Genomic DNA, 72,089 nt, shown 5'->3' on the forward strand with positions numbered 1-72,089 from the left:
ATTCCTAATACATAGTTGGAGAACCTCTCTCTATATACAACAGCTCCACAAACAGAGCTAATGTTAGCCTTTCTTCAGATCAGAAAAATTTTGGCAGTAAATTGTTTTTGTGACGTAGAATAAGGTTCAGTTGATTAACTAGGAAATAAATCTACAGTCCCAGACATCTTTAAAAATATAAGTGATGAGACTTATGATGGTGGATCCAGGATCGTAGAATAGAAAAAGCAGCCAAGCTTTCCAAACATTCTTTTCCTAACAATTTTAAAATAGTGTCTTAAATTAAATTCTGTATTGGCAGAGCTAACAACAGGTGAGAGTGAGACATTTTTTCCAACCCAAGACAACTTAGGAGGTGAGAAGGAGAGGTCTAGAGTGGAGGCTGACCCAGAGCTCATGTGATGGCAACATCAGTGTGTGTGTAGGGGTCCTTTAGAAGTGACAAGGTTTGAAGAAACAGCTTCAGGAGCTCTCCAACCAGAGAGAGTAAGGGAACTGAGAAACTGCTCAGAAACAGACTACATGGATGTCCATGCTAGCACTGGGTTCAGAACAGGGAACTATTTGGCACCTTCCCTGCCTATACTTTCTTCCAAGTCACAGTTCCAGGGTAGAGAGGATGACTTGCAGTTCCAAGGGATCAGGGTAAACTGAGAAGCAGAATCACTTACAATCATAAAGGCATGAGTTTCAGTCACAAAGGAGCGGGAGCCTGAGGAGTAGTATCACTTCCAGTGGCAAGGGGGCAGTGACAACCCCACTACCTGGATAACACCACCTTGAAAACTGCAAACTTCCAAATTACTGAAACTAGCTCTGAAAACATTAGTGCAAAAAAAAAAAAAACCAAACCCAAACAAACAAACCAAAACCAAAAACAACAACAATAACAATCCTGAAATTGGGAATATACTCCCCCCCCCACATACATACAGGGAACACAGCCCAACTTCATCGTAAAGTTAAAAGTCAAAAAATGGGCTGGAAAAAATAAGAAATCAACAAAATGGACTCAACCGTAAAAAGCTGCTATGGTGACAGGGAGGATAAAAACAAATGTGCAAGAAAATAATGATTTAAAGAAAATAAACTATAAGCCAAGTCATCCGAAGAACAAGTGTGAATTTGACACAAGCCCAACAAGAATTCCTGGTAAAGGTAAAAAATGATTTTGAAAATCAAATAAGAATGTTAAAGGAAAAGTTGGATAAAGAAATGAAAATAATGAAAGAAAACCATGAAAAGATAATTAAACATATAATTAAAAATATAAAGTCACAAAAATACAAAAGAAATTAACACCTGGAAAAAGTAGAATTGATGTAATAAAAAAAAGAGGTACAAAAAGTCACTGAAGAAAATAATTCCTTAAAAATTAAATTTTGTATATGAAAGCTAATAACTCCATGAGACACCAAGAAGCAATAAAATAAACTCAGAAGAATGAAAAAAAAAATAATGAGAATGTAAAATACTTATTTGGAAAAACAACTGACCTAGAAAATAGATTGATAAAAGATAGTTTAACAATTATTAGACTTACTAAAAGTCATAATCAAAGAAAGCTCTTGGACAGTATCTTTCAAGAATTTGTAAAAGAAAAATGTCTTAATATCCTAGAATGAGAAGGTAAAATGCAAATTTGTAAGAATCCATTTGTAAACTCCTGAAGGAAAGCCCACTGAAAAATCCAAGGAATACGATGGTCAAATTTAGGAGAGCCTAGATCAAAGAAAAAATACTTCAAGGAGCCAGAAAAAAAAATATTCCAACAGTGTGGAGCGACAGTCAGAGTCAAGTAAAGGGAAGGAGTAATATCTATTACGCTTCAGCTGAAATAAAAACAAAACAAAACATGGGTAACAAACATGAGCTTAGATAAAGCAAAAGAAAAATCAAACTAATTTAAAAAAAACCAGAGAAACTATGTCTTGAAAAATGAAATAATATTAATACAAAAATATATGCCTCAAATGGCACAGCATTCAAATTCTTTTTTTATTTTTTTTTTATTTTTAACATGTGTTTTCAAAACTTTGGGTTACAAATTTTCTCCCTTCTTCTCTCCCCACCCTCCCTCATTGAAAAGGCAAGAATCTTGGTACAGGTTATAGATGTATAGTCATGTAAAACACTTCCATAGTAGTCATGCTGTGAAAGACTGAGTGTATTTCCCTTCATCCTACCCCACCACCCCATTTTTTTCTATTCTATCTTTTCACCCTGTCACTCCTCAGAAGTGTTTGCTTCTGATTATGCCCTCTCCCAATCTGCCCTCCCCTCTATTATCTGCCTGCTTTCTTGTCCCCATCCCCCTTATTTTCCTGTAGGGTAAGACAGATTTCCATACCAAATTGAGTATGTATGTTATTCCCTCCTTAAGCCAAATCTGATGAGGATAAGATTCACTCATTCCTTCTCATCTTCCCCTATTTCTCCTCCACTGTAGAAGCCTTTTCTTGTCTGTTTCATGTGAGATAATTTACCCCCTTCTACTTCTCCCTTTCTCCTTCTCCCAGTATAATCTTCTCTCACCCCTTAATTTTACTTTCCAGATATCACCCCTCCATCTTCAACTCACCCTGTGCCATCTATCTATCTATCTATCTATCTATCTATCTATCTATCTATCTATCAATCTATCTAATTTTCCCCTCCCACTACCCTACTACTGACAAAGGACTCATGAGTTACCATGCAGGAATGTAAACAGTTCAACTTTAATAAGTCTCTTATTATTTCTCTTTCCTGTTTGCCTCTTCCATGTTTCATTTGAATCTTGTATTCAAAAGTCAAATTTTATATCAGCTCTGGTCTTTTCCTCAGGAATGCTGGAAAGTCCTCTATTTCATGGAATGTCCATTTTTTCCCCTGAAAGATTCTACTCAGTTTTGCTGGGTAGGTGATTCTTGGTTGTAATCCTATCTCCTTTGCCTTCTAGAATATCATACTCCCTGCCCTCCAGTCCCTTAATGTAGAAGCTGCTAAATCTTGTGCTATTCTGATTGTATTTCCACAATACTTGAATTGTTTCTTTCTGGCTGCTTGCAATATTTTCTCCTTGACCTGGGAATTCTAGAATTTGGCTACAATATTCCTAGGAGTTTTCCTTTGGGGATCTCTTTCAGTAGCTGATTGGTGGATTCTTTCCATTTTTCATTTTGCCCTCTGGTTCTAAAGTATCAGGGAAGTTTTCCTTGATGATTTCTTGAAAGATTATGTCTAGGCTCTTTTTTTTTTGATCATGGCTTTCAAATAGTCCAATAATTTTTAAATTCTCTGTCCTGGATCTATTTTCCAGGTCAGTTGTTTTTTAAATGAGATATTTCACATTCTCTTCTATTATTTCATTATTTTGTACTAGTTTTACAATGCCTTGATATTTCAAATAGTCACTAGCTTCCAATTGCTCCATTCCAGCCATTCCTGATTTTACAGGAAAGGTTTCTAGCATATATAGATGATAGATAATGTTCACCCTGCCTTTAGATAGATGCTTCTTATCATTTTTAGGAAATTTCCTTCTAGTTTTTTTTTATTTTTGCAAACAGAATAATAATTTTCATTTTGTCAAAAGCTTTTTCTGTATCTCTTTAAATAAACATATTATTTTTATTGTTTTGGTTATTGATATGATCAATTAGATTATAGTTCTTTGTTTTAATACTGAACTAGCCTTTCATTCCTGGTAAAAATCTATCCTGGTCATAGTTTATAACTTTTGTGATATATTGTTGTAATCTCATTATTACTATTTTATTTAAAATATTTGCTTCAATATTCTTTAAGGAAATTGGTCAATAGTTTCTTTCTTGGCTTTGGCTCTCCTTCATTTAGATATTGGTATCATATTTGTGTGAAAGGAATGTAGTGGAAATCTTTCTTTACCTTTTTTTAAAAAGTTTATTTAATACAAGAATTAATTCTTTTTTATGTTTAGTAGGATTTCTTTGTAAATCCATCTTTTTCTCTTTTTTTTATTCTTTAAGGATCTCATTTATGCCTCCTTTAATTTCTTTTGCTAAGATAGGGTTATTTAATAATTGTATTTCTTATTTTGTTAATCCAGGCAATTTATCTTTTGAAAAATTCATCTATTCCATTTAGATTTTCAGTATTGTATTTGTTATTTATTAGTTAGGCAAAGTAGCTCACAATAAGTGTTTTATTCTGTCTTCATTGGTTGTCAATTTTACACTTTTTACACTGGTTATTTGGTTCTCTTCTTCCTTTGTTTAAAAAAGATCAAATTAGACAGTGAAGTTTCTATTTTATTTTTGTAAACAGCTCCTAATTTATTTATCAGTTCAATTTTGTCTATTATGTTTAATTTGTCTAAAATTATATTAATCTCCTTAGCTTCTTTCTTTGATGTAAGCATTTATAGATATAAAATTTCCATTAAATTCTGCTTTGGCTGCATTCCAGAAATTTTAATTTGTTGTCATTATCTTGAATTAAATTATTAATTCTTTCTATGCTGTGTTCTTTGACCAACTAATTCTTTAGGAATAGGTTATTTTGTTTCCAATTACTTTTTATGATTTAAAAGTCCTTTATGGAATGTAATTTTTATTCATTATTTTTACATCCTTTTATAGTTATATATGTATATATACACACATAAACATATAAAATATTAGAAGGATAAATTGAAGTCCCCCACTATTATAGATCACTATCTATATCTTTCTGTAACTTATTTAACAACAAAATTTTGTTCAAGAATTTGGCTGCTATGCCGGTTAGTGCATGCTCAGTGTTGATGTGAGTTCTTTTTCTATGGTACTTTTTTTTTTAGCAAAATATAGTTTCCTTGTAAGTGTATTTTTGCTTTTGCTTTGTCTGGGATCATGATGGCCAACCTTGCCCTTTTCATTTCAGCTGAAGTAAAATAGAATCTATTTCTGCCCCTTATTTTAATTCTGTGTGTATCTATCTGTTTCAAGTATTTTCTCATAAACAACGTATTGTTCACTTCTGGTTTTTAATCCATTCTGCTTTCCTCTTCTATTTTATGAGTTAGTTCATCAAATTCACATTCATGTTTATGATTACTTTATTCAATTCTATTCTCTTCTATTTATTCTTTAATTGACTCTATTCCTCTTTCCTCAAGACACAGCTTTGCTTCCAACCATTGCCTCCCTTAAGCTACCCTCCCATTTAACTACCTTCCATTTGTCTTCCATTTTTTTTCTTTCCTACCTGCTTTCCTGTTAGGTAAGATGAACTTCCAAATGTGTGTGTATGTGTATTCTCTCCTACTTGAACCAGTTCAGATGAAATTGAGGTTAAAGTATTGCTTGTTCCCCCTATTCTCTTCCCTATTGTATAAAGTCTTCCTTGCACATCCCATTTATGAGAAACAGTTTTTCCTCTTTGTCACACTTCAATTCTTTTTTGAAATTATCTCAAAATAATCACACCCAGGCTGTCCATCTTAGTAGACTTCCTCTAAGCCTCCTGCTGATATAAAGTTCTGAGGCATATATATATATATATCATCTTCTATATAGGAATGTAAACAGCTTAACCTTAAGTCCTTTGTGATTTCTCTTTCATGCTTACCTTTTTACACATTTTCTTGAATCTTGTATTTGAATGTCATATTTTCTGTTCTGTCTAGTCTTTTCATGAGAAATTCTTGAAAATTCTCTATTTCATTATGTCAATTCTACTCCCTCTGTAAAATTATACTAGATTTTTTAGAGAGGATATTTTGGTTGTAAACCACAAAAAATAAAGAGAAAATATCATGCTTCAATCTGTATTTGGACTCCAAAATTATTTCTCTGAATGTGTATAACATTTAAAATTTCCTCTAAGAATTTCTTTGGCTGAATCCCATAAGTTTTGGTATGTTGTCTCATTATTGTCATTCTCTGTGATGAAGTTATTGGTTATTTCTATGATTTTTCATTTGATCCACTCATTCTTCAGGATTAGATTATTTAATTTCCAATTAATTTCTGGTCTATCTTTCTATGACCCTTTATTACATGTAATTTTAATTGCATCATGATATGAAAAGGATACATTTAATATTTATGCCTTTTTGCATTGGATTGTGAAGCTTTCTATGCTCTTATACAAAGTAAATTTTTTTGTATAGGTGCCATGTACCACTGAGAAAAAAGTATATTCCCTTCTATCCCCCATTCATTTTTCTCCAGAGGTCTACATATCTAACTTTTCTAAAATTCTTTTCATCTCCTTAACTTCTTTCTTGTTTATTTTGTGGTTAGATTTATCTAATTCAGAGAGGGGGAAGTTGAGGTCCTCCACTAGTATAGTTTCGCTGTCCATTTCTTCCTGTAACTCATTTAAGTTCTCCTCTAAGAATCTGTATGCTATACTACTTGTTGCATATATGTTAAATATTGATATTACTTCATTGTCTATGGTTCCTTTTAGTAGGATGTAGTTTCCTTTCTTATCTCTTTTAATTAGATATAACTTTGCTTTTGCTCTGAGATCACAATTGCTACACCTGCTTTTATTTTTTTACTTCAACTGAAGCAAAATATATTCTGATCCAGTCTTTTACCTTGACTCTGTGCATATCTCTCTCCTTCAGATGTGTTTCTTGTAAACAAAATATTGGAGGATTCTGTTTTTTAATCTTCTCTGCTACTGATTTTGTTTTATGGGACAGTTCATGCCATTCACATTCACAGTTATCATTAGTAGCTGTGTCTTTCTCTCCATCCTATTCTCCTCCTCTTATACTTTTCTCTCTCCTTTCACCCTTTCTCTCCTCACTGGTGTTTTGGTTCTGACCACTGCCTCCCTCAATCTGTCCTTCTTCTATGATGCCCCTCCCTTTCTTCCCCTTTCCCCTACTACTTCTTTCCTCCCTTCTGTCCTTCCTTCTATCCACTCCCTCCCCTTTCTTTCTCTTTTCTCCTCCTACTTCCTTATAGGGTAAGATAGATTTCTATAACCAACTTCCGCTTGTCCAGTTCTAAATTTTGAGGAATTATTTTTTTCAGTTTCATTGTTTTTCTTCAGCTTTTGTACCTCCTTTTCAATTTGGCCAATTCTACTTTTAAAAGAGTTATTTTTTTCAGTGTTTTTTTTTTCCAATTTGGCCAATTGTATTTTTTAGGGAATTATTTTCTTCAGTCAATTTTTGTCCTTTCTTTTCCAAGGTATTGACTCTTTCTTGCATATCTCTCATTTGTATTCTAATTTTTTCTTCTAGTTCTCTTATTTGACTTTTAAAATCCTCCTTGAAATTTTCCAAGAAGGCTTTTTGGGCTTGAGATCAATTTATACTCACCTTTGAGGTTTCAGACGTAGGCATATTGACACTGTTGTCATCTTCTGAGTTTGTGTTTTCATCTTCCCTGTTACCATAGAAGCAGTTTGTTTTTGCTTTTTGCTCATATTTTTTGCCTATTTCCTGGCTTTTAAAGTTGAGCTCTGCTCCTGGGGCACAGGGGCACTGTCCCAAGTTTTTTGTGCTGGGGGTCAGGGGCCTGGTTACTGGCTTTGTGCTCTGGGGCCTCAGGTGCTGGAAGCTGGTGGCTATAGGCTGGCAGCTGAGCTGGGGTCCTAGTGGTGGTGTCTGGTACGCTGAGGCCAGGTGCAGTTTTTCTACATTTTCTGGTGCTACACTGAAGCATGTGTAGGTCTAGTGACTGGAGGATGTTTGTGTGCCCTGAGCTGTGCTGGAGCATGTGGTGGTTCTGAGAGCTGGAGTTTGCCAGGTCCCCTGGCTATACTAAGTCACATGGGGGGAGGGGAGGTCATGGTGTTGGTGTTTGCCCGCTCTCCCACACTGGAGCTCAGGATCTCTCACTGGTTTGCTAAAGTGGAGTTTGCTGCTGGCTTGCTGGGACACTTCCTGTTCTGGAGTGTGCTTTCCTTTTGACCAAGTGTTCACTACTCCAAGTCTCCCAAGCAAAAAGACTGCACCACTCTATCTTTCCTCTGCCTCCACTATTGCAGATTTGTTTTGGGGCACTATTTTATGGTTGTTTGCAGGTGAATATGGGAGGGGTACGGTAATTTATTGCTTACTCCACCATCTTGACTTCTGGAGATGAGATCTCTTTCTGCCCAGGTATTATCTGCCCTGATGTTCATTCTCCATAGTGTCTCTGGGTACTAGAATGCTTCTTCTGGTGTTGCTGCTGCCTACAGTGAGGGCCATTGTGGCTGCACTGTGCTTGTGCATGTGTGTGTGTTTCCCCACCCTTTACTCCAGGTGGCCCTAGTTTTTAAAATGAATCATTGTGATTTTTCTTGGCTTTCTTGATCAGAATTTAGTCAGGTGTCCTTTCCAGATTTTTGTGGAGGAGATAATGCAAAAATATTACCTCTCATTCCACCATCTTGACTCTGTCCTTTCAGATCCTCTTCATTTGTATACATGTGAAACCGATTTTTTTATGAGAACATTGATGTGATGGAACATATTTAGAGAGGAATGTCCAGGATGAAAGGCCCTCAAGATTTTATTGTAATCAGATTTGTTGAAGGAACTAAAAACGTTTAACATGGAGAAGAATTAGGAAAGATGTAATATCTATATTAAAGTATTTGAAGGGCTGTATTATGGATTATTAATTTTATTTACATTACTTCGTCTCAGAAGACAGAGCTAAGTTCAGTGGATGGGAGTTACATAGGGGCAGAAATATACTTGCTATAAGTAAAAATTTCCTAACAATTTGAGATATCTAGAAATGGTGTGGACTCCTTTACCCAGTAGATTATTATCTCTTACTAGACATCTTCCAGAAGGGCCTGGATGGCCCTTTGTTTGGAATGTATCAGAAATGATTTTTATTTAGGTATAGGTTAGACTCAGCGCCTTCTAAGATATATTCCAGTTCTCATATTCTGTGATTGCCAATAAATATCCTTGTGAACATGTTGATTGTTGAGAAATTCTCAACAATGAAAAGAAAACATCAATATTTATGGAGGTCTGGAGACTTAAAGTTTAAAAGGTACAACAACAGAATTGTTAAAGTGTTTTCTTTTACTTGGACCTAGCATAATTCTACTTTATTTTAAAAAGGGGAATTTGTATGAAAAATATATGTAGAAAGTTTCAGTATGAAATATTGGTATGCTTACAAAGTTTGCTGAGATAACTGAGGAAGATGAGTTTTACCAAAATTTAAGACTATAGGACAAGAAATCAAAATAATTTCAAAAAATTGGATAACTGATCTCAGTTAAATTACATTTGTAGAAATAAGCACAGTATAGCATTTAGGAAGAGGAAGTAAATAGTGGAAGCCAATAGAAAAGGAATAACTAGTTAGGAAAGTAGATACGGCTACTTTAGAAAATGCTGCGCTGGTGGTCAGGACAAATAGCATGTAAGTTCCTTGGGGGTCTAGGACTGTTTCATTTTTTACTTTGAATTCATAGTACATAGCAAAGGATTTTGCACGTAGTAAGTGCTCAATAAATGTTTTGTTGGTTTGATTTTTTTTGTTGAAAAAACATTATTATTGCAGTTGAGTGTTCATCAGTACTAATCATATAAAATTAATGGGACGTCAGGCATCTCTCTAAGCAATTCTTTGTGAGTAGAAATATTTTAAAATCCTTAGCTTTCTCTGACTTACAAACCATATGCCACCTCCTACTGAAAGCTTTCCCTTTTTTTCCTCCCAGTTGCCAGTGCTTTCTTCTTCAAATCATTATGCGATTCTTTCTTGTATTTGCATGGTACATTTCCCAGTGGAATGTAAGTTTGTTTAGGGTAGGAATGTTAAAAAAAAAACTTTCATACTTCTATCCCTAGCACTTGGTAAAGTGCCATACCCGCAGTTGGCATTTAATAAATGATTGTTAAATTGAATTGAATTAGGGTATTTGCAAAGGAACATTTTTGTTGTGTGGCACCTTACAGTGGAAGGAGGACTGAATCCCCTGTCACCCTTTTTAAATTATATTTCACAGAGCATAGAACAAACTGTCAAAATATTACCAACACAAATATATGCATGTATATATGTATGTGTTTGTAAGTCATTATATTTCTATAAGATGGACCACTTGATTTCTTTATATCTACTACTTGGCACCTTTTAGGAATATAATATGTACAATAATCAAATGACAAATATTTACTCAGTACAATGAAATGTGAGGTGATAAAATGTGAGGCAGCATGTGTGTCGTTAAGGAGCGTATAACCCGGGGTGAGGAACCTGTGGCCTCGAGGCTGCATGTAGCTCTCTAGGTCCCCAAGTGTGGACTTTTGACTAAATCCAAACTTCACAGAACAAATCCCTTCAACCTCAATAAGAAAATTTTGCACACATTAGAAGCTGAATAACAGTTCAAGAGTTGAATAACAATATGAGAAAACAGTAAAAGATGCCACAATGGAATACTCTCTTAGTTGCCAAGAAGAAGCCCTCTGAGTACTTCCAGAGAAGGGAGAGTTTACTATGGCCTAAGGTGGTGAGAACAGCCTTGGTAATGAAGGCATCTCAGGCAAATGTAGGTTACTACAATTTATATCAATTAACCCATTTTTGCCTTATAATAATCTTATAAGTTATCTACTACTGATATTATTATTTTCATTTTAATGAGGAGGGAATTGGAATTCAGGAAATTAAGAGACGCCTCTGGACACATCTGGTAAGTGTCTGATGAAGGATACAAATTCATGACTTCTTAATTTTATGTAGAATACTCAATCCACTATTCTACACTCTCCCTTTGAAGGGACAGAGACCTTCAAGGAAAGATTAATTACAGGATCACACAGTTTCTAATTTGGAAGGGACCTCCATTATAGCACACACATTGTGTAACTACAGTATATTACAGATGGGAAACTGAGATCCAGAATGGTTGTGACTTGTCCAGAGTCATCCAGTAAGGCTAGATGAGAATCCTGGTCCCTTGAATTTTTCTCCCCACACAGTCAGAATGCTTTTCAGGACAGTGAACTGCTATTCATGGATGATGGGAGAACAAATCAAAACAGAATTGAAAGCAAAACAGCAACTGACAACTTAACTGAGGCAACTATACATTTGCATTTTTGAATTAGAGAAGACACTTTTGGAAAGGAAAGCAGGAGAGAGGAGATCAGAAATTCATCATCTGTAAAGCTTTAAGATTACTTCAGAGGAGAGAGGGAAATAAATACAAAGGACAAAAACATGTATATTAATTGGACTGAAGAAATATTCAATCATAGTTCCTTATCTCTGCTCACTTGTAAAGCCGTTAGATAAACAATGTGGCCTCCACCAAAGAAGAGGTGAAAATTGCCTAATGATAACATCTTATTGTAAGCAAAGCTAGAAAATAAGAGTTTACAACTAAATCTCTGATGCTTTCATTTTAGAATTAATTTGGTCAAGAAAGCAGCCTGGAGAGGATTAAGATGAAATAATGGAAAGAAACCTAATTCTCCAGGATGGTATATATTACCACATATAGTGGATGTCACCCTCTGAAAGTATATGAGCTATCTATATTTTGATGAGAGGGAATATTTTCTCTCATAGATGGTGAATTTGAATGCTTTGGGGCAGATATGTATATTTCTATACCTTCCCACAGCAAATTGAAAAATACCCAATTTCATTATGTATGCCTGCATAGTTTTATATTTATTAGGGATAGTGATTGAAGGTATTGCCCAATATGGGACCTGGAAGAGAACTTAGAGATCACTTACTCCATTTCTACTCCTTTTACAGATAAGAAAACAGAGGCCTAGGGAAACAAAATGGCATATCCAAGATCAGATAGTTAACTGGAAGTACCAGGGCCAGATTTAAATCCTTTTAACTTTTGTCTATGATACTTTCCACAATATCTGATTTGAAGGAAAAAAAAGAGTTATTGGGTGAGGAAGAGTTTGGTGTTGCTTAAATTTATTTTAAAAGAGGGGCTGAATTTTGCATATTCATTATGGATTTCAAAATGAATTGTGAATTGGGGTGGAGCCAAGATGGAGAAGCAGAGATGCATTCAGCCAAGCTCTTTTGACATTCCCCTCCAAACAACTTTAAAACTACACCTCAAACAGAATTCTGGAGTGGCAGAACCAACAAAAGGTCAGAATGAGAGATATTACCAACCCAAGACAACATAGAAGGTCATTAAGAGAGATCTGTTATACAGGAGAGGAGGCTGGCCCAGAGTCCACATGGATAAAATACTAATGGGGGGAGTAGGTAGTAAAAGCAGCAGCAGCAGCTCTGAGAGCTCTCAAACCAGAGATGGGAAAGGACCTGAGAACTGGTCAAACAAAGATTACAGGGTGACACTTTGTTAACACTGGATGCAGGACCACATATTGTTTGACAGCTCCATTGCTTATACTCACTTCTAGGTAGTAGTTTAAGGGTAGAGAAGAACACATTTATTTAAGAGGGAGTGGGAATCTTGAGAGGCAGTGTCACTTCTGGCTGCAAGATATCAGGGTCTCTGAGAGGCAGTATCACATTCAGTCTCAAAAGAGAAGTGGTCCTGAAAAGCAGTATGAATTGTACTCTGAAGGGATCAGAGGCCCTTCCTGGGTTATAAGCGCAGTGTAGACAAAGAGAGAAATGACCACACTTCTCAGATCACACCATCTTGGAAACACTGAAAATTTCCAAAACTCCAGAGATATCTCTGAAAACAATATGTCAAAAAAACCTAACACTTGAAGCAGAGCCCCTCCAACTTCCACATGGGGAAGATAACCCAACATTAACATAAAGAAGAACTGGGGTGGAAAAATCAGCAAACAAACAAACAAAAAAGGACCTGACCATAAAAATCTACCATGGTGATGGGGAAGATAAAGACAAACTCAGAAGAGAATGAAGTCAAAATAGCTATAAGCATAACTTCAAAGAAAAAAAAGTGAATTGCATACAAACCCAACAAGAATTCCTGGAATAACTAAAAATGATTTTCAAAAAAAAAAGAGTGCTAGAGGATGATTTGGGTAAATAAATGAAGGCAAAGGAGGATAATTATGAAAATACAAATAGCAGCTTGGTAAAAGAGGCACAAAAATATACTGAGGAAAACAGCACCTTAAAAAACAAAACTGGCAAATTCAAAAGGAGGCACAAAAATTCATTCATGAAAACAACTCCTTAAACAGCAGAATTAGGCAAATGGCATAAAGAGTTACAAAAGCTCACTGAAGAAAATAATTCTTTAGAAAATTAGTATTGGGCAAGTGGAAGCTTATTGACTCCATATTCAAGAGAATGAAAAAAAATAGAAGAAAATGTGAAATACTTATTGGTAAAAACAAGTGACATGGAAAATAGATAAAGGACAAATAATTTAATAATTATTAGACTACCTGAAAGCCATGAGCCTAGAAATCATAGTTCAAAAAAATCAAAGAGGAAAATTACACAGATAACCCCAAACAAAGGGATAAAATAAAAATTGAAAGAATACACCAATCACCACCTAAAAGAGATCATAAAATGAAAACTCTCAGGAATATTATAGCCAGATATTACAGCTCTCAGGTCAAAGACACAAAAAGTTAGCAGCAGGAAAGAAACCGTTCAAATACATTGGAGCCACAGTAAGGATCACACAGAAATTGGCAGCCATGACATCAAAGAGAAGAGCTTGGAATACGATATTCCAAAAAGCAAAAAACAAAAAACTGGGATTATCATCAAGAATAACCCACTCAGCAAAATGGTATAATCCTTCCAGAGGGAAATGAATATTTGATGAAATAGAAGATTTTCAAGCATTCTTGGTGAAAAGATCACATTGAATAGAAAATTTTACTTTCAAATATAAGACTCACTAGAAGCCTAAAAAGGAAAACATGAAAGTGAAACCACAAGGGATTCAACAAGGTTAAACTACATACTTTTCTATATGGAAAGATGATACATCATACATACATACATACATACATACATACATACATACATACATATATATATGTATATTTCATGTGTGTATAATTTTATCATTTATTAAGAGAGTTAGAATGATTCTCCATAAAAAGAGGGTGCAGGTGTAAGGTAATTATTTTGGAATGATGTAAAAAAATGGATAGACAAGAAAGAGTAAGGAGGAAGGAAGAGGAAGAATGAGAGAAATTATCTTTTACAGAGCAGGGGGAAATGAGGGTGTAGGCAATGTTTGAACCTCACATATCTAAATTGTTTCAAATAGGGAAAATATATTTACATACTGAACTGGTAATAGAAAATGGAGGTGGGGTGAATGATAAAAGGGAAAACAGATAAAAGAAAGAAATAGTCATAAGTAAAACAGTCTTTGGGAGGGAGAGAGAGAGAGAATAAACAAAATAAAATACGACGAAAGGAAATGCAGAGTTAGCAATCATAACTTTGACTGTGAATGGGATTTATTCACCCATAAAATGGAAACAGAGGGCAGAATGTATTGGAAAGCAGGGTCCAACAACTGTTTATAAGAAACACACAAAATAGCGAAACAGTTAAAGGGCTGGAGCAGAATCTATTATGCTTCAATTGAAGTAAAAAAGGCAGGGGTAGCAATCATAATCTAAGACAAAGCAAAAGTAAATGTAGGCCAAATTAAAATGCATAAGAAGTAAAACTACATCTTGCTAAAGAGAACCATAAACAATGAAGTAAGATCAGTGCTAAACATATATACATCAAATGGCATAGCATCCAATTTTTTAAAGGAAAACTTAAATGAATTATGGGAGGAGATATACAGTAAAACTATATTTGTGCACGATCTCAACTTTCCCCTCTCAAGCTAGATAAATTTAACCACAAGAAAATAAGAAAGAAGTCAATGAGGTAAACATAATTTTAGAAACACTAGATATGAGAGACCTCTGGAGAAAACTGAATGGAAATGGAAAGGAGCTTACCTGTATACGTCACCTTCACAGAAACTGACCATTCATTAAATCACGTAAACCTCACAAGCAAATGCAGAAAAGCACACATATTAAATGTACCCTTTTTCAACCATAATGCAATAAAACTTTCACTTAATAAACAGCTATGAAAGCATAGATTAAAAATTAATTGGAAGCTAAATAATCTAATCCTAAAGAATGAGTGGGTCAAAGAACAAATAACATAAACAATTAATTATTTATTTAAAGAAAATTATGACATTGAGACAACATTCTAAAATTTGTGCAATGCAGCCAAAGCAGTACTTTGGAACAAATGTATATCTCTAAATGCATACATCAATAATAGAGGGAAAGAGCAGATCACAGAATTGGGCATGCAACTGAAAAAAAAAACTAGAAAAAAACAAATTAACAATTCCCAATTAGATAAATGGGAATCCTGAAAATAAAAGTAGAGATGAATAAAATTTAAAATAAAATACCATTTAACTTTTAAATATAACTAAGATCTGATTTTATGAGAAGAAAAACAGTAAAATAGATAAAATGTTGATTCTTTTGATTAAAAGAAAGAAAAAATTAATTGTTACTCTCAAAAATAAAAAGGGTGACTACACCACTAATGAAGATGATAAATGGCAAAATTTTCATTCTTTGAAGATGATATGATGGTATACTTGGAGAATCCTAGAGCATCAGCTAAAAAAATAGTTAAAACAATGAACAAACACAAATAAATCATTAGCATTTCTATATACTATCAATAAAACCTAGCAGGAAGGAATAGAAAGAGAAAATAAATTTAAAATAATTGCACATGATATAAAATACTTGCAAAATAAACCAATGTTCTGTATGAACACGATTAGGAAACACTTCACACATATAAAGACAAATCCAAACAATTGGAGTAATATTAATTATTCTTGGCTAGGCCAATTCAATAAAATAAAAATGAAAATTCTACTGAAGTTAATTTACTTTATTCAGTGCCATACCAATTGAACTATCTAAGATTTTTTTTATAGAGGTAGAAAAAATAGCAATGAAATTCATTTGGAAGAACAAAAGGTCAAAAATATCAAGGAGATCAATGAAAAAAAAAAAGGTGAAGGAAAGTGTCCTATAAGCACCAGATTTTAAATTATCTTACAAAGTGGTAGTCATCAAAACAATCTGATACTGTCAAAGAAATAAAGTAGTGGATCAGTGGAATAGATTAGCTACATAATACACATTAATAAATGATCATAATAATATACTTTTTGAAAAACCCAAAGATCCAAGCTTTTGGGATAAAAACTGACTATTGACAAAATTGTTGGGAAAACTGGAAAGTAGTGTGGCAGAAACTAGGCATAAACCAACATCTCACATGGTGTACTAAAATAAGGTCAAATTGGATAAATGATTTAGATTTAAAGGATGCTATTATAAGCAAATTAGGAGATCATGAAAAAATGTCCCTGTCAAATAATATGAATATGGAAGAGTTTACAATCAAACAAAATATAGAGAAGAGTACAGGAAGTAAAATATTTTTTATTACATGAAATCAAAAAAAGTTTTGCCCAAACAAAACTAAGGCAGCTAAAATTAGAAGGAAAATGGGAAACTGGGGGAAAATGCAAAATTTCTCTGATAAAGGCCTCATTTTTCAAGTATATAAGGAATTGAGTCAAATTTATAAAAAAAAATCAATTGACAAATGGTCAAAGGGTATGAATAGGCACATTTCAGAAAAAGAAATCAAAGCTACCTATGGTCACATGATCAAATGTTCTAAATCACTACTAATTAGAGAAATGCAAATTAAAACAACTCTGAGATGGTATTTGACACATCACACAGGCTAACATGACATAAAACGAAACTGACAAATGCTGAAAAAACAGGACAATAATGTACTGTTGGTGGTATTGTGAACTAGTCTAATATTTCTGAAGAACAATTTGAAACAATGCCAAATGAACTGTAATACTGTTCATGCTCTTTGACTCAGCAATTCCACTACTAATTCTGTATCATTAATAGATCAAAAGACAAGGGAAAAGGACACTTTTGTACAAAAATATTTATAGCAACTCTTTTTGGGTAGCAAAGAATTCAAATTGAGGGGATGTCCATCAGTTTGAGAATGACTCATCAAGTTGTAGTATGTAATGTGTGATGGAATACTATTGTGGTATGAGAAATGATGCACAGGATAGTTTTAGAAAAACTTGGGAATATTTGTATGAACTCATGTAAAGTGAAAAGGGCAGAACTAGGAAAACATTTATATAATAATAGTAATATTTCAGAATGATCAAGTATGAAAGACTTAGCTATTTTCACTTAGATAATGATCCAAGACAATTCTTTTTTTAAATTTATTTTAATTAATTTTAAATTGAAATACAAAAATTAAATACACAATAAGAAAAGAAAAAACATTATTAACTTAAATATTAAAACTTAAATATGAAATAAGAAGGAAAAAAGCATTGGCATGTGCACAGCAGAACATAAGAGAGGATTCAAAATATATAGCAATAAATTTCCATTTCAAGATAGCCTATGTATTAATTGTTATGCATTGCATTCAGAGCTGTCCTTCTTTTCTTTGTTTCTTTGTAAGCTTTCTTTTGTTCTCTGCTACGTACTTTTTACATTGTTCTTTTTCCCCTTCCTCCCACTCCATTCCTGAGAAGATACAATTGAGCACAGATATATTTATACATATCTACCTATCTATCTATCTATCTATCTATCTATCTATCTATCTATCTATCTAATCTATCTACATATACATACATATATACATACACAGATATTCACAAAGATATATACATTCATATACACATACATACATAAACTTATATATACCTACATATACTTAGATATCTATAATCATACTCATATATAGGCACATACATTCATGTACATCTAAGTAAGACCGTACTATACTTATTTGTACTCTGTTTCTTTGAGGGTAGATAACCTCTTCCTTTATAAGTCTGAGTCTTTCCATATTTTTCTGAGCCAAGGCAATTCCAGAAGACGCACAATGAAAAATGCTATCCATCTCCAGAGAGAGAACTGGTGAAATCTGCATGCAGATCTAACAACACTATTTTTTTAACTTTCCTTATTTTTATTATTTTAATTTGTTTGTGTTTTCTTTAGCAACATGGCTAATATGGAAATATGATTTTATGACCTCACATATATTATCAAAATCAAAGCGCTTATCTTCTTAAGGAGGGTATTGTTTATGGGACAGAGGGAGAGAATTTGGAACTCAAAATTAAAAAAAAAAAGTATTGTCAAAAATTCTTTTACATGCAAATGGGAAATATTTAATGAAATAAATAAAGGAAAAACACAAATGAATGGTGAACTAATGACCATGATGAGTTATGCTAATCTGCTGAACTTCAAATCAAAAGTAATATTGAACCTAAATGTCCTTTTAATTGTTTATTTTTAAACCAAGATCTACGTCTTTTCTAAAACTATTCAGCTGGTCATCCAAAAAATGCTTCAGATCCAGTCTGCATTAAACCAATGAATTAAGAATGTTATTTTTGCTCTTTCCTATGGTACTCCTCCCCTCCTTCTCCTCCTCACACACACCTTGATTATTTCTATTCTTGAAACTGAATGGCTCTATGAAGCCAGATATTTCATTCCAAGAGAGTAATATTTGACTGCTGTCTTTTGAGGAGGGTCTCCTCTGAGAGAGAGTTCTACTCTAATGTCTATTTAAAGATTTGTGTGGCCATTCACTTTAAGAGGAAGAGTTCTCTCTCTCTCTTTTTTTTTGGCTAGACAATGGGGTTAAGTGACTTGCCCAGGGTCACACAACTATTATATGTCTGAGGCTGGATTTGAACTCAGGTCTTCCTGAATCCAGGGCTGGTGCTCTATTTACTGAACCACCTAGCTGCCCCTCTCTTTAGGCTTCTAAGACATATCACTCAGACATGTACAGATTGTCATGTTCTGAAATGTTTAAGGAATAAGTCTTAGTTGGAGGCGGATGCAAGATGGTGGAGTGAAAGTAGTGACTTGCTTGAGCTCTCCCCCAAACCCCTCCAAATACCTGTAAAAAATGGCTCTACACAAATTCTAAAGCAACAGAACCCACAAAAAGATAGAGTGAAGCAAATTTTCAGCCCAAGACAATCTGGATGATTGATTGAAAAGGTATATTACTCCAGGAGGGGAGTGGAGCACAGTGCAGGGTGGGCATGCAGGCCACAGCTAACCTGGAGCAGGCCTCAGAGGACTGAATCCCAGCCACCTGTGGTGGTTTCCAGACTTCTCAACCCATGAATATCAAAGAAAACTTAGGAGGTCAGTGGGAAAAGTTTGTTTCTGCAGTGAGAGAGGAACTAGGTCTCAGAGCCAGTTCCAGAGCACAGAGCAAAGAGCAAAGGCACCCAGGCAGTGGCTGTGTCCTCAGCTTCTGGCCCACAGACTGAGGTGGAATCAAGTGGTTGATCAGAGGGGCATTGCAAGGATCTCTTTGCCAGTGCTGAGGCAGGAATTTCTTGCTTTGCCCATGCTTGGATCTGGGTCACAACTCTGGGCTGCAGTGCTGGGGCAAGGAGGAGCGATGGAGTGCTGGAGCTTGTAGTGGCTGTCACAGTTCCATGACAGAAAGGAGTGCTTGTGGTCACTAATAGACCAGAGCACAGGCCAGGAAAGGAGGAAACACCTCGCCCCTTATCATTACAACTTGCAAGAACTGAAAATTTAGAGGTCCCTACAAGTATCTCTGAAAACAGCTGTATAAACTCCTGAAACTTGGGACAGTGCGTTCTCCACATTGGAAGCAGACTCTTAACCTTAACAAAGATTTTAAAACTCAAGTAATTGGACAGCATCATGAGCAAGGGGAGCAAAAAGAGTCAGACTATATTATCTTACTTTGGTGAAAAAGAAGATCAAAACATGCAACCAGAAGAAGACAACAAAGTCAAAGCTCCTACATCCAAAGCCTCCAAGAAAAATATGAATCAGTCCCAGGCCTTGGAAGAGCTCAAAAGGGATTTTGAGAAGCAAGTAAGAGAAGTAGAGGAAAAACTGGGAAGAGAAATGAGAGTGATGCAAGAAAATCATGAAAAACAAGTCAACAGCTTGCTAAAGGAGACTCAAAAAAATACTGAAGAAAATAACACCCTAAACAATAGCCTAACCCAAATGGCAAAAGAGGTCCAAAAAGCCAATGAGGAGAAGAATGCCCTAGAAAGCAAAATTGGCCTAATGGAAAAGGAAGTCCAAAAGATTACTGAAGAAAATTTTTCCTTAAAAATTAGAATAGAGCAATCGGAAGCTAGTGACTTTATGAGAAATCAAGACACTGTAAAACAAATCCAAAAGAATGAAAAAGTAGAAGAGAATGTGAAATATTTCATTGGAAAAACAACTGACCTGGAAAATAGATCCAGGAGAGAGAATTTAAAACTTATTGGACTATCTGAAAGCCATGATCAAAAAAAGAACCTAGATATCATTTTTCAATAAATTATCAAGGAAAACTGCCCTGATGTTTTAGAACCAGAGGGCAAAATAGAAATTGAAAGAATCCACCAAACACCTCCTGAAAGAGATCCCCAAAAGAAAAGTCCTAGGAATATTGTAGCCAAATTGCAGAGTTCCCAGGTCAAAGAGAAAATATTATAAGCAGCCAGAAAGAAGCAATTCAAGTATTGTGGAAACACAATCAGGATAACAAAAGATTTAGCAGCTTCTATGTTAAAGGACCGCAGGACACAGAATATAATATTGCAGAGGGCAAAGGAGATAGGATTACAACCAAGAATCACCTATCCAGCAAAACTGAGTAAATCCTTCAGGGGAAAAAATGGTCATTCAGTGAAATAGAGGACTTTCAAGCATTCTTGATGAAAAGGCCAGAGCTGAATAGAAAATTTGACTTTCAAATACAAGACTCAAGTAGAACATGAAGAGGTAAACAGGAAAGAGAAACTTAAGAGACTTATTAAGATTGAACTGTTTACATTTCTGCATGGAAAATGATATTTATAGCTCATGAGACCTTTGTCAGTATTAGAGTAGTTGGAGGGGAAAAATTATATGTATGTAGATAGATAGATAGATAGATAGATAGATGGTACAGGGTGAGTTGAAGATTAAGGGGTCATATCTGGAGAATAAAATTAAGGGATGAGAGAGGATTATACCAGGAGAAGAAGAAAGGGAGAGGTAGAATGGGGTAAGTTGTCTCACAAAAAAAAACAGAAAAGAAAATGCTCTTACAGTGAAGGGGAAACAGGGAAAGGAATGAGTGAATCTTATTCTCATAGGAGTTGGCTTAAGGAAGGAATAACATACACATTCAATTGGATATGGAAATCTGTCTTACTGTATAGGAAAATGGGGGAGGGGGACAAGAGAGCAAGGGGGATGATAGAGAGGAGGGCAGATTGGGAAAGGGGGTAATCAGAAGCAAACACTTCTGAGGGGGACAGGGTCAAAAGAAAGAATAGAATAAATTAGGGGACAGGATAGTATTAAGGGAAATAGAATTAGTTTTTCACATGTCCACTATGGAAGTGTTTTCATAACTGCACATGTATAACCTACATTGAGTTGCTTGCCTTTTCAATGAGGGTGGGTGGGGAGGGAGAAAGGGAGAAAATTTGGAACCCAAAGTTTTAAAAACACATGTTTAAAAAAATGTCTTCACATGCAACTGGGAAATAAGAAATACAGGAAATGGGGTACAGAAGTCTATCCTACCCTACAGGAAAATAGAAGGGGAAGGGGATAAGAGAAGGGGGGGGAGAGATAGAAGAGAGGGCAGACTAGGAGAAGGGATATTCAGAATGCATGACATCTTGGGGGTGGGGGAAGGGGTGAGATGGGGTGAAAATTTGGAACTCAAAATCTTGTGGAAGTAAATGCTGAAAACTAAAAATAAATAAATGTATATTAAAAAAAAAAAAGAAAAAAGAGGAAGAGGAGTTTCTGGATGATGGTGAGTTCCTGGACCAAACAGAAGCTGTTATCACAAATGGTCAAAGGATAAAACCATTTTACGGAACAGTAAATCCAGACATTGTACTTCACCAATACTCTGAGTGGAATCTATTTCCAGGAGAAATGAGTCATTCTCTACTCTTGAGACCACAAGTACTTTCCCCTTTCAAGCAGATTCTTTCAGGACAGTTCTAGACTGTAGGTCTATATAGATATGCAATAAAGGAAGGCTTATCAGAAGGAACCTGACCCTCTAGAAATGCTGAGTAGTTTTGAGAAGGGTCCTCAGCAAGGCTAGTACTTTAAGTCTGGTGATAGCTATATGAATTCTTGGGAAGGGAGGACTCACTGAAGGAAGAGAGGTTGAGCTTCTCAACCCCAAGTGCTTTCTCCTCAAATCTAGGTTTGGTATCTGAGGGAAAAGAGGCAGGGGGCAAGAATGTATTAAGCACCTACTTTGATGCGGGCATTGTAGTAAGCATTTTATAAATATTATCTCATTTTTTTTTCTGAAAGAATATAGAAGTCCCTGGGGAAGACTGAAAGTTAGGAGAAGGAAGAGAGAAGGAGAGAGAGTTGTCTTAACAGTTTATGGGCTCAGGTGAGCTTCTCTATAGTCTCCAAACTTCCTCTCTAGCCTTTGCTTCTGACTCTTTGGACTTCTTTCTCCACCATACCAGAGTAGCCTTCTTGCCCTGATTGGCCAGTTCTTTCCAGATCCTCTATTTTAAGAACAGTTCTCAGTCACACCTGTTCACTCTTCCATTCCTCTCTAGATTTCTTTCTCCACCATGTGCATGCTTCTGATATCTTCCTGAACCTCCTTCCTCATCCACTTTCTTTTATGTATCATCTCCCATTCGAACTTAAGCTTCTTAAAGGTAGGGGCCAGTTTTTTTTTTAATTTTGCTTTTATTTATATTCTTAGAATTTTCATAGTGCCTGGTGCTTATTTAGATCTTAATAAATACATATTGGCTTGTTGACTTCATTTTGTGTTTGTTTATTTGTTTTAATCAAATTCAATAAAGCCTGTCTTGTGAATATCTGAAAAAAAAAATCTTAGTCATTTAGTAACTCCCCCTGCCCAATTCCCACCCTTCAGAGCAGAATTCAGGCTCTACCTCCCAACAAAGCAAAGCAAAACAAAGCAGAACAAAACAAAACAAAAAAAGATTGTGTTAGGTGGTGGAGGGTTCAACTCAAAGGAGATTTGCAGGGTACTGAGGCTAGGCAGCTGCAGTAATAATATAAATTGTTTGTTTGCCATTATACATATCCTAATAAATCGGTAGCAGTTAGGGTTATCTAGAGACCTTTGAGGATGAAAGAAACCTTTTGAGTAGGCCCTACCACAAGAAAGGTTGGTGAAACTTTAGAGTTAAATTTGGCCGCTTTTATTATCTCCTTGTTTTTCCTGGTTAGTTAGGGCTTGACAGAAACAGAACTTTGCAGCTGGAAATGAAGCAGAATCAAAACATTCTTGTCTCTGAAACTAAATCTGTCTGGGGACTAAAATTTCTGCTGGATGCATAAATGATGCAAATTTATTCAAATAGCTTTTCATCCTGACGTTTCACACTCCTTTCCATATCATTTCTTCATCGAGCTCAGTATGGTTATAAAGATGCTTATACTATAGCGGATAGCCAAAGACATCTTGAGCTGTGAAATCCTTATTTTCACAAAATCACAGAATCCTAGAGTGGAAAGAATCCTCAGATATCAGCTGGTACAGCTCATACACAAAGAATCCCCTATGTGAGATACTTAATGTCATTCATATAATACTTTTTTTATTTTTGAAAGACCCAAGGAATAAGAGACCTGAAACCTCCTGAAACAGTCTATGTTACTTTTGACAACATTTATTGTTATAAAGTTTTTCTTTATACCAAGTATGTATGCCTCTTTTTTTGTTTTATTTTGCGTTTTTTTTCTTTCTCCCCTATCAGCTTCCTTTTTTATTTCTTCATGGGGAAGAGATTTAGAGTTTCTTTAAGTTTTATATTTCTGCCATTTTTGAGATGTTTTACTACTGAGATTTAAACATATTTAATATTCATTTTTCATATTCAATATTTATATTCATGTTCAATAACACATTTTTATTCCTTAAATAGAACTCAGAAATTATATTGTTGTAAAGGCACCCAGAACAAGTACATTAAAAAAAATAAACATCCCAACAGCTCTGTTTATAGCATGATGTAACTCAAGTCCAATCACTTTGACTTTTTAGTTTTAACTTACAGAAATGGAAGTGAGTATTGGAAAAAAAAATTTGATTACATTCTAGCTTAGGAGACAAAGTGAGCTGAAACAATAAAAGCCTATCACTTTGTAGGTAGTTGAGAGCTAAAAACAAAATGCAATGTATTTGAATCTCTTTGACATCTTAAAAGTTTTCATTTGAAGAATTTAAAAAGATTTAGCTTAATCTTTTGAAAATTTATGATTATTCCAATGCATTTTGCTGATTTATTCAGTTCACTGTGTACTCATACTTCAAAACATGTCTTTTTGGGGTGGCTTTCACCAATTTTATGTCATTTTTCATAATGTCTTATCCATGATGCATTTTAAATTTGTATAAATGCACAAAGAATATAACTTGTGAGTTATAAATGGCATTCTTACAGTGTGACAAAATGAGTAGACAAAATATATAAAACTTTATTAAACTCTAGCTTATTATTGAGATAGACAACAACAAACCAAAAAATGACACCTGGAAATTCCTGACAGATGATCAAGAAATGTTTATTCAAGTAACATTTAACTAACTTAACTATGAAAAAAGGTTGTCTGTAAGTTCTGAGTTTCTGTGTTCTAACAGAATTGTAGTCAGTTGAATTTAATGAGCATGCATTAAGGAGTTACTATGCTAGGCTCTGTGCTGGTAAGAGGAATAAGTATACTAATCTCTCCCTCTCCAAAAAACAAATTACAACTAATTAAAGAGAGTGACTAAATACTTTAAAAATGAAGAGGGGTAGGGGGCAGTTAGGTGGCACAGTAGATAGAGCACCAGCCCTGGAGTCAGGAAGACCTGAGTTCAAATCTGGCTTCAGGGACTTAACACTCACTAGCTATATGACTTTGGGCAAGTCACTTAACCCCAATTGCCTCACCAAAAAAAAAAAAGAGGTGATACTTTCCAAGTCACATGAGTCCTTTGTCAGTATTAAGGTAGTTGGAGGAAAAAAAAAGTTTATGTATGTATATATAGAGAGAGAGAGCACAGGGTAAGAAAAAAAAAAGAGTGATAGCAGGGAGAACCAGAGCTATCATTGAGGGATTGAGAGAGATGAGGTTTCAAAAGGGAGGGGAGGGGCAGGAAGTGAAGGCTCATTTCAAGAAATCGAAAGTCAAGAACAATTCAATAAACATTTGTTAAGCACCTATTATGCTTTAATAAATGTATCAGGTACTGCTTTAAGTGTTAGGGAACACAAAGAAAGGCAAAAATGTGAGTGTTGGGACAGGACTACGGATGCTGCTAGGGATACAGGGTGAGCCTTCATTGAACTCACGTAGGGCATCACTGAGAAGTACTACAAAGAAAGGAAATTGGTAAGTTGAAAGGTAAGAAGGGACCAAGTTACAAAGAGCTTTAAAAGCCAAACAGAAGATTATATGTTTGATCCTGGAGGTAATAGGGAGCCAATTGAATTTATCGAGAAGGATAGTTACATTGTCAAGTCTGTATTTTAGGAAGATCACTTTGATAGTAGAGTAGATACTAAGTTAAAAATGAAAACATCCTTATTCTCAAGGACCTTACATTCTGTTGGCAGGGGTGGGGAAGAACACACACTTACATATGTATAACTGGGATAAAAACAAACCTTTACGTAATAGAATATTAAGATCCTAAGTTGTAGAGCTGGAAAGTGCTTCAGAGATATTTTTATGTATCCTTTTCATCTGACAGAATAGGAAATAGAGGACCAGAGAGGCAGATGATTTTCCTAAGACCACATAGTTAGCCAACAGACCTGTTCCCCAAAGAATATGTAAATTAGACTCTATTAGTCATTTAACTAAATGAAGGAGACATTCCATTGGTCATGAATTTTTTTATAATACATATGAATGCCTTCATTACACATACCAATGTTATATATATTATATATATGCATATATAAATAAAAAAAGAAGTACACAACAGACAGCTTAGGGGATGGGGAGGGTATGAGTAACCCAAAGTTATATTTTACCTTCTCTAGAGACTTGTTAAAAAGTAGCAGGCAAAAGGGATGAATTGGTAAAAATGAATAGCAAAATAATTTTGGGGTGATAAAATTTTTATAAAGTGTGATAAAAAATTTAAATAATATTCAAAAGGAAAGAAACTTAATTAGAAACCTTGAACCCAGGCATATCAACCAATAAGGAGAATACAAGAAGGAAAGATGATCTCTGTATCATCTCAATGAATCCAAACATGTCTAAGTAAAAACTGCAGGACAGTGGGAAAGGAATCAATGCCTAATGAGGCACAATAGTCTGTGGAGTCCCCAAAATGCACAGAATCAAAGTAGGATATTCTTGAATGTTTCAAGTGATTAAAAAAAATGTTGCAAAGAGCAAAGGAGCTAAAGAATACAGCCCAAAAAGACATAGCCCAAAAGCCTGTCATCAATCAAATTAAAAAAAACATGAGAATTCAATAAAAGAAAAGTATTTGAAGAATTTCTATAAAGAAATCCAGACCTGAGCAGCTTATTTGCTCTGTAATTAAGACAACAGAACTATATCAGAAAGGTAAACAAATATGGGTATCAAGGAAGACAAAAATAATGAAACAAATTACTCCAAAAAAAAAAAGGATGGGGAGAGAAAGATATTAATGTTGGTAAAACTGGAACAAACAGTAGAGGAATCACTAAGAGATTTCTTTATAAATATAAACAAAAATTTAAGGGTTAAAAAGGAACTTAAATTCAAGAACTAATTATAGCACAGTCCTGAAACAATATGAAATTAATCTCATAACACACGACCTACAGGTGAATCTATTTTTTTTTGTTTGGCGTGTGTGTGTGTGTGTATGTGTGTGTGTGTGTGTGTGTGTGTGTGTGTGTGTGTGTGTGTGTGTGACTAAAATACAGAATGGGCAGGCACATACACATAAAAAGCAGATGTCAAGATGAAGATAGAAGAACATGCACAGTATACCCAATGGTAAATAACGAAGGGAAAAAATCTCCTGCAGTTTCTTACAAAGAGAATTCCCTATAGGGGAATACATGAGGTAGCAAAGGGAGGGACAGAAGTATTAAATATCAGGACTTCCGCTTCCGGAAGCCAAGATGGTGGAGTGAAAAGGTAGTCACTCTCACTCTCCCCTATCAACCTCTGAAAACCCACAAAATATCACCGCAGGAAAATAAAAAACCCTGGAACACCTGAACTAGAAGAAAGAGGGAGCAGCAGTGCAGCAGCCCAGCAAACAGGCCTCCCAGTGCCTCAGCAAAAATAAGGGAGGCAGAACTACAAGGGCCCCAGGATAAGTACCCTGCAGCATTCATCTGAAAGGAGGTGAAGAAAACAACCTAAAGGCTTCCTAAAGCCCGCCTTGCTGATTCCAACCCAACACAGGTGAGCTGAGAGCCCTGCAGCCTCCAATTGTGAAGAAATCCTGAAGCCCAGGTGGTAAGCAGGCAAACACCAACACCTGGACCTCCAGTGCCTCAGTGAGGGGGGAACCGGTGGAAACCAGCTCAGAAAACACCAGGCCTGGCACTCACCACAAAGGAATCTCCCAGTGCATTAGCAGAAAGAGGAGACAACACTGCAGGGGGCCCCAGGCAGATAAAACCCTGCAGCACCCATCTAAAAGGAGCTGAAGAAAGCTAAAGGAAAGGAAAAGCAGGCAACCTAGAATTGCCTGAAAGTTCCAGCCTTGCTGATTCCAGCCCAACAGGAGCTGCCAGAAACCTACAGCCTCCAATTGCCAGCATAAGAGGTCCCAGCACACAAAGCCAGTGACCAAGACCTAGGCTCCCAACACAAGAAGCTTGGGTCAGTACCCTGTGTTCCCCAGCAGGAGAGCTCAATCTCTTTCAAGGCCAGGGAATAAAGAAACACCATGAGTAAAAAGAAATACCATAGATTCATATTATGAGAAGAGTGAAGATCAAGACAGAAATTCTGAAAGGACAACATTGTCAACAAACCCACATCACAACAACAAAGAGGAATATGAACTGGTCTGAAGCCCAAAAGCCTTCTTAGAAGAGCTCAAGAAGGATTTTAATAGTCAAATGAGAGAGGTAGAAGAGTCCTTCAAAAACAATTGGCCAATTGGAAAAAAAAATACACTGAAGAAAACAAGTCCCTAAAAAACACAATTGGCCAATTGAAGAAGGAAGGACAAAAACTAACAGAAGAGTACACTGAAGAAAACATCCCTAAAAAACACAATTGGCCAATTGAAGAAGGAAGTACAAAAACTAAGAAGAAAAATCTGTTAAAAACTAGAATTGGACAAATGGAAACTAATGTCTCTATGAGAGAGCAAGAATCAGTCAAACAGAAACAAAAAAATGAAAAAAATAGATGAAAATGTAAAATACCTCATCAGTAAAACAAGCGACCTGGAAAATCGACTCAGGAGAGACAATTTAAAAATTATTGGACTACCTGAAAATCATGATGAAAAAAAGAGCCTGGACAGTATCTTTCAGGAAATCATAAAGGAAAACTGCCCAGAAGTCCTAGAACCAGAAGGGAAAATAACCATAGAAAGAATCCACCATCACCACCTGAAAGAGATCCCAAATTGACAACCAAGGAATATAATAGCAAAATTCCAAAATTACCAGATGAAAGAGAAGGTGCTGCAAGCAGCCAGAAAGAAACAATTTAAATATCATGGAACCACAGTCAGGATTACACAGGACCTTGCAGCTTCTACATTAAAAGACCGCAGGGCATGGAACATGATATTCATAAGGCAAAGGAGCTTGGAATGCAGCCAAGGATCAATTACCCAGCAAAAATGATCATCATTTTTCAAGGGAGGAGGTGGATATTCAATGAAATAGGAGACTTCCAAACTTTCCTGATAAAAAGACCAGAGCTCAACAAAAAATTTGATCTTCAAGTACAGGACTCAAGAAGGACTTAAAAAGGTAAATGGGACAGAAGGATACAATATGTTGTTAATAAGGGGGGGGCTGTTTAAACCCCTACAAGGGAATATGAGACTTGCAACCCTTGAGAACTGTATTGTTATTACACCTTGTTAAAGGAGTATACATAAAGAGGGTGGATATTAGTTGACTTTGATGTAATGATAAAAAAAAATTCTAATCAAGTGGGTTAAATGGATCCAAATAAGTGGATCAATCTGATCTTAGAAAATGTACTGAGAAAGGAGGAGGCAGACAAGGGTAAATTACATTACAGGAAAAGACACAAAATCCTATTACAGCAGAGGGAAAGAAGGGAGGGGGAGCATTGTTTGAACCTTACTCTCATCAGATTTGGCTCAAGAAGGGCATAATATAATCAGTTAGGTATAGAAATCTAACTTGCCCTATAGGCAGTAGGAGGGAAAAGGGGAAAGAAAAGGGAGGGGGAAAGAAAAGGAAGGGGGGAAAAGAAGGGATGGAAGAAGCAGTAAGAGTAAAGGGGAAGAAAAGGGAAAGGGAGGAGGCAGTGGTCAAAAGCAAAACACTAGTGAAGGGGGGAAAGGAAAAAGGAGAAAGAAAAGCATAAATGGGGGAAAAGGATGGAGAAAAAGACACAGATAGTAATCATAACTGTGAATGTGAATGGGATGAACTCTCCCATAAAACAGGAAACATTGCAGAATGGATTAAAAACCATAATCCTACAATATGTTGTTTACAGGAAACACATTTGAAAAAGAGTGACACACACAGGGTAAAGGGTAAAAGGGTGGAGCAGGATATATTATGCTTCAGCTGAAGTAAAAAAAGCAGGGGTAGCAATCCTGATCTCAGACAAAGCAAAAGCAAAAATAGATCTAATCAAAAGACATAAGGAAGGAAACTACATCCTGCTAAAAGGCACCATAGACAATGAAGTAATATCATTACTAAACATATATGCACCAAATGGTATAGCATCCAAATTCTTACAGGAGAAGTTCAGGGAGTTACAGGAAGAAATAGACAGCAAAACTATACTAGTGGGGGACCTGAACCTCCCCCTCTCTGCACTAGATAAGTCTAACCACAAAATAAACAAGAAAGAAGTTAAGGAGGTGAATAGAACATTAGAAAAGTTAGGTATGATAGACCTCTGGAGAAAACTGAATGGGGATAGAAAGGAATATACTTTTTTCTCGGCAGTACATGGCACATACACAAAAATTGACCATGTACTAGGGCATAAAAACCTCACAATCCAATGCAGAAAGGCAGAAATATTAAATGCATCCTTTTCAGATCATGATGCAATAAAAATTATATGTAATAAAGGGCCATGGAAAGATAGACTAAAAAATAATTGGAAACTAAATAATCTAATCCTAAAAAATGATTGGGTCAAACAACAAATCATAGAAACAATCAATAATTTCATTCAAGAGAATGACAATAATGAGACAACATACCAAAACCTATGGGATGCAGCGAAAGCAGTTCTTAGGGGAAGTTTTATATCTCTAAATGCTTACATAAATAAAATAGAAAAAGAGGAGATTAATGAATTGGGCATACAACTAAAAAAACTAGAAAAAGAACAAATTAAAAATCCTCAACTAAACACCAAATTAGAAATATTGAAAACCAAAGGAAAAATTAATAAAATTGAAATTAAGAAAACTATTGAACTAATAAATAAAACTAAGAGCTGGTTTTATGAAAAAACCAATAAAATAGATAAACCTTTGGTTAATTTAATTAAAAAAAGAAAGAAGAAAACCAAATTACTAGTATCAAGAATGAAAAGGGTGAAGCTACCACCAAGGAAGAGGAAATTAAAACAATAGTTAAGAATTATTTTGCCCAACTATATGCCAACAAATTTGACAATTTTAGTGAAATGGATACATATTTACAAAAATATAAATTGCCCAGGTTAACCAAAAGAGGACATAAAATACTTAAATAACACCATCTCAGAAAAAGAAATTGAACAAGCCATTGATGAACTCCCTAGAAAAAAAGCTCCAGGGCCAGACAGATTTACATGCAAATTGTATCAAACATTTAAAGAGCAATTAATTCCGATACTATATAGACTATTTGGGGAAAATAGGTGAAGAAGGAGTCTTACCAAATTCTTTTTATGATACAAATATGGTGTTGATACCTAAACCAGAGAAAGAAAATTATAGACCAATTTCTCTAATGAATATAGATGTAAAATTTTTAAACTAGCAAATAGATTGCAGCAACTTACCACAAAAATAATACACTATGACCAGGTAGGATTTATACCAGGAATGCAGGGTTGGTTCAATATTAGGAAAACAGTCAGCATAATCCAGCATTTCAACACCAAAACCAACAGAAACCACATGATCATCTCAATAGATGCAGAAAAAGCTTGTGATAAAATACAACACCCATTACTATTAAAAACACTAGAAAGCATAGGTATAAACGGAGTCTTCCTTCAAATAATAAATAGCAGCTATCTAAAACCTTCAGCAATTATTATATGTAATGGGGACAGGCTAGCAGCATTTCCAATAAGATCGGGGGTGAAACAAGGATGTCCATGATCACCACTGTTATTCAATATTGTGCTGGAAACGTTAGCTTTAGCAATAAGAGAAGGAAAAAGAAATTGAAGGCATTAGAAGAGGCAAAGAAGAAACAAAGTTATCACTCTTTGCAGATGACATGATGACATACTTAGAGAATCCTAGAGAATCAAGTGAAAAAACTACTTGAAATAATAAAGAACTTTAGTAAATATGCAGGCTATAAATAAACCCACATAAGTCTTCAGCATTTCTATACATTACCAAGAAAGCCCAACAGGAAGAGATAGAAAGAAAAATGCCATTTAAACTTACTGTAGACATTCTAAAATATTTAGGAGTCTACCTCCGGAAACAAACCCAGGAACTCTATGAATACAATTACAAAACATTTTTCATGCAAATGAAATCAGATGTAAATAATTGGAAAAATATCAGTTGCTTATGGGTAAGCCGAGCTAATATAATAGAAGTGACAATCCTACCTAAGCTAATTTACTTATTCAGTGCCATACCAATGAAATTACCAAAAAATTATTTTATAGAGTTAGAAAAAATAATAACAAGATTCATTTGAAAAAACAAAAGGTCCAGAATATCAAAGGAACTAATGAAAAGTAATGCAGGGGAAGGTGGCCTAGCCATTCCAGATCTTAAATTGTATTACAAAGCAGTGATTGTCAATACTGGTTGGTACTGGCTAAGAAATAGGCAGATGGATCAGTGGAATAAGTTAAATATGCAAGACACAGTAGTAAATGACTATAGTAATCTATTATTTGATAAACCCACAGATGCCAGCTTCTGGGATGGGAACCCACTCTTTGAAAAAAACTGCTGGGAAAACGGGAAAAGAGTATGGCAGAAACTAGGCATAGACCCAGATCTCACACCATAAAGTCAAAATGGGTTCATGACTAGATATAAAGGCTGATACCATAAGTAAACTGGGAGAACAAGACAAAAAAAAAAGAAATATTAAATATCCCTCCCTATTGTCATCTTTGCTAATTTGATGAATTTGTGATGGAACAGATTTGTATTTTTCATGTTATGAATGATTTAGAACAATCATTCATAAAAGTATTAAGGGTTTGAAATTCTTTTTTATGAACTGTTTGTTCATATTTCTTCATCACTTATCTGTTAGAGAATTTAATTTTTATTTTATTTTTAACTAGGTCTAGGATTTTGTCCTTGTAGCCAAGCCAAGGTAAGGAACTCCCTCTTCCCATACGTATGATCACATTCTTTGCAAGCTATAGTTTTAGACAGTTGCCTAAGGTTAAGTTGCATGTAGGTTAAGTGATTTGTCTCAGGTCACTCAATCAATATGGGCTATAGGTAGGACTTAAACTCACATCTTCCTGTCTAAAAGGCCAGCTCTTTATGCATTATGCCACATTCCCCCCCGCGCCCCCCCCCCCAAAATGTATACCTATGAACATTCTCCCTTCTCTGGCTAGACCTGACATCTATTCTCATTCATGTGATTGTTACACCAATTGAAGGTCGAGGAAGGTAGAAGAATTGCTCCATTAACTGATTCCTACCTATAGTACCCATCTTATTTTTTATTATTCTGCTTTAAACATTGTCCATTGCAGTTAAATTGATCTATCAGATGTTCATTGCACATGGCATTTGCTTTTGTACCTCAGTACTCTAGTACAAATGGTTTCCAATATCTGAAATGTGCTGCCTCCTTCTTATCTCTGTCTCTTAATGCTTAATTTGAAGTCCTGCTTCCACTTCCTATAGGAGACCTTTACTGACCTCTTCCCAGCCCTTCTCTTCTCTTTTCATTAGTTATTAAATTCTCTCCTCTTAAAATTATTTTGTATTTCTTTGTATGTCTTACTTACGTACATGTTGTATATACCTAGAATAATGCAATTTTTTTGAGCATAAGGACTGTTTTTTTTTAATTCCTAGAATGTAATACAGCATCTTACAAATAGTAGGCAGCTAACAAATACTTATTTAGTTGACCTGAATGGTCCCATGGATAATACAAGGCAAATTTTCAGTCTGTAGCTTTTCATTTTTGACAACTACAGTAAAAATAGGGATCTTCTGAGCACTCCCCACACCAAAACCCTTGTAAGGGGAAAGAAAACACCAAATTTACTAAATCCTACTGTGTCAGATATCATGGACAATAAAAGTATGTCACTTTTTATTTTCAGGGAGTTTGCAATTGAGTTGGAGGGACAAGATCTGAAAAAAGCCAATAATACTAACTTGTATTCTAATAGTATTTTCAGGTTTACAAAGTGACCCTTGCACTAGAACCCTGTCCTGCATATACTCCATTTATTTTTATCACCAGCTCTTCAGATATAAAAATAAGACTCAGAGAGCATATGGTGAATTGCCATTGGGCACAGAGCTGATAAGTGCCAGCAACAGGAAGCAAACCCCCAATTCCAATGCTCTTTCCTATAACCCACATTGTCAAGAAATTGGAACTTTGGATTATTTCCAGGGGACAACTAAATGAGGGACAGGACACCTTTAATAGTATTCTGAAAAGGTAATCTACATCAGATTTTAGTTGTAAGGAGCAATGAGATCTATAATTTTCCCTTCACAATTTCTTTGGAATGCAGTTATCACAAAGGTCACAGACTGTGGTAGTGAGTTGAGTCCACTTTTCAGTCATCAAAATATTCTTTCAGTGGCAGCAACTGGCCATGTGTGTATAGTTAGTCATGATCAGGTGCTAGAAATACTGAAGGAAGCTTGAATGCCTCCAATTTGGGGTTTTAGACTACAGATTTTTCTTAGTAACTGTTGCCATGCAAAATATTCGGAGATAGAGTTTAATATTATAATTGATGCTAGAAGGAGATACAGAAGTTCTGATTCTAAAAATTCTCTGGCATAGCAGTCATTGGTTAGGGAGGGGAGCCTATAAAAAGTCTGAGTGAGTTCTGAATATATCAGTGTTTCTCAAAATTACCCATTCCCATTTCAGTGCTGTCCATCAGGTGAGGAAAGAGCCACCAAATAGACAGGAAAGCATGACTAAATTGATCTGATTACCAAAAATATAAATATATGAGTCTCCCTCCTTTTTAGTCATTGGTCTTTAAACATTAAGCAATCATATTATGCAAGTTACCTTGAGATATTTATAACCTTTCAAAGGAATTGACATTGCATATAATAGTACAGTACTATTTAAAGACTCCCAACCCACACATAAGATATTAAAAGACTACCCCCACTGCCTGACATCTCAAACTCTGACAATGAATGAGGACTGAATGCGTATCTTTTGAAAAAGACATTACAAATTTTATAAAATTAGTGTAATCAAAGAATTAAGTGATTATTTCACCTTTGACATTAAATTGTATACGATGAAACCTCTTTTTGCCAGAATGCTTGGAACAGTGCCTTCTGGTTAATCAAATATAATAGATAACACAGTTAACCACATGCTGTTTTGTTGGGTGGGGGGAAAGGGACCAGCTTCTCTTGCAATAAATCTGAAATGAATTAATCTACTGTCCTTTCTCAGTAAATATTTTTTATATTCTTTTGTGAGGTCATGATTTTATTGGTATGACAGATTCTCTTCAATTAAGTAGACTATTGCAAGTAACTTTATTTTCAATAAATTCACATTAGGTTCTTGCCTAGTTTTTCTCTTAATAGTGGAAGTCAGGACTATCTATCTATCTGTCTGTCTGTCTGTCTATCTATCTATCTATCTATCTATATATCTATCTATCTGTCTGTCTGTCTGTCTGCCTATCTATCTATCAATCAATCTATCTACCTACCTACTTACCTACCTATGTACTTATTTATTTATGTATATATTTATTTTGCTTAATCATGGATTCTAGTACTTTTTTTCTTTTTCAATCAAGATTGTGCAGCTCAAAAAAAGCTTTAGCAACATCTCAACTTTGAAAGGAAAGGTTGATAAGGAAAACTTAAGAACAGTTTGAAATTAAGTAAATACATTCCCCCCACCTTTATAAAGTTTTCATGATCCAGAATTCATTTTATTTCTTGTTCTTGAAATTAGATGCAAATGAGTAGAGATTTAGATATTAAGAATCAGCATATATATCTTATCTCTGAAGTAAAGGGAATTCAATTGAATCTTTTTTGCTATGAAATCTCATTCTTACTGGCCACATAAATATATAAAATATTTCAAACCTAAAGGCACATATTTCTTCAAATTTTTTAGTGGAGACATTTTCTAGTTAGCTTTCTACTGAGAATTTTTGACTTACAAAAAAAAAGTTGCAAGTGAACAATTTGCAAATTATACATTGTGATATTGTAGGGCTTTAGTAGTAGCAAAGATTGTGCTATGTATGAATAGAATATGATAATACAGATATGACTGAAGAGATATGCAAATTTAACCAAGTATAAATGTATTTCATTGTTTATAGCTGAAAGATGGAAGAGGGGAGAGCATGTAGTAGTGATGGGGTGCTTGGGTGTTATATTTGGGTGCTTGTACTTGAACCCAAATTTCTCCCTAGCCTCAGAAACACTTGTCTCTGACAATTTCTTCCCAGCCCAAGGACACTGTGCTTAGCAATTACTCATGAGTGGGCCCCAGCAAGACCCCTATCTCTTTCCTTGGTGCAGTTACAAACAGCACCTGAAGGAATTATTAGTTTAAATTGGCTTTGCACTGGATCATAAAGGCATTCTTACCCACTGGACTATCTATACTACCATCCTACCTCATTATCTACATACTGGGCTCCTCATTATTTGTATTCTAGACTTAAGACATATGTATACTCCCTACATCTATCCTGTCAAACAAGACATTGATTGGTGGCAGACTGGACAACTCTCAGTCGTCCCTGACCACTAGTTAACTTAGTGACGTAGCAGGCCTAAAACCACACTTCCATGTGGCCCCCCTTGTGGGCTTTTCCCAGTGAACTCTGGGTAAAACGCCTGTGCAGTAGGTTCAAGAAGTGCATGTTCTTTAAAGAACTGACCACTTCTTAACCACTCCTTAATCCCACCCTGAATCACCTTGTTAGCATATTTGGCATATGTTTTATTGTATTTTATCCTATATAAACTTTAACTGTACCACTTTAAGATCACAGGATCCTTAAGAATTTTGCCCGCTGAAAAGCGTAACAATAGACTTTTTGCCAACCTGACTTAAAGAATGCTTGAGTCTGTGAATTCATTCCAGATGACCCATCATGTACTCCAGACTTTGAGGGATCACAACCTCTCAAACTGCAATAGTAGGACAGCATATTGTACTTTGTACATTTTTCCACAAAATAAATTAAATTCTTTGTCCACTTTTTCCCTTCCCAAGTCTTCTACCTCAGCTCTTAATAGAAAATTGAAAGTTTGTCTTGAATGGCAGCATGTGAAGTAGAAAAGTTACAGAACTATTTAAGTGAATCCATAGGATTCTGTCTTACTTTTATTCTTGTTCTTGAATCTTGGAGAAGGAGAATGCCCCATGAAATTATCTGGAAGAAAAATGAAGTAAATGAAAGTAGATTAACCCTAAATAATTTTTTTAAATTACTAAAATAGGGAATTGGCTTCCGGGAGCAAATATGGTGGAGTGAAAAGGTAGTCACTCTCACTCTCCCCTATCAACCTCTGAAAACCCACAAAATATCACCGCAGGAAAATAAAAAACCCTGGAACACCTGAACTAGAAGAAAGATGGGGAGAAGCAGTGCAGCAGCCCAGCAAACAGGCCTCCCAGTGCCTCGGTAAAAATAAGGGAGGCAGAACTGCAAGGGGCCTCTAGCTGATAAGTACCCTGCAGCATTCATCTGAAAGGAGGTGAAGAAAACAACCCAAAGGCTTCCTAAAGCCCTGGCCTTGCTGGTTCCAACCCAACACAGGTGAGTTGTCAGAGCCCTTCAGCCTCCAATTGTAAAGAAATACTGAAGCCCAGGTGGTAGAACTGGCAAACACCAACACCTGGACCTCCAGTGCCTCAGTGAGGGAGGGGGGAACTGGTGGAAACCAGCTCAGAAAACTGCCAGGTGCCTTGGCACTCTACCACAAAGGAATCTCCCAGTGCATTAGCAGAAAAGAGGGAAACAACACTGCAGGGGGCCCCAGGCAGATAAATACCCTGCAGCACCCATCTAAAAGGAGCTGAAGAAAGCTAAAGGAAAGGAAAAGCAGGCAACCTAGAATTGCCTGAAAGCTCCAGCCTTACTGATTCCAGCCCAACATGAGTTGGGCTACAGACTCCAATTGCCAGCATAAGAGGCCCCAGCACACAAAGCCAATCATCAAGACCTAGGCTCCCAACACAAGAAGCTTGTTCCCCCGCAGGAGACCTCAGTCTCTTTAAAGGCCTGGGAATAAAGAAACACAGTGAGTAAAAAGAAACGTACCATAGATTCATATTATGAGAAGAGTGAAGATCAAGACAGAAATTCTGAAGAGGACAACATTGTCAACAAACCCACATCCACAACAACAAAAGGGAATATGAACTGGTCTGAAGCCCAAAAAGCCTTCTTAGAAGAGCTCAAGAAGGATTTTAATACTCAAATGAGAGAGGTAGAAGAGTCCTTCAAAAATACAATTGGCCAATTGGAAAAAAAATACACTGAAGAAAACAAGTCCCTAAAAAACACAATTGGCCAGTTGAGGAAGGAAGAACAAAAACTAACAGAAGAAAACAATCTGTTAAAAACTAGAATTGGACAAATGGAAACTAATGTCTCTATGAGAGAGCAAGAATCAGTCAAACAGAAACAAAAAAATGAAAAAATAGATGAAAATGTAAAATACCTCATCAGTAAAACAACCAACCTGGAAAATCGATTCAGGAGAGACAATTTAAAAATTATTGGACTACCTGAAAATCATGATGAAAAAAAGAGCCTGGACAGTATCTTTCAGGAAATCATAAAGGAAAACTGCCCAGAAGTCCTAGAACCAGAAGGGAAAATAACCATAGAAAGAATCCACCAATCACCACCTGAAAGAGATCCCAAATTGACAACTCCAAGAATATAATAGCAAAATTCCAAAATTACCAGATGAAAGAGAAGGTGCTGCAAGCAGCCAGAAAGAAACAATTTAAATATCATGGAACCACAGTCAGGATTACACAGGACCTTGCAGCTTCTACATTAAAAGACCTGAGGGCATGGAACACGATATTCATTAAGGCAAAGAAGCTTGGAATGTAGCCAAGAATCAACTACCCTGCAAAAATGATCATCATTTTTCAAGGGAGAAGGTAGATATTCAACAAAATAGGAGATTTCCAAACTTTCTTGATAAAAAGACCAGAGCTCTACAAAAAATTTGATCTTCAAGTACAGGACTCAAGAAGGTAAATGGGACAGAAAGATGCAATATGTTGTTTATAAGGGGGGGGTGCTGTTTAAACCCCTACAAAGGAATATGACACTTGCAATCCATGACAACTGTAGTATTATTACACCACGTTAAAGGAGTATACATAAAGAGGGTGGATATTAGTTGACTTTGATGTAATGATAAAAAAAATCTAATTAAGTGGGATAAATGGATCCAAATAAGTGGATCAGTGTGATCTTAGGAAATGTATTGAGAAAGGAGGAGGCAGACAAGGGCTAAATTACATTACAGGAAAAGACACAAAGTCCTATTACAGCAGAGGGAAAGAAGGGAGGGGGGTAGCATTGTTTGAACCTTACTCTCATGAGATTTGGCTCAAGAAGGGCATAATATAATCAGTTAGGTAAAGAAATCTAACTTGCCCTATAGGCAGTAGGAGGGAAAAGGGGAAAAAAAGGGAGGGGGAAGAAGGGAGGGAAGAAGCAGTAAGAGTAAAGGGGAAGAAAAAGGAAAGGGATAATAAAAGGGGGAGGGACTGAAGGAGGCAGTGGTCAAAAGCAAAACACTAGTGAAGGGGAAAGGAAAAAGGAGAAAGAAAAGCATAAATGGGGGAAAAAGGATGGAGAAAAAGACACAGATAGTAATCATAACTGTGAATGTGAATGGGATGAACTCTCCCATAAAACAGAAACATGGAGATGGATTAAAAACCATAATCCTACAATATGTTGTTTACAGGAAACACATTTGAAAAAGAGTGACACACACAGGGTAAAGGTAAAAGGCTGGAGCAGAATATATTATGCTTCAGCTGAAGAAAAAAAGCAGGGTAGCAATCCTGATCTCAGACAAAGCAAAAGCAAAAATAGATCTAATCAAAAGAGATAAGGAAGGAAACTACATCCTGCTAAAAGGCACCATAGACAATGAAGTAATATCATTACTAAACATATATGCACCAAATGGTATAGCATCCAAATTCTTAGGAGAAGTTCAGGGAGTTACAGGAAGAAATAGACAGCAAAACTATACTAGTGGGGACCTGAACCTCCCCCTCTCTGCACTAGATAAGTCTAACCACAAAATAAACAAGAAAGAAGTTAAGGAGGTGAATAGAACATTAGAAAAGTTAGGTATGATAGACCTCTGGAGAAAACTGAATGGGGATAGAAAGGAAATACTTTTTTCTCAAGTACATGGCACATACACAAAAATTGACCATGTACTAGGGCATAAAAACCTCACAATCCAATGCAGAAAGGCAGAAATATTAAATGCATCCTTTTCAGATCATGATGCAATAAAAATTATATGTAATAAAGGGCCATGGAAAGATAGACTAAAAAATAATTGGAAACTAAATAATCTAATCCTAAAAAATGATTGGGTCAAACAACAAATCATAGAAACAATCAATAATTTCATTCAAGAGAATGACAATAATGAGACAACATACCAAAACCTATGGGATGCAGCGAAAGCAGTTCTTAGGGGAAGTTTATATCTCTAAATGCTTACATAAATAAAATAGAAAAAGAAGAGATTAATGAATTGGGCATACAACTAAAAAAACTAGAAAAAGAACAACTTAAAAATCCTCAACTAAACACCAAATTAGAAATATTGAAAACCAAAGGAAAAATTAATAAAATTGAAATTAAGAAATCTATTGAACTAAAAAATAAAACTAAGAGCTGGTTTATGAAAAAACCAATAAAATAGATAAACCTTTGCTTAATTTAATTAAAGAAGAAGAGGAAAACCAAATTACTAGTATCAAGAATGAAAAGGGTGAAGCTAGCACCAAGGAAGAGGAAATTAAAACAATAATTAAGAATTATTTTGCCCAACTATATGCCAACAAATTTGACAATCTTAGTGAAATGGATACATATTTACAAAAATATAAATTGCCCAGATTAACCAAAGAGGAAGTAAAATACTTAAATAACACCATCTCAGAAAAAGAAATTGAACAAGCCATTGATGAACTCCCTAGGAAAAAATCTCCAGGGCCAGATGGATTTACATGCAAATTCTATCAAACATTTAAAGAACAATTAATTCCAATACTATATAGACTATTTGGGAAAATAGGTGAAGAAGGAGTCTTACCAAATTCTTTTTATGATACAAATATGGTGTTGATACCTAAACCAGAGAAAGAAAATTATAGACCAATTTCTCTAATGAATATAGATGTAAAATTTTTAAACTAGCAAATAGATTGCAGCAACTTATCACAAGAATAATACACTATGACCAGGTAGGATTTATACCAGGAATGCAGGGTTGGTTCAATATTAGGAAAACTATCAGCATCATTGAGCATATCAACACCAAAACCAACAGAAACCACATGATCATCTCAATAGATGCAGAAAAAGCTTTGATAAAATACAACACCCATTCCTATTAAAAACACTAGAAAGCATAGGTATAAATGGAGTCTTCCTTAAAATAATAAATAGCAGCTATCTAAAACCTTCAGCAATTATTATATGTAAGGGACAGGCTAGAAGCATTTCCAATAAGATCGGGGGTGAAACAAGGATGTCCATTATCACCACTGTTATTCAATATTGTACTGGAAACGTTAGCTTTAGCAATAAGAGAAGAAAAAGAAATTGAAGGCATTAGAATAGGCAAAGAAGAAACAAAGCTATCACTCTTTGCAGATGACATGATGATATACTTAGAGAATCCTAGAGAATCAAGTAAAAAACTACTTGAAATAATAAACAACTTTAGCAAAGTTGCAGGCTATAAAATAAACCCACATAAATCATCAGCATTTCTATACATTACCAACAAAGCCCAACAGCAAGAGACAGAAAGAAAATCCCATTTAAACTTACTGTAGACATTATAAAATATTTAGGAGTCTACCTCCGAAACAAACCCAGGAACTCTATGAACACAATTACAAAACACTTTTCATGCAAATGAAATCAGATGTAAATAATTGGAAAAACATCAGTTGCTCATGGGTAGGCCAAGCTAATATAATAAAAATGACAATCCTACCTAAGCTAATTTACTTATTCAGTGCCATACCAATCAAACTACCAAAAATTATTTTATAGAGTTAGAAAAAATAATAACAAGATTCATTTGGAAAAAACAAAAGGTCCAGAATATCAAAGGAACAAATGAAAAAAAAATTCAGGGGAAAGTGGCCTTGCAATTCCAACTCTTACATCGTATTATAAAGCAGAAATCATCAAAACTGCTTCGTACTGGCTAAGAAATAGGGACATGGATCAGTGGAATAGGTTAAATATGCAACACCCCAGCTTCTGGGATGAGAACCCACTCTTTGAAAAAAACTGCTGGAAAAACGGGAAAAGAGTATGGCAGAAACTAGGCATAGACCCAAATCTCACACCATATACCAAAATAAAGTCAAAATGGGATCATGACTTAGATATAAAGGCTGATGAAATATAATGTCTCAAGAATTTAAGAAAGCTTTCTCCAGTTGATAAGTGGTCAAAGGATATGAACAGGCAGTTCTCAGATGAAGAAATTAAAGCCATCTATAGTCATATGAAAAAATGCTCCAAATTACTATCGATTAGAGAAATGCAAATCAAAACAACTCTGAGGTACCACGTCACACCTATCAGATTGGCTAACATGACAAAATAGGAAAATGATAAATGTTGGAGAAGATGTGGAAAAATTGGAACACTAATGCATTGATGGTGGAGCTGTAAAATGATCCAACCATTTTGGAGAACAATTTGGAACTATGCCCAAAGGGCTAAAAAAATGTGCATACCCTTTGATTCAGCAATAGCACTTCTAGGGCTATATCCCAAAGAGTTCAAACAAATGGGAAAAGGACTCACATGTACAAAAATATTTCTAGCAGCTCTTTTTGTGATGGCAAAGAATTGGAAATTGAGAGGATGTCCATCAATTGGGGAATGGCTGAGCAAGCTGTGGTATATGAATGTAATGGAATACTATTGCGGTATAAGAAATGAGGAACAGGCTGACTTCAGAAAAACCTGGAAAGACTTATATGGTCTGATGCTGAGTGAAGTAAGCAATGACTAATATTGTTAAACTGAACCCTTCTCAGGATTACAAGGATCTAAGATGTCTCCAGAGTGCTCGGGATGGAAAATGCTGACCTCCTCCAAAAAAAGAACTATGGAAGTCTAATCACTATCACTTATTTTTACCTTCTGTTGAGTTTTGTTTCATCTTTCTGATGGTTCCTCCAATTGGTTTAATTTTTACTTACAACTTCACTAATGTGAAAATATGTTTAATGGGAATGTAAATGTAAAGCCTATATCAGATTGTGAGCCGTCTTGGGGTGGGTGGTGGGGAAGAAGGGGGAGAAAAATTTTCAACTGAAAAGCATAAGGAAGTGATTGTTGATAAAGCAAAATAAATTAATAAAATTTTTTAAAAATAAAATTACTAAAATACAAGATGCTGTAAAATTCACATAATAATAACAGCATTCATATAGCTCTTTAAGACTTATAAAGTATACTTTACAAATATGTTATTTGATTGTCAGAACAACCCTGGGAAACTGGTGCTATTTAATCCTCATTTTACAGATGACGAAACTGAGGTAAACCAAGATTAAGTGACTTGGCCAAGGTTACATAGATAGTAAAGAACTGGATCTGGTTTTGAAGTTAGGTCTTCTTGACTCCACTTAATTGCCTGCAAAAAATTATTTTGGTATTTTCCAGTCAGTTGAGTTACAGTCTATTCTAAACAAAAACACTTTCCTTAAAAACGGAAAAAGGAAGGGTGAGTAATACAAGGGTTGAACAGGCCTTACTATCTAGTAACCACTCAAGTATTTTATTAATTAAAATTATACAGATTGATTTTAAAATTTAAAAGCTTTTAAAAGATTTAAAAACTTTAAAATGCAGAGTATTTAACCTAACACCTTCTTGGGTTTCCAAAGGCAGAAGTGTCCTTTGGTTATCCTTTTGTGTGAGAATGAGAGTGAGGCAGTGGCAAAGAAGATTGCATTTCACATCCAGTGACCTGCATTTGACCCAAATATACCAGTCCATCAATGAGTCAACAGGTATTTATTTAGTATCACTTGCATGTCCAACACAATGCTAAATGTTAGGGATAGAAAGACCAAAACATAAAAGGTCATACCTTTAAGAAACCTCTATTTGATTGGAGGATGTGATATGCACATATATAGGTCTACAGCAAATAGAAAATAAAATAAAAAAAAGATAATTCTTTGGAACCAAGTGCTCCAGCTGGGGATCAGAAAAGCTATCAGGTAAAAGGTAGCAAGCATTGATTTGGGTCTTGAAAGAGACATGAGGGAATTCATTTTTTTAAAATCAATTTTATTTTATTTTCAACTAAAAATTTCTACCTCCCTTCCCTCTTGCCCATTAATTAAAAAGGCAAGAAGTAAAAAAACCTATTAAATATGTGTGTGTGTGTGTGTGTGTGTATGTTTGTAAAACACATTTCCTCATTAGCCATTTTTCAAAACAAAATGTGAGAAAAAGAAGAAAATATGCTTCAATCTCAACTCTTGATTTCATCACTTCTCTTTTTGGAGGTGAATGGCATATTTCTTCATGAGTTCTTTGGAATTGTGACTGGTTATTGTATTGATCAAAGTCTTTCACAGTTGGTTTTCTTTACAATATTTCTTTTACTGTATAAATTGTCATCATTCTGCTTACTTCACTTTCCATTAGTTTATGTATGTCTTCTCAGGTTTTTCTGAAGCTATCCTCTTCATCATTTCTTACAGCAAAATAGTATTCCATCATATGCATATAGCATAAGTTGTTCAGCCATTCCTGAATTGATGGATATCCCCCCAGTCTTCAATTCTTTGCTACAACAAAAAGAGTTGCTATAAACATGTTTATACATATAGTTCTTTTTCCTCTTTCTTTAATTTTTTTGGGTAAAGACATAGTAGGAATATTGTTGAATCAAAGGGCATGTACAGTAATAGCTTTATGGGCATGGTTCCAAATTGCTTTTCAGAATGGTTGTACTAGTTTACAACTCCACCAAAGATGCATTAGTGTACTATTTTCCCATATCTCTACCAGCACTTATCATTCTTTTCTTTTTATCATCTTAGTCAATCTAATTCATTTCAGGTGCTGAGATTTGTATATCTTTGTAAATGTTCAAATTTTTTTTAAAGATTAATAGTTTTACTGGCATGTAGGTGATCAAAATATCCTCTAATTGCTTTTATTTCATTAACATTGTCTATATCACCTTTTCATTTTTTGACAGTTTAGCTCTTTTTAAAAAAATTAAATCAGATTAACTAGCGACATCCATTTTATTTAGTTAAAAGCCCCAAGGTTTATTTATTCTTCTCCTTTTTTAAATTTAAGTTTTGCTAATCTCTCATTTTTTCAGTATTTCCATTTTGTTATTTAATTGAGTTTTAATTTGATGTTTTTCAAGGATTTTTAGGTGTATGTCCAACTTATTGATCTGTTCTTTTTTTATTGCTATAAACATATAGAGAAAGGTATTTTTCTTTAACTAGTGCTTCACTGCTTCCCACAAATTTTTGAATATTGTCTCATCGTTGTTTTTATCTTTAGTGAAATTATTGGTTTGTTCTTTGATCCATTCATTCTCTAGGATTACGTTATTTAATTTTCAATTAGTTTTTAATCTAGAAGTTCTCTATTGAATGTGATTTTTATTATATTATGATAAAATACATTTAGTGTTTTTGTTTTTCTGAATTTGTGAGATTTTTATGTTCCAATATGTGGTTAATTTTTGTGAAGGTGCCATATATGCTTGAAAAATAGGTCTACTTATTTCTATTACCAATCAATAATCTCCAGAGTTCAATGATAGCTAACTTTACTAAAATTCTATTTATTTCCTTAACTTGTTTTTTGTTTGTTTTTTATTAGATTTTTTTAGATGTGAGAGGGTTAAATTTAGATCACTAGTAGTAAATTTTATTGTCCATTTCTTCCTGTAACTTATTTAACTTTTAACTCATTTAGTTTTTATTTTAAGAATTTGGATGTTGTGCCATTTGTTGTATATATGTTCAGGAATGATATTAGTTAGTTGTCTATGAAAACTTAGCAAAATGCAGTATCCCTGTTTATCTTTTTTTTTCTTTTTTTTTGTAAGGCAATCAGGGTTGAGTGACTTGCCACACAGCTAGGAAATGTCAAGTGTCTGAGGCCAAATTTGCACTCAGATCCTTCTGAGTACTCTATCCCCTGTGCCACCTAGGCACTCCTCCTGTTTTTATGTATTGAGTACATTTTTTACTTTTGCTTTGTATGAGATCATGATTCTCATTTTTTTTTAAATTTCTGCTGAAGCATAGCAGATTCTGTTCTCATCCTTTATTTTAGTTCTATCTGATAAACATGTTTATCTTTCTGTTTCAACTGTGTTTTGTGTGAACAATATATTGTTGGATTCTGGTTTCTAATCAATTTGGATAGCCTGTTTTTATGGGTTTAATGGGTTTTTAATGGGTTTTTTACAGGATTTTTTAAGGGTTAGTCCATTCCATTCGAATTCATAGTCATGATTTCTTACTGTGTATTACCCTCCATACTTCCCTATTAAAATTATTCTTTTTTATTTCCTTCTTCTCTCCTCTAGAATCTGTTTTGCTTCTGAACACTGCTTCCCTTAATCTTCCCTCGCTTTCATTCCCATTCTTGCTGTTAACCCCCTTTCATTCTGCTTCCCTATTGGGTAAGATTTCTGCTTCTCTTTTAGGTGAGATGAATTTGTGTACCCAAATGTATACATACGCATTCTTTACTCCTTGAATCTGTTCAGATGAGAATGAGGTTCTCATGTCACCCAATGTGCCATGTATGTAAGGTAATTTTCCCCATTCTTCCCCTCCCTTCCTAATTCCTTTTCTTTTCTTTATATTTCTATTCTTCTTTTAAGATCATACTACCATAATAGAATTGCACATCATCTCTCTGCCTAATTAGATTATCTCTAAGCTCCCTGGTGATGATAGAAATCTGAGGGGTTGCATGTATTATTTTATTATATAATAATGTGAATAGTTTATTTTTAGTCCTTTATGATTTTTCACTCATATTTACCTTTTTATACTTCCCTTGAGTCTTGTTTAAATGTCAAGCTTTCTATTTAATTCTGGCTCTTCATCAGGAAAGTTTTAAAGTTCTTTCTTTCATTGAATCTTATTTTTTCCCCTGAAGGATTATAATCAATTTTGCTGGCTAGGTTATTTATGGTTTTAATCCTATAACCTTAGCCTTCTGGAATATTATATACCGAGAACTCCATTTCTTTATAGTGGTGGCTACTAAATCTTGTATAACACAGACTATGCCTTCATGGTATTTGAATTAATTCCTTCTTGCTGCTTGTAGCATTTTCTCCTTGACTTTAGAGTTTCATATTTTGAATACAATGTTCCTTTGAAGTTTTCATTTTGTATTTCTTTCAAGAGGTGAACAGTTAATTATTTTGATTTCTTCTTTGTCCTCTGATTCTAAAATATCTTGGTAATTTTTCTTTATAATTTCTTGAAATATGATATATTGGCTCCTTTTTTTTATCATGCCATTCAGATAGATCAATGGTTCTTAAATTATCTATCCTTAATCTATTTACCAGGTCAGTTGTTTTTTTTCCTGTCAGATATTTCATAATTTCTTGTATATTTTTATTTTTTAACTATATTTTTTCCTTGATGCTTCATGGAGTCACTAGCTTTCTTGACCAAATCCAATTTTTGAGGAGTTATTTTCTTCAGTTTTGTACCTCTTTCTGCAAACTGTTAATTTTGTATTCCTAGCTCTTCCCATTCTCCCTCTATCACTAATATTTGGTTTCAAAAACTTTTTTTTTTTGCTCTTTTAAAAATCTCTTTATCTCTTCTAGGAGTTCTTGTTGGGCTTGAGGAGAAATCTGCATTTTTCTTTGAAATTTTGCTTACAGGTATTTTCAAGTCATTATCTTTTATGTTTGTGTCTTGAGCTTCACTGTTACCAGGAACCTCTTTATTGTCGGGTTCTTTTCCCCGCCTACTTCTTGACTTTGTTCTCTGTGTTAATGTTGGGCTCTGCACACTTCTATGGAGTTATCCAGCCTGAATTTCTTCAATAGTTCACTGAAATGCAAACACACACATACACACACACACACACACTCCAACAGACACAAAACTGGCCCAGGAACTTGCAGAACTTAGACTAGGAGGGCTGTGAATTGACTTCTCCCCAGATCACATGATTATGGAAGCACTAAAACTTGAAGAGCCCTAGATCGAGCTGTGAAAGCAGCAGCTAAAGGGTAGAACTGAGTCATTGCTGTGCTTCTGTGCTCAGAGGCACATAGCTAAGTTTCTGGAGTTTGTTTGGTGCCTTGTACTCAGCTGCTGCAGTTCTTATCTGTCCTGGATCTGTGACTTTGAACTGGGTAATGGGCAATAGAGCTGTTATAGGGCACCCACTCCTGCTCCCAGAATTAGCTCCGGGAGCCCCTGGGATCTCTTTATGTCCTGATGTTTTGGGCCTTGGCACTTGTTTCTCTTTTTGTCTCTGGACTGTGGTGTATTCCCATCAGTTTACTATGTTTTTGCTGTTCCTGTTGCTGATTCCAACACTACCCTGATGCATTCCTGGTCTGTCTTCCTAAGCTGCCTTATGCTGGAAAAATGGTGCACTGTGACCTTTGCTTTTCTGAGAAAAACTGACATGTTTTATGTATTGTTGCAGAGGAAGTATATTGGGAGATCTAGGAAAAACAAAACAAAACAAAACAAAACTAGGGATTCCAAATTGTTATACTACATAGCAGTCATATATTATTTTCCATAAAGGCGTCCATTCTATGTTCTGGGGTCTTCTTTCTGAGAATGGGGTCTGGAAATAGGTTACTCCTTGGTCTTAATATAATAATAATATTAAATAATAATATTAAAATAATAATAATAAGCCAAGATATTTTAGAATTAGAGAACAAAGAAGAAATCAAAATAATTAACTGTTCACCTCCTGAACGGTTCACCTCCTGAAAGAAATACAAAATGAAAACTTCAAAGGAACATTGTATTCAAAATATGAAACTCTAAAGTCAAGGAGAAAATGCTACAATTGAGTGTGTATGTGTGTGTGTTGTGTGTGTGTACACATATGTGTGTGTGTGTATAAAATATACTTTATATAATGTCTCTAGATTAACATCGTCTTTTAATGCACTAGCTCTTATCCACCATGAGCCTCTCTGTTGCACTTTGAGTATTTTTCAAATGTAATTTTTCAACAATCCATGAAACAATCAGAAAAAAACTAAATATTTCCCCCCCAAACCACTTGGCAGGCTACAAATCATAAAATTTCAGCACTAAAATGGGTCTTAAAGATAATCTCATATAACACTGTTTTTATAGATGAGGAAATTGAGTTCAAAAGAGACTTCCCCCAAAAAAATTCCCAAGATTTTCTCAAATTCATATAGCTAAACCTTTAGTCTCCAAAATTTTTGTCCAAGTCTGCTTCTCTCACATTATATGGAACTAACCTCTGAATTTTTATTATATTTTCCAAATTAGGAATTAGTGGTAGAATATTCTAAGAGAAGACACAAGCACGTATTGTTAAAGGTCCCCCCTTTTTTTTTACTGACAAAGGACTACTTTCATGAATTCTTCATGTTTCCTTAAGTTGTACACGATCTTTCCACATCAATGGAGCAAGAAATCTTGAGATAAGTCCTATTTGAATAGCTAAATTTGAAGACGGTTTAGATCATCTCCTTCAGTGTGCTCATAAGAGCCTGTGGCCCTACATTGTAGCAAACTTGCCTAGTAACCACATTTAGGTCAAACCCTTCACAATCAGATCTAAATACTAGTTAATTAAATATGACTCTCGAAACACATTTTCCTAATCTTTTGAAAAGAGTTAAAATAAAAATGCCTAGTAGAGTCCCCCCCTCCAAAAAAAAGAAAATAATTTATGGTTCACATTTAAAAGGAAATGTGTAAGAAATAGTAATCAAGCAATCGCAACCTTTAAAAAAGTAGCTACTATGTGCTTAACAGTGTGGATGGCCCTGGAAATACAAAGACAAAAAAGAAGAAAGAAATAAAAGTCTCTGCTTACAAAGAACTTTCATTCCAGGGAAGGGAAGAGAAGGGAGTGTGTTTGTGTGTGTGTGTGTGTGTGTGTGTGTGTGTGTAAAACAATTACATTTGTGAATAAAATCAATACAAGTTAATATCCAAATTGAAACCAAAAAGCTTCACAGAAACTCTAAAACATACTCTCATTGCAGGAGAAAAGAACATGACTGACTTCAGGACTTGAATCCTTTGAGGGAGAACAAGCTTTCCCACCTAAGGACTCTCGAAGAATACTCATTCTTGCCCTCTGTTATGCTGTCTTTTGTTCCATTCCACCCACATCTGGCCTATCCTAACTTTGCAATTTTAAGTCCCTAAAGTACAAGCTCCCTTCCAGTTACCTGCACGGCTGCATTTTGTGTGCCTTTACCCTTTATCTAGGACCTTTCATCAGTTGAAAAGCAGGTATAATAATGTTCTTTTGAGCACATTACACAGACAAAGACATTCTCTTAAGCTCCATTTTGAAGCATCAGTCATGGCAAACTGCACTCAGCTGCAGGTGTAATTTAGTGAACCATTAGGACTGAACAAGCTTGCTCAGCTGAGCTGGGAAAAAAAGACAGAGCCTCAGGCAACAATTATTAACTTTTGAATGACCGTTTCACTGAGGATGTTTGGTTGATGACAATAAGCTTCATAACTTTTTTTTTTTCTGGTGACCTTCATTTTCCTCTTGCTCTTATTCCATTACTAACGTGTGCCACTAAGGAGACCAATTTGAGTGTGTGGGATTGGATAATTAGGAGAGCCAATACTCATCCTTATTCTACAAAACAAAGAAACTAGCCAGTAAGCAACAGCTAAGATGTTGGGACTGTCCCTTATACTTGCAGCTCAGTTTCTTTATTTGAAAAAAAAAGGGGGGCTTAAAATACATTATTTATAAGGCCCTTTTATATCTCTAATATGTTAAGAGTCTATCTTATATCTGCTACACTGGAAAGTGCACTGGGTTTTAATTAACAGAACCTGGGTTCAAATTCTGGTTTTTCTATTTACTTCCTGTGTGACTTTTGGCAAGTCACCTAACATATCTGGGTCTCAGTGTCTTCATCTGTAAAATTAGGGAGTTGGACTAGATCCAGGACTCTATGGTCTCTTGCAATTCTAAAACTATGGTCCTATAACCTATGAGTCTATGAGATTGTTGTCCATAGAGCAGACAGATTATATTTATGCTGAGATATTTTTGCTATAAAAGCAGATAGAGTGTAGGATTATGTTAATGTGCTAATGAGCCAGCAACACCTCTTTCATGAATGCCAGCTATGCTCTAGGTCCTGTGGGGCAATGGTGTCAAATTTAAATAGAAACAAGAGAAACCAGAGCCCTAACCCATACTTAAGGATTCCTGTTGGTCATATATTAACTTATTTTTTAAAATGTAATATTATCTATGATTTATTGTATTTTATTTATTTTGTCCGATTTTTACCAATTATATTATAATCTGGGTTGGATTATACTCAGGAGTATGGTGGGCTACACGTGGCCTGTCAGCTAAGTGTTTGAGACTTCTGCTGTGAGAGATTTAAGACTTGGAAGACATCATTGTCAACTATAAAGAAGATGCCTTACTTCTGAAGGTAAAAGAACACTCTTGGTCTGACTGCCCTCATGTCTGGAAATGTTCTTCCTCCCCATCTTCACTTCCTATTTTACTTGGCTTCCTTCAATTCTATTAAAATTCTATCTTTCATAAGTTGTTCCTAGTTTCTATTAATGCTAGTATCTTCCCTCTGATGATTTGATAATTATTTACAATTTATCATATGTGTGTACATAGATAGAGACATGGGTATAGCTTTACAAGTGATATTTATCTATATCTATCTATCTATCTATCTATCTATCTATCTATCTATCTATCTATCTATCTCTCTGTCTATCTATCTCGTTTGTAAATAGTTGTTTGCATGTTGTTTCTCCCATTAAACTGGAAGCTCCCTGATGGCAGGGACTTTTACTTTGTGTGTGTGTGTGTGTGTGTGTGTGTGTGTGTGTGTGTGTGTGTGTATCCTCAGGACATAGCTCCATGCCTGGCACATGGTAGGAACTTAATAAAAGTTTACTAAATAACTGAATGACTGAAAAGTTGACAAAGTTCTATGTCCAAAGAGAAAATAAAACCTTCTAGGGCAGTGTGTGCTTCATTTTTATCTTTGTAACTCTAACACCTAGCCTAGTGCCTGAAACATGCTAGGCACTTAATAAATTCTTTTTGATTCATTCATTGATTATATTTTTATTAGAGCAAAGTATAACTACATTGCGTTATAGTTTTCAAAGTCTTCCCCTAAAGAGGCATTGTGCTGTGATGTCTAGACAATGATTTTGAAGCCAGGAAAGCCTAGACTAAAGCCTGTCTCTGACATACACTTTCTGGGTGACTCTGGGGAAATCACAGTACCCTAGGTTACCACTGAATAATGTAAATTACAAAGAAGGCTTACTTCATATTGCAAAGGTCAATTTCCCTGCATTGGTAGAGGGAATTTCCTCACCTAAAAGTTCTCTATACCAGTGAAATCACAAGTCCAATCCTTATCTCTGTCCAGACATATTTGCTCATTTAATCCTTATATTCACACTATGACGTTGACTGTACAGCAACAAGCCAAAATCCACTTTTCTATTGTTCCTACTTCTGTCCTGTGGGTCCAAGCAACACAATTTGATTTCTCTTTCACATGATAGCTCTTCAAATCCTTCAAGGAAGCTGCCATGTTCCCCTTTAGATCTTCTGTTCTCCAAATCAAATCTTTCCAGGTATTTTTTTTTTTTTGAGGCAATTGGGGTTAGGTGATTTGCCCCAGGTATAACAAGTAGCAAGTTTCTGATGACAAATTTGAACTCAGGTCATCCTGACTCCAGGGCTGGTTTGCCACCTAGCTGCTCCATTCTCTCCAGGTTTGTTTGTTTGTTTTAACCAATCAATCCTCATAATGCAGACTCTTTAGTGTCTTCATTATGCTGCATGCCTTTCTCTTAATAAGTTCTAGTTTGTCAATCTTTCCTAAAATATAGCATGCTAAATTAAATATAATACTAAAGATATGGTGTATGAGTGCAAAGTACAGCAAGGCTATGAATTTCTTGGTTCTGGACAATTTACTTCTTTAAGATGGATTTTCCTTTTTATTACCTTTTATTATTTTGAACTTATGGGCATCAAGGAAGGAGGCTATTGACTCACATTGAACTTACTGTCAAAAACATCCCCAAATATTTTTAGAAATGAATTATTTAGTGCTGCTTTCTGCATTCTGAACTTTTAGAGTTGGCTTTTTGAACACAAGTCAAGAACTTTTTATTTATGCATTTAAAATTTCTTTTTATTTAGATTGAGGCTATTTTTCTAGTCTGACAGGGCAGAGCTAAGAGTCTCATCAAGTTCAATCTCATTGTAACCTGTTACAAAGTATAATAATAATAACAACAACAACAACAATAGCATGTGTTAATTGGCACAGAAAAATGATGAAAAGAGAAACGGGCAAGAAACCCTAACTTCTATTTCAACTGATACTTCTGGTATGGTTCATTTATTTATTCTCTTCTCCTGTTTCTTTGCACTTTTATTTATTCTTTTCTTCTACTGCTCTCCATCACAGCTGCTGCTTCTATTTCTATTTTTCTATTCTTATTATACTTTTTTTCCCTTCTGATTTATCTTATTCTATTTCTCCTCTTTACTTCTGGTTGAGGCTAGTTTGCAGCTATGGCTATACTCTATTCTGTTCTAAATTAATACACACTAGTTAAGTAGGTAACCCTGCCCACACTGAAAGAGTAACGTACTAAGCTTTTGAAGGAGACAAGTCAGCCAGATATTTTCCTACCAAGACTGAGAATCATTAAAACCTTGAGATAATAAAAACATTCAGCACTCAAGTAATCGGAAACCTCCATCATTTGAAGTGTTTTATAATCAGCTTTGAGAAGATTGTGACAAATTATATCAACCAGTTTACTGATAAATCATGTATCTGGATATGTTCTTAAAGTATTATACAAGTTAAACATTCAGTCCAGTCACCTATATTTTCCTCCATCACTGGCTAAAGACAATGACTACTTTTTTTTTAAATCATGAAATTGACACAATATAATTTTTTTTGGATTATTCAAGAAGGGACCAGTCACATTAACTGTGTTGTGTTTATTAAGAAAGGAAAGAAAGACAGCAAATATGACGAAGATTTGCAGTAGCAATGATTGAAACCCTTTTAAAAAGTTTTCTAAATTTTTCTTCAGTTAATAAGAAATTCAGTTCACCAAAAGAAAGCATTTCCTCTATCTCAGTTAGCTGATGTTTAATGTGCTTTTATATAGTTCCATCTAAATCACTGTTGTCAGTTATGATAATCAATAGTTTGTTACATTTCCTAGGGAAGCTAGGTGATTCAGTGGATAAAGCGCTGGGCCTAGAGTGGAGATAACCCAAGTTCAAATCTGGCCTCAGATATTCACTAGCTGTGTGACTGGCAAATCACTTAATCTCTGTTTACCTTAATTCACTGGAGAAGGAAATAGCAAATCACTCCAGTATTCAAGAAAAGACGACAGGAAGTCATGAAGAGCTGGACATCACTTACCAAGTGAACAACAGTCTTTCCTAGGGAACCTGTTGGGAAAATAGAATTTCCCTCTCATATCATTGTAGAACACTATAAAGTTGTTGAAAAAAATCTGTGGTAAGGAGAGGACATATTCAAGGAAACTTTGTATCTGGTCTGTGCACATCAATAAATGATTTCATCACTAAAGGAAATAAGCTGGGGGCATGAGGAGCTGAGCATCCTCTGGGAATCACATAATTACCCACAGAAGAAGGTCCCTGAAGGTCCTACCTCACGGAAGAGAGTACTAGCTGTTTCTATAGCAATAGGGCGATGGAGGACACATTTGTAGCACTCTGCCCCCTTCCTGAATTAACTGCTCTCTTTTGAGGTAATTTCCACCAATTCCCACTCCTTCACCTCCACCACTCCCTGCTGAACTCAATTCCTGCTTCTCTATGGGCAAGGCTCAACACAGATTCACTGTGGCACAGTTGCCTCTGTCCTTCCAGCTTTCTTAGGCAGATGAGGGGGGTCGACAAAAGAACTCAATGGACTTAGAGGAAGTCACACTGGACATGCAGTGGGTTGGGTGGGAGTTGGTACTGGCCATGGGAAGGAGAGATGACATTCTTGGCTTTAAACTGAACCATTGCCCTTAGAATCAGGTCAGAGTGGTCACTACCAGGGACAGCTTAAGAGAAATACTGCTCCATTTTCTGTGCTGATACAGATAAAACTGTATTCTTCTGGGACACTAGAAAAAAACAGATACCTCTAAGCTACTGAAGAGCTCCTTCTAGGGTCTATTATTAAGGTATCTTTTCCTAGGAGGAACAGTTCCAAACCAACATTGGACAGGGATTCTCAAGAGGAATGAAAGCAATTGCTTTATTTTTCAAATGCTAGGGGAATCTCACTTCCAAATATGCTACCTGTATTTTTGTCCCTTCACCTGGATTTTATGCTGGCATTAGTACCTCACTTTGGCCAAAACCAATTCTTTCATATGAGATGCCTGACACTAAAATTTTAAAAGAGCCCTCATTGTCAGTTTCCCATTGAGGAAAAATAGAGATATACTTCTTCTTTGTTGAATCAACCTCCAAATTTGACTTCTGGCTTCCCATCTTTGTTTTCTCCAAACTATACCACACATAGCAGCCAAAATAATCTTCCTACTGTGACTAGGCTGACCACAGACTTAAATGCTCGATAACCTTCAGTGGCTTCTTATTGTCTCTTGGTAAAATAAAACAAAACAACACCAACAACAACAACAACAACTTTTTAGCTTCAGATTTAAAACCTGCACAATCTGTCACTGGCTTATTTTCCTAAGTTTACTGCTAATCACTGCCTTCCGCATACCTTCCATTCCAGCCAAACTACCCTATTTGCTATTCCCTGAACTTGGCGTTCCATTTCCTCTTCTATACCATCGAATGGACTGTATTTTACACCTGGGACACATTCCTTCCTCAATTCACCCTCTTATAACATCTATCACCATTCGAATAAAAGCTTATGTATCATCGCTTTTGGAAAGCCTTTCCTAATCCACCTAGTTATTAATTCCCTTCCCTGCCTTGCTTTATCACATTTTTGCTTCCTGAGATAGATATAAACTACTTGAGGATAGGGACTATTGTTCATTTTATTTCCCCAGAACATAACAGTACATACAGAAGGAGCTTAATAAGTGCTTGTTGTTTTGAATTGGATTGCAAATGGTTTGGCAATCACTGAATATATTTCTCTCCCTTTTATTCAGAAGCCTTGAAAATTCATCTCCCTAAAAAAGCCAAACACCAGTGGGAAAGGTATTCAAATGTGTATCATTTGCATTTTAAATTCCAAAAAGCTGTAGTTCAGGCAGGCTGCTGAGGAGCAGAGGAAACTAAGCTATTGGATTCTACAGCAGTGCCCCAGGTCTCTATTGTGGAATCTTCAGCTGAGTAACTTTTATGAGTGTTCCATTATCACTTTGAAGCAAAAAGGGGGAACAAAAAAGTCCTAGTCTTTTCAAGTGGCGTGTTTTTGCTTGCTTTTGTAACACAGAACTCCGTTAGAGTGTCTTTGCAAATGAGATGTTTCTAGCTAGTCACTAATGTTGTGGCCAAAGAACTTGAATGAGGGCCCAAAGCTATGCCAATAGATGATCAAGGGAGATACACCAGGGAAAATAGGAAGGCAATCCAACTGTCAATATATGGCTTCCCTTGTGGTTGTTTAATTATGGCATCTTTCCTAGACTTAGAAAGAAAGACAGCTCAAAATGAGAAGACTTAAAGTACTGAAAGAAATATCTTATTACTGAAGGCAGTCTCTTGGACATGTATCAGTCAATTATTAGAGAACTGATCAAAATTCATATTTAGAACAGGAAAGAGCCTTAAAGTTTACCCTCTCTCCATTTTGCAAGTGAGAAAACTGAGGCTTATATGAGTTTAATAACATACCCAAGCTCACAAAATAGTAGGTAGTGAAGCCAAATTCCAATATTCTTCCTATTGCCATGAGGGGACTTGATAGCAGGTATCTGCATATCTAAGAAGTGCCAGGCATAGTAATTGATGCAAACCATCAATTACTATGGCAGACAAAAAGGAGTATGAGAACTTTTCCTGCTTATACTTACAAGGACCTTGAACTCAAGTTGGGGAGATTAAACATGAAAAGACTAAAAAATAAATAAAAAATTAATGAAATAATTAAAAACAGTCCTAGGCAATAAAAGATTGACACTAATAGAAAAGATTCAATTCAATGGAATAAACATTTATTCAACATGTGCTTTGTTCCAGACACTGTACTATGCTCTGAGGCTACAGAGACAAAAGTAACATGCATCAGGATACAGTAGAAAGAGTCCTGGATCTGGACCTAGAGGATCTGGATGGGAATCTCAGCCTTGTTCCTGAATTTATGATCTTGAGGCAGCTAAGGGGAGTAGCATAGAGAGAATGTATATCATAAAGAACTGAATTCAAATCATACTTAGGACATTTATTTACTATGAGACTCTGAAAATCTTTAACATATTTTAGCCTCAGTTTCATCATTTGTAAAATGGGTATAATAATAACATCTACTATTTCGGGTTGCTGTGAGGATAACATACGGAAATTGCCTTGCATAACTTAAAGAAATATATAAATGTTGTCTATTGGGCAAGTCACTTCTCCTCTTTATATGTTTTTATTCCTTTGTAAAATGCATGGGAGACACTAGATGAGTTTTAGGGTAACTTCCATATTTAAATCTATGATTCTGTGAAAAACGAAATTTTGGTTCTTCCTATAAACTTTAGCTGTTAGAAATTAAGAGCATTTTATATAATCTCATCACCACAGCCTTTACAGCATAATGTAGCCTTTCTGCTTTCTCCTCTGTCCTTTAATCTCCTTTGTGACTGAGGTGAATAGCCTAAAACCTTGGCAAAATTCACTTTAATCAACAGGTGTCTCTCTCTTTATCCTTGGGAAAAATCCCCAAAATTCCTGGTGAGGAAAAAAAAACAATTTGGTAAAACAATAATGATAATTATGAGAATAATAATAGTAACCACCACAATAATAACAATATTCTGCTAAATATTAAATATGAAAGCAAATGAGTAGGCTGGTGATTTATTTCTGTCTTTAGAATTATCTTACTACAGTGACTCTATAAAGACAACAGCAATAATTTAACAATAACAGTAATCATCATCATCATCCTTTCCCTGGTGGAAACTTTAAAAGAAGGCGTCTGGCTGTAGAACATCTAACGTTCTCACTTTAAACAAAGGAATTGATATGTGATCATCCTTCAGGTCTGACTTTCATTTCTTCTTTTGAATCCCTGATTGATACAAACTTTACAGATCTATGTGTGTTGATGACAAATCCAACAATGCATTTTTTTCAAGAGGAAATTATTTTCTCACCTTATTCATGTATTTTTCATATCCCATCTTTCCTAAATTTCCTTATTTTCTTTGATCAAACTCGTAAGCCTCCAGCTCTACCTACATCTTCTTGGTTGCTGTCTCTGACATGTTCATGTCACATTAAGCTCTACATTTGTTTTAGGCATGCTTAGTTCAGGCAGGAGACCAACAGGACAAAAGCACATTCTTCAGCCTCAAATACAAAACATTCTGTTCGTGTTGCCTTGGCATTGAAGAATGAAATATCAATTATTACAAGCATATTCTGGGCATTTAATGTATTGTTCATTTTCTGATGTGGAATGGGGATTTGTGTTTTCTGAGGAAGGGAGGTAGTCGGCAGGTGCTCCAGGAATGCACAAACTGTGGTAAAAATTTCCTTTAGAAAAAAGAGAAATGCTGTGTATACAGTCTGTATGCAAAGCTGCCTGCTTTTACCTAATCCATTTCTCTTTCAAAAAAAAAATTTAAAATTTAAAAGGCCAGTTTACATTTCCCAGTGAAGCATACCTGACTATAATTGCCTAGAGTTTTATTGTACAGGAGCCTTAACAAATAGCCCAAAGATTTATTCTTTAGTGGAAAGCACAGTATAACCTTCAGCAATAAATCTCCTTCAAAAAGATACTATGTGCCCAGACTACCAAGTACAATTCAGTGTTACACATGGTTTAAGAGAGCCAAGTTTCCATACACCAAATCGACTCAGCCATGGTATTCTCTAATAAGCTCTGCTTCACTCCCAAGCTTTTTCTGAGGTGCTCTATTACAAGTCCACAGACAGGTACCCAAACTAAATGCTTCTAGATGCCTCTCAGTTGATATCTTATTAGTGGAGATACAATGAGAGAAGAATTGTTAGATGGACTTCTCCAACCAAAGGCAACTCTGGGTTTGGAAATAATACAGATTTAAGCAGCTTGTTCTGCGATTCTAAAATGGATTAAACAGGCACAAAAATCATGGCCATGGCAAGAGGACTGAATAGCAGGGTGAAAGCATTGTCAGCTATCCCTGCCTAATACATAGATCTGTATGGTGGAATTTATAAGATCTTGTTTAGTAGCATGTAGAAAAGCTCTGCTAATTTCTCTTATTGGGGGAAAGGAAGGGAAAAGAATTTATTAAATACCTAGTGTCATCTACTATGTGAAGAACTTTACAAATATCATCTCATTTGATCAACTAGGTGGTACAGTGGATAGAGCATTGGTCCTGGAGTCAGGAAGACCTGAGTTCAAATCTAGCCCCAGGCTCTTACTAGTTGTAAGGCCCTGAGCAAGTCACTTAACCCTTGTCTCCCTCAGTTTTCTCTACTCTAAAACAGAGAATAATAATAAGACTTACTTCCTGGGGTTATTATGGATCAAATGAGATAATATTTGTGAAGTGCTTTTAGCACAGTGAGTAAAACATTGTACATACTTATTAAATGCTTATTGCATCTATCCCCTTTCCTCTTTATGGGGAAGACAAATAAAAACAGACTAGCTTAAGAGACAGAGACTTTCATAGTTGTGGCTTCTACCCCACATTGATACCTCAATTTTGGTCACATGAAGCTAGCTCTGTATACTACCCCAGGAATCTTTCTTTATCTGCTCCAATACAGACAGGCAGAATGAGAAAGGTATTGGGATGAAAGAAGACTCTCCAATGGGTGAGTCTCCATGGTCCAAACTGCATCAGTCATCTACTATCATATCTCTTTGAAACAAACAAAATCCCACTCACTGTAGTCTAGGTTACCCTGACAATTGGGCAAATTATTTTTATTGAGAATTTTAAGGATGATGTGTTAATCCTCTGTTTAACTTTTCAACCTGAAATATAACTTTTAAGGGGATAAATTCTCATGGCTTATCTGAATTAAACTCTATAATACTGGATACCATTTTGATGGATATTTTCAACCTCGGCCCATTAGTAGACACATTCTTTCCAATGAATAAGGTCAGGAGGTTAAGAAAATGGGCAAATATTGCTTAGACATCTGATATAAGCTAAAAATCTTTGGACTAGGTACCAGATGATCCATAGTGTTGTCATTACTCTGCCTCATACTCAATATTAAATCATTCAGTCTCTTTTTTCTTTACTCTTTACCATCTATAACAAGATATGAAAATAATGATAAATACCTCACATCCCTCTACCAATTTAAAACAACAACAACAACTACTACTACTATTACTACTATTATTACTAGTACTACTCCTACTACTACTACATTTGTATATGATACTACCTGTATTACTTAGGGCAATTCAACTCATTTCCTAGTGCTTCATTTTCCTCATTTATAAAATTAAAAAGTTGGACTATTATGGTGTCTGGGATCCCTTCCAGTTTGTGACCTATGAGAAAGTAAAAGTTGGAAGTATTTTAAGTATATTTTCAATTTGAGTCTAGAGCTTTTGTCTAAGTACAGAAGCACTGTGTAATATCTACACATGAGACATATTTAAAATTCAAATGTGCTACATTCACTTTAAACAGAACAATTTGTAGATTTTGTGGATGTCACTCTTTTTACTAGTGCATTGAAATTTTGCATTTGTTAGAGTCCCCTAGATTATGGTCATTTTTTTTTATTCCAAAAGTCTGTTTTGATGTTGTATTGTTTGTTTGTTTTCTTCTTTGAGGGGCATAATTTTTTCTCTACTGTTTAAAAGCAATAATGAAAAGCAAATAGGAAAAGAACATATTCTAATCTGTCTCAATAATTGACCAGCCAATATACTGAAAGGAGATAATGACATTTCTATCTGATTTCCCCCTCTTTATGCTTTTTTCTCTCCTTTCACCCTGTCCCTCCCTACTAATGTTTTGCTTCTGACCACTGCCTCACTTCTATCAGCTCCCCCCCTTTTTGTTTCCTTTTCCCCTTCTACTTCTGCCCTCCCTTCTATCAGTCTCCCTTTCCTTTCTTTTCTCCTTTCCCCTCCTACATCCCTATAGGGTAAGATAGATTACTTTATCCAACTGAGTATATATTTATTTCCTCTTTGAGAAAGTCTGATGAGAATAAGGTTTAAATAGTGCTCACCCTCATTCTTTCCTTCTTCTATAATAGGTCTTCCAAGCCTCTTCATGTGATATAATTTACCCCATTCTGCCTCCCCCTTTCCTCTTTTCCCAGTACAATCCTTTTTTAACACCTTAACTAAAATTTTTTTATCATCAAATCAAACTTAACTTATACCCACACACTCTATACTCCTCCTAACCGCCCTAATAGAGACACTGTTCATAAGAGTTACAAGTAACATCTTCCCATGCAGGGATGGAAACAGTTTAACCTTATAGAATACCAAAGGTTTTGTTTTGTTTTGTTTTGTTTATTTCTTTTCTGTTTACCTTTTTTATGCTTTTCTTGAGTCATATATTTGAAGATCAAATTTTTTGTTCATCTATGATCTTTTCATCAGGAAAGTTTGGAAGTTCCCTATTTCATTGAATGTCCATCTTTTCTCCTAAAAGATTATACTCAATTTTTTTTCTGGGTAGTTTATCTTGGTTGTAATCCTAGCTTCTTTGCCTTCTGGAATATCATATTCCAAGTCCTCTGCTCCTTTTATGCAAAAGCTGCTAAGTCCTGTGTAATCCTGACTGTGGCTCCTTGATATTTGAATTATTTCTTTCTGGTTGCTTGCAGTATTTTCTCCTTGACCTGATAGTTCTGGAATTTGGCTATAATATTCCTTGAAGTTTTCCTTCCTTTTCTTTAAATGACTCTTTGACCCTCTGGTTCTTAGCTATCAGGGTAGTTTTCCTGAATAATTTCTTGAAAGATGCTGCCCAGGCTCTTTTTTTTTTAATATGGCTTTCAAGTAGTCCTATAATTCTATTTCCTTGGGCAATTTAATAATTTAATTATTAAGGTATTATTAAATTACCGGGTAAATTTATCAGGGTAAAAGAAGGCCAGAAGGTTATTAATAAAAGGATGGTTATTTGGCCTGGTGAATAAAGTCCTGGATTACAAAATCATAGATTTAGAGCTGGAATGTGCATTAAAGGTAATCTATTTCAACCCCCTAATTTAAAGATGAGGAAAATAGGGCTCAGAGAGTTATCTGGAGTAATTATAGATAATGAGTGGTTGAGGTGGCATCTGGAACCCAAAAAATCTGAGTTCAAAATTTACCTCTGACATTTACCAACTGTGAGAGTACAGACAATTCATTTAACTTTTCTGAGTCTCAGTTTCTTCAACTCTATAATGAAAAATTGTATACATACTGTAGCTCCCTACCTACCTATTTACCTACCTTGTTAATTGATTTCTTTTATAAAGTCTCAATTAGGATAAACTATGCAAAGCTCTTTGTAAAACTTAAAATACTCTGGAAATATGTTATTATCTAGGCCTTCTTTTTCATGGATCTTCTTAATATTTGAAGTCCAAGGGGAAGGAACTGCTTACTGACAAAACATAGAGGACCAGGTTAACAGTGACATAAAACTCTGGGTAGGCAATTGTTAATTGTTAAGGAAACTTCATGCAGTTTGATTAACCAGAAAGAATTTCCACTTACATTTCTATATTTGCTCTTTCCTGCTCTCTCTTTTTACCCATGCAATAGTAACAATTCAAAAGGAGCTAATTTGGGCAATTTAGACATCATGAAGCAGTCATTTAAACAAAGCTAGGAATTTCTTTAAATTCTCTTAGGCCTCACATGAAAACAAATCATATTTTGAATAATCTTTCCTAAGAACAGCATAAATTAGAAAATGTGTGGGCTGAAATTACATCAAAGCTTTTATCTGTTAAAGTGAATTCACTTGTGATTCGAAAAGATATTCTGATTAATACTACTAACCCATAACCTCCCCCTTGCAAAACTGCTGCAATTCAGGAAACTGAATCAATCATTTTCTTATCTGTTAAAACATTCTGCTCCACAAAATTATCAACTGCAGAAAAAGCAACTCTTACCATGCTCAAATACAAAAACCATCAGGTTAACAATGAGCTGCATATTGAAAATATATTTAGAGGAACTTGGGGCTGAATTCTATCTTTTAGTACTTTCGTCCCCTGTAGGAATAAGTATTTGAAGGTAACACTTAATGTACATAATGCAAATGATACCCAGGCAATGTATTTCTTCTGACTAAAACAAAGCAAAACATGAATTTGTTTGTTTGTTTTATTTTGTTTTTTGGTTGGACAATGGGGGTTAAGTGACTTGCCCAGGGTCACACAGCTAATAAGTGTTACGTGTCTGAGCCCAGATTTGAACTCAGGTCCTCCTGAATCCAGGGCTAGTGCTGTATCTACTGCACTACCTAGCCTCCCCTCAAAACAATGAATTTGAAGTATGCCACCTCATTGACTCCTTGCTGTACTTATGTTGGACTATATCCATCTCTTTTCTGACCTAGTATTGTCAGTAGTTATGGTCTTTATGGCTGATTTGGGTACATCAATTCAATCTAATTCAATCAGCATTTATTGAGTACCTATTAGGTGAGAGGAGAGACACAGTGTATTTTAATGGATAGAGAACTGGACTTACAGTTTGGAAGACCTGAGTTCAAATCCTGTTTCTGTGATATACTATGTGACAAGTCACTTGATTTCTCCAGTATTTCAGGTAACGATGTAATAATGTTATGATGTTCTGAGAAGGCACTAATCTTCATTAATAGAATAAATTCATTACTGAGAGCTCCCTGAATCAAGAAATCACAGGATCAATTCAACACAAAACATAATACAAGTGTACAGGACATGATGCTCGGTGGTGAAGATATCAAGGCCAAAGTGAAATAACCCTTGCTGTCAAGGAATTATTTTCTATTGGGTAAAGTAAGGGCATTTTGGTGGGGGAGGACAGTTGAATACAAAATGTATGCACATAAATAATTACAAAGTTTATATGTAATAATTTTGGGAGAGGATGAGAATAATGCCAACTGGGAGAATCAGCAAAGGTCAGTTATAGGAGGTGGCACCTGAATTAAACTTTGAAGGAAACTATGGATTCTAAGAGAATAGAATATTCCAAGTCTTTGCAAAATCATGGAGGTGGCAGGTGAAATGTGGTGTGTGGAGATAAGCATAGGCCAGTGTGGAAAAGTTGTCCATAAAGAGCTTTGAATGACAAAGAAATATTTATTTTATCTGAAACATTATAGGGAGTCACTGAAGATTCTTGAGCTGGGTAGTGCCATGGTCAAGCTTGTGATTTAGGAAGATTATTTTGCTAGCTGGAGGTCAGATACAAGAGGGGAGGCTCTGGAAGCAGCAAGATGAATTAGGAAGCTACTCTAAAAGGCCCAGTAGAAAGTGAGAAGAACCTGAATTAGGGTGGAGACTATGAGAGAAGAGATGGGGATAGATATTGTGGAGATAAAATTTATGAGATTTTAATGACGTTGTATAGGGGATATGAAGGAGAAGACTGAAAATTCATAAAATCAGGTGATTAATAAATGGACTGTATTACTGTTTATTTAGTTGTTTCTTGTATCTGTGTCTTGCCTCATCATCCATGTTGCAAACTCTTTGATGATGGTGTTATACTTGTTATTTCTTCTGTGTCTCTCACCACCAGACCATACTAAACAACAGAGTAAGTAGTTCACATTCATATTTTTTAAACTCATTTGGAAATAGAGAAAGATATGTTGCAAATAGATCATAGATAATAGACTTAGACATGAGATGAACTGCTGATGTCCAATCCTTTCATTTTATAGATGAGAAAACTGAGGTCTCTAAAGGATAAGTGACTTTCTTAAGGTCACATAGGTGGTCGGTGTCAGAACTTGTATTAACTCTAGAGCTTATCAGGCTATATGGTTATCAGGAAGAAAAGTATATGTAAAACTGTCACATGCATACATACATATCTATGTACATATATATATGTGTGTGTGTGTGTGTGTGTGTGTACATACATATATGCTTATATATGTATAGATATGGATATAGATACATTAGAAAATGGGTGCCTAGGGAATGGTGACTATTAGAATCTTGAAAATGGAAGAAGCCTGGGAAGGTGGTAGTGTGAACAGAAAAAAAATCACTTGACTGACATTGTCCCAAACTCCAGGATGTGTCTCAAATATCCCAGAGGCTGAGCACTGTCACCCTGTCCAGTTACTTGCTTGTTGTAATGCAACTAAAATTGTTTTCCTGGGTCCTTGTCTCTCGTTTTAAATTTCTCATTAGATAACTCAGAAAATATTCTGTTTTCAGTGGTCTAGACTCCTATCGTCTTGCCTCGCTGGTGATAGAACAGCCTTATCATTGCCACTCTCTGTCTGCTCTATATAATTTGAGTTCTGAGCCTGTCACAAGTTTGAGCCACTAACCTATCACTGGAGCTTGGATGGGAATGGGAGAGCACCTTTCTGCTGGTTTCTGTTTTGAGCTATCCCCCTTCCATAGCTATCAACCAAGGGTGTGCTGGTAAACATTGAATGACTGGCATTTTAGAATACATGCAATATGTCTACAGTATAGATGCTAGTCTATCATCAGAATACTAAATCAAGGCCTAATGTAAAGAATTTGCTGATTTCAGAACAAATAAATGCCCACGCTGAAATTTTGACACTTGACTCTCCCTAGCTGATTTGTGCTAGCAGTGTCATCCTTGTATGGTGCTGTTGTCTTTAGGAACTAAAGGGAGAGGCTGACTTATCTAGGCAGGGCATAATTCACCCCTGTGATCTTGACTAAAAAAAAAATAAAGAAGAAAAATACCCGTTTCTAAGTGAAGCAATCTTAGAAATGACAAGAAAATGAAATTAAAAGACACCCCCCCAAAGCAATTTTTACAGAAGAAAAATGAAGATCAGTCCACTATCTTGTCATTCCCAATGCTTTCAACCCTAATGAACCACATATCATACAGTTCGAGGTTGTGTTGGACTTTGGCGACCATTTGTACATTGCTGTTCCTACACGTAGTCTTATACTTGGTTTTGGGAGATAAATCAGGAGAAAATCCATTGTGTTGAGGCTAATGAAGCAAATTAGTTTTGGAAGTTAAATAGGATCACTGGATCATAGATCTACAAATGGAAACAACCCCAAGATCATTATAGTCAAGTATAGCCATTTGACAGATGAGGATACTGAAGCCCAAAGAGGCATAATGAAGTGAAATAAACAAATAATAGGGGAGCCATCTTCATGAACGGATAAGTTGCAGTAAAGAAAACTAAGCCAAAATTTCCTGAAGGAGGCCTAAAAGAAATGTATGAATATAAATAATTACACAAAGTGTGGAAAGATATGATTGTTGTCCTTTGTTCTCAAAGAGGATCAAAATGACATTACTATGCTGCAGTCAAGTTATGATGTGTCTAACTGTGGTTGATTAAACTAACATGACTTTAGAATGCTCTACCACAGGTCAGGCACAAATAGTACATGTTAACATTTGGGGTAGATTCTCTAAATTGAACTGATGCAGAATGAAATAAACAGAATAAAGCAAACAGTGTAGAGAATAACTACAGCAATGTAAATGGAAAGAACAAATAAGCAGAAAAATCCAAAAAATCTTAATGCTGTGAAGTCATCATGTCTGAGCTTAGACCCAGAGAAGAGATAAGGAAAACGGACTTCCCTTCTTTCCTTTATAAAATGATCAGTTGGGAAAGTGGAACACTGAAAACAACATCAGAGTTATGTGATATACTACTTCGTTTTGCTTCATTGCTCCCCTCCTCCCTTTCTTTTCTCTTCTTTGTCAATAGGACTATTTAAATGTGTAGAAGAGATAAAAAAATTATTCAGATACTATGTGAAAACAAAGGAACTAAGAATGCTTTACATTTTCAAATAAAGTTTTATTATCTTTAAAATATGAAAAGATCATTCTTTCCTCACAGGATTTATGAAAAACTGTCAGCAGGCTGGATTTCAGGTTGACCTCTCTTTTAAGGCATCTTGAAATTTACCATTAAAGTAAATACAAGAGTACATGACATAATACTTGAAGTTCAAGTTGAAACATTCTTCCTCTTATATATGTTCTTTTCTGCATGGCTATGGAAATGGCAAAGGACAGGAATATAACTGATGCCTGTACTTCTTTTGAACATCAATTCTATGTTGCCAACTTGATGGCATCTTAGTGGCACATTAGCAACTGAAGAGCACTTTTATAAGGACTAGTGCCAGGGTTAGAAGAGTAAAATAGAACTCAGAAGCCTCTCCACAATATATTGGTTTCATCTTGCTAAGGGATACTGATTTATATTCTTTTTTTTCTTATACAATTTCAAGAGCCAGAAACAGATTTGTGTTCCCTATCTACTTGCGTATTAAAGCACCTACTATGTGCAGTGTATTATGCTGCGGTCTGGGAAATAAATGGATGAAATACATAGAACTCGACATTGTCAACCCTGAAAACAAATAATCAAAGAGTGAAAGAGGTCACAAAACTGCCATGAGCTCTTAAAAACAAACAACAACAACAACACTCCATAGAGCTCACAGAAATAATGCTTCAATTGCTAGTTCTGAAAAACAAACTAAATCACCAGAGAGCCACAGCAGCTATATAGCTGCCGTTAACTCTAAAACATTCAGAGCTTACACAGGTGGTCAAAACTACTGTTAACTGAGTAAAGTAAAACATGTAAAGTATAAGTAAAACAAAATAAAACCAAGAGATAATAGTAGTCATAAGCAAAATGCTTTCTTCATTCTGTTGGAGGAAGAAAACTAGGTAAGTGTGCGGGGGGCTCCTCTAGTAGGCAACCCACTTTAATATGGGCAAATCTCAATACATATACTAGTGTCTATGCAGTGAGCTGTACCCCTGACAATGATGGGTAACAGCAACAATGATACAAGTGTTATTCGTAGCAGAACTTCATGACCAAAACATGGGTACTGTTGGTGATTATCCAAGCTCAACTTCCACCTGCTGCTGGTATGAAACAATTCTGGGATTTTGCTGTGCCTGTTGAGTTCAACTGCAAGGTGCAGGCAAAGAATTGTTGTTATGCTAAGCTCAGGACACAGCTTGCTTACTGGGCCTTAGCTCTTGAAAAGAATGTCTCCTTAATAGTAAAAAGAGAGGAGCAAAAAGAGAGGGGTCATCTTAGCATGGGGATCCTGACAACCTCAAGGAAATAGCAGCATAGTAGAACTCAGTATAATATACACACAGATAAATAAAATGCTGATAGAATAATAAAAGTAAATATAAAAAGAGAACCATGAGTTTAGATAAAAGATCTGTCAGAGATAAAATTCAAAGATTTCTCACAAAGTCTATTAACATAATACAAGCTTGAAAATCACTGTGTGTGTGTGTGTGTGTGTGTATATACACAAACATATGTTATTTTATTGATTGCTCACAGAATTTTAAAGGAACTAGAAGAAGGCTTTCAGACCAAAGTCCTTCACAACTTGAACCTTTCCTACTTTTGCAGTTTTCTTATACTGTTAAATAGAGTCTATGATTCACTGACACTCACCTCCTTATTGTTCCTCCCACAATGCACTCCATCTTCTAACTCCATGCAATTTAACTGGCTGTTTTTCATGCCTAGAATACTCTCCCAACTTATTTCTGCATCCTTGCTTTCCTGATTTCCTTAAAGTCTCAATTCAAGGCCCAGGTTCTGAATTAGGCCTTTGCTGATCTCCCTTAATGTTAGTTCTTTCCCTCTGAGATTACCCCCCATTTACTATCTATTTAATTATCTGTCTATACCCATACACACATATATAATCTTTTGTATGGACGTAGTTGTTCAAGTGTTGAGTAGGGATTATGTTTTTACTTTCTTTTCACTTCCTGTATAGAGAAGAAAAAATACATCTTTACTTTCAGTAATATTTAATTAAATTTTATACTTCCTTCAGTTATGAATCTTTTAGAAAACATTATCAGAAGGCATTGCAAGACACCAAAGTGGTCCATGATGCAAAATACATTAGTAAGAACTGGTCTAAATGCTACCAAATCCTCTAATAAATCTTTTCAAAATTTTAATCATTCAAATATTTGCTTGCACAATATCATCCTCTGGATTGATAAATGTTATTGCTCACTTGAAAACATGAGAAATATTTTAAGTGAAGAAAATGAGACATAATTACATCCCTTCAATAAGAAAGGTGACAAATATTGTCATAATTTCCTAAAAATCCAATCAACAAATACTGTTGTTCTTGGAATATACAACCCAAAAGATAAAATATTGAGAATCTCAGTACTATGTTGTTCTCCACCAGGAAAGCACAATATGCTTTGTGGTCCACTGATACAAGAGTCATGTATTCTAGAAATTAGAGCGTAAAATTATTTTATAGATAATGAAGGCCAACTTTCTACCCAAAGCAAGAATCTTGTACACATTCTTGACAGATGGTAATCTCAATTGTTTTCTTCCAGTCCTAGAAGAGATTTAGAAACTTCAATAAGAATTGTGCTTAGAGAGAGTGGTGAATTTTGAACTAAAGTTGACTGACAGTGGTAGAAGTGACAACTTTCTATGGAGACTGTGAAAGTAGCAATATTCCCAATGAAATGTACAATTTTTAAAAAGGAATTTCAAGGAGAATCACTAAAGCAACTGGAACCTTTATCCAATTGGGACTTCTGGGATATTTGTTATCTGAGTATGGGGCATGTATGATTTTTGGTAAAATTCACCAGAGAATGCAGGAAGCTGTTCATGTTACTTTTCCCAATCCTTCTGCATTTCTGTCTTTGAAGATAGATGTGTAATCTAGAAACTTCTGCTCTTTAAAGTTGCTTATTTGCCATTTAAAATATTTTAACAGCTACCTCCCTATAGATAAAATATGATTTATTTTAAGTTTTAACATTATTTTTATTTGATTAAATATTTACCAATTACATATGAAAATTAACAGTATTTCTTTAAAATGTTGAGTTCTAAATTCTCTTTCTTTTCTGTTTATCCTTCTGTTTCTCTTTATATCTAATTTCTTCTCTTACATCTGTTTTGCTTTTGATCACTGCCTCCTTTTTCTGTCCTCCCTTTTATCCTCTTTCCCTTATCATACTCCTCTCCTTTTTCTCTATTGGATAAATTAGATTTTTGTTGATAATTTAATATTTATGTCTATTTTTCCTATCTAAATCAATGTATATGTAGGTGAGGTTCAAGCATTGCCACTCTCCCCTAACAATTTTCCTTTCCACTGTAAAAGGTTTTCTTTGCCAGCCTCTTTTTTTGTGAGATAATTTTCCATATTCTTCCTCTCTCTTCCCCCTTCTCCTAGAGCTTCTCTATTTTTTACATCATCTCAATAAAATCAACTCTTTTCTGCACACTCTATATAGAATCCATCTAACTTCCCTAATACTAATAATGTTCTTAGAAGATACCTGTATCATCTTCCCATATCAAAAGAAAACTGTTTAACCTTATTAAGTCTCTTTTGATTTCTTTTTCCTGTTTGCCTTTTTATGTTGCTCTTGAGTCTTGTATTTCAAAGTCAAAATTTCTATTCAGCTCTGATCTTTCATAAAGAATGATTGAAAATCCTCTATTTCATTAAATATCCTTCTTTTCTTTTGGAAAGATTATACTCAGCTTTGCTGGGTAGTTATTCTTGAATGTAATCCTAGCACCTTTGCCTCCTGGAATATTCTGTTCCAAACCCTCTGCTCCTTTAGTATGGTAGCCACTAAATTTAGTATATTCCTGACTGTATCTCCACAGTATTTGAATGTTTTCTTTGTGATTGCTTACAATATGTTCTCCTTGACTTGGGAGCTCTAGAATTTGGCTATAATGTTCCTGGGAGTTTTCATTTTGGTATTTCTTTCAGGGGGTGATCAGTGAATTCTTTCAATTTTGATTTTACCATCTAGTTCTAGGATATCAGGACAGTTTTCTTTGATAATTTCTTGAGATATGATGTTTAGGATCTTTATTTATTAAGGCTTTCAAGTAGTCTAATATTTCTTAAATTATATATTTTCAACTTCTCTTCCAAGTCAGTTGTTTTTCTGACAATACACTTTACATTTTGTCCTATTTTTCACTTCTTGATCTTGCTTATTGGTTTTTTTTTAAATTTATGGAATAAAATGAGCATTTCCATAACATGGTACAATAAAACAGATGATTGCATATCAAATTGTAAATCTACTATGTACAACTTGCTATTCATTGCAAATATACAACAAACTTATCGTGTAAATTTCCTTCTTTATTCCTCTCTGCCCTAGATGGCTACCTGTACACACAGATACACACACACACACACACACACACACACACTTCTATCTCTCTATCTCATCTCCATCTCCATATCTATATCTGTATCTATATATGTACATAGTGTGTATAAATTTATTCTATACATAATTCTATTAATCAGTCCTTTCTGTGGATATGTCCTTGGTATATGATTGTGATGGAATACTACTGTGCTATAAGAAATGATAGGTTCCATGATTTTAGAAAAACATGGAAAGATAAGAGAGATTACAGGAAGATGGTGGAGTAGGTCAGAAAACTTTTGGCTCTCCAATTTTCCTTGACAAAATAACAACAACAAACATTGCCTCAGATGGAATGTAGGGCAGCAAACACAATTTAGGGTTAAGCAGTTGTTC

This window comes from Phascolarctos cinereus, unplaced genomic scaffold, assembly GCF_003287225.1.
Source record: "Phascolarctos cinereus isolate Bilbo 61053 unplaced genomic scaffold, phaCin_HiC Scaffold_2;HRSCAF=192, whole genome shotgun sequence".
NCBI classification, from domain to species: domain Eukaryota; kingdom Metazoa; phylum Chordata; class Mammalia; order Diprotodontia; family Phascolarctidae; genus Phascolarctos; species Phascolarctos cinereus.